General features: G+C 38.6%; 2 protein-coding genes and 1 pseudogene across 2 annotated transcripts; 1 reads left to right on the top strand and 2 right to left on the bottom strand.

Annotated features, from left to right (window-relative positions):
* The first annotated feature begins 1,984 nt into the window (after window positions 1-1,984).
* On the top strand, window positions 1,985-4,146 carry LOC147476751 (trimethyltridecatetraene synthase-like). Its single transcript, XM_086583960.1, has 2 exons — window positions 1,985-2,985; window positions 3,402-4,146. The coding sequence occupies exons 1-2, from the start codon at window positions 2,101-2,103 to the stop codon at window positions 4,056-4,058; spliced, it is 1,542 nt and encodes a 513-aa protein (XP_086440086.1). The 5' UTR covers window positions 1,985-2,100; the 3' UTR covers window positions 4,059-4,146.
* Window positions 4,147-35,819: 31,673 nt separating this feature from the next.
* On the bottom strand, window positions 35,820-36,671 carry LOC147476750 (uncharacterized). The gene is made up of 2 exons (XM_086585816.1): window positions 36,192-36,671; window positions 35,820-36,107 (listed from the first exon to the last, which is right to left on the bottom strand). Exons 1-2 carry the CDS (start codon window positions 36,669-36,671, stop codon window positions 35,820-35,822), a joined length of 768 nt encoding a protein of 255 aa, XP_086441942.1.
* A 1,717-nt stretch (window positions 36,672-38,388) lies between these two features.
* LOC147476749 (histone H3.2-like) lies at window positions 38,389-39,027 on the bottom strand (annotated as a pseudogene).
* Between the last annotated feature and the right edge of the window lie 33,062 nt (window positions 39,028-72,089).

Genomic DNA, 72,089 nt, shown 5'->3' with positions numbered 1-72,089 from the left:
GAACATAATGTTTCATTCCGTCCTGCGTGTTTTTTTTACTTTTTTTTTTAGGTTTTTGTTTTCTTTCGAACGAGATGTTTCATTCCGTCTGCCCGTTTTTTAAATCTTTTTTCGATTTTTACATTCAAACGGAATCAAACATTTCGTCCGAGGTTTAAAGTCACCTTTGCATTGGACAACGACCTTTTCTTGTTTTTCACCACAAAGGTAGCAAAGAGAGGAAATAGTCATGCGTGGAGGTGAAAAAAAGTGACTTGCATTGGGAATGCTCTTAAGGCCGGTATTTCTTTAACTATCATCATGCACACAAGAGCTTCTAACTCAATCGGTTGTGTGGGAAAGGTTGCAAGTTCGAATCCCCAAGTGTTGTGTTGCTTGTGATTTTTTTTTTCTTATGTAATTATGTGATGGGCTAGGTGAGTCTTCGGGTTAGAGACATGGTGTTGCTACGATAGGTGGACCAAAGAACGAAAGCAAGTCTTCATGGACTAAGGTGGAGTCGGTTGGGTCTACTTGAAATAGTGTATCGCGCGCACGGGGCGAGAGCCTTCGGGCAATGTAAGCCTTCGGGCTAAATATTTTAGTATATATACAGTGTGGGGTTTTTAGACTCCGAACATCAGCTTCCTAGGAGGTCACCCATCCTTGGAGTACTCCTGCCCGAGCACGCTTCACTACGGAGTTCCCATTGAATCCACAGCCAAACAGTCCAGAAAAGACATCGATGATTTGGAGGATCAATTACTCATAGCCAGGATCTTTGAACATCCGCCTAAGTGAAATGAGATTACACCATGGTGCAACCGACACCCATACTCGGGCTAAGCACCTTTCCATCATACCCCTCCTCGGGCCACACCAGGGGTATCACTAAGGGTGGAATTTGAGTCGAGCAGCTCGGGCTTAGCTCGTTTAAGCTCAGTTCAAGCTCGCTCATTTAACTATATGAGCCGAGCTCAAGCTCAAATTAAAGCTTGTGTAACAAATGAGTTTGATGAAGCTTGGCTCGTTTAGCTCAAATAACATTTTTGTAGTGTAAAATAACCAAGCTACTCGCGGGCTCGGCTCGTTTAAGCTTAGCTCAAGCTCACTCGTTTAACTATATAAACCAAGCTCAAGCTCAATTTAAAGCTCGTGTAATAAACGAGCTAAGCTTGAGTATAGTAAAGCTCGGCTCGTTTAGCTTAGGTAGAATTTGAGCTCGGGCTTGGCTCGTTTAAGCTCAGTTCAAGCTCGCTCAAAAAAATATATTAATTAAGCGGGGTTTTAATTAATATGTAAATTACTAATGATATTAATTAATCGGTAAATTAATAGTTATTAATTTATCCAAATATTTATGAATTTATTTCCAAGTTTATTCTAGAAATATTTTTTATGGTGTTAAAGATCATATTATATATATATATATATATATATATATATACACTATACTTTAAGAACTTGTTCTCTTATGTTTTAATGTTTTAGGAAATAGCTATGTATCAAAGTGATCTAATTATATGATCCTTGTCATTTAAGATCCAGCTTGACTTAAATTTCACTACAAGACGAACAATACTAGACTCATATTTTAAGAAGGCATAATATTTCGCCTCAATTGTATTTTTTTTATTAATGTATGTAATAAATGAGCTCCACTAAACTCCACATGGATTATTTGGAAATCTATTATCTTATAAATTTAGTGAAATTATTAATTTAGTCTACTGGGGCAAGTCGGACCAGCAAATTTTATTATTTTAGAGCGATAATTAATTTATACATGTTCACTGTTGAGTAAAGCAAATTTTATTATTTAAGAACAATAATAGTTAATTTATACATGTTGACTGTTGAGTAATGGAAAGGTGGGCTTGTTCTGTGGATCATGTGGGTATTCCGAGTGTGTGGGACTATGGGATATGTTCCCATGTAGCCACCATGTGTTTTGGCAGTAATTCTAGCCGCCAGACAAGATATGATAATCACTCATCAACAGCTGGTAATTGTATTCTAATAAAGAAACAAGGAAAAAATTCACTTAAATGCTATGGTTGTTGTTGTGTAGTCGTACAATATTTGTGCCTGTTATCAACATCACATTACATCTTCCTAATAATGGAAGCTGATTCATGGTTGTTGTTGGCTGCAACAATATTAGCAACTTCATTTCTGCTCTTATTGAAGGGATTCATTAGTCGTTCTCGTTTAAAACTACCTCCTGGTCCAAAACCATGGCCTATCATCGGAAACCTGAACCTTATTATTGGTTCCCTCCCCCATCAATCCATCCATGATCTATCCCAGACGTATGGACCGATGATGCAACTCCAGTTCGGTTCATTTCCAGTAGTAATTGGCTCATCGGTTGAGATGGCCAGAGAGTTCCTCAAGATCCATGATCTGAACTTTGCCTCTCGACCATATACCTCTGCTGCAAAGTACACCAACTACGACCAGAACGATATGTCATTTGCTCCTTATGGTCCACATTGGCGTCATGTACGTAAGATATGCGTTATGGAGTTGTTTACCATGAAAAGACTTGATTCTTTTCAGTACATAAGGACTGAAGAGTTACATTCATTCCTCTCTGATGTCTACGCTTCATGTGGTAACCCAACTGTGCTAAAAGACCACTTCTCAAACTTCACTCTCAACCATATAACCAGGATGGTTTTGGGTAAGAAGATCTTGGACGAATCCGAGGAATTGAATAAGATAATAGAGGAGTGGTTTGTGCTTAACGGGGTGTTCAACATTGGCGATTTTATACCAGGGATCAACTTCTTAGACTTGCAGGGGTACGTGAAACGGATGAAGGCATTGAAGAAAAAAATTGATCATTTTCTTGAGCTTGCAATAGATGAACACATTGCAAGAAAAGAAGATAAGTTGAGTAAGTTCATGACGAAGGATATGTTGGACGTGCTATTGCAGTTAGCTGATGATCCAAATCCTGATCTTAAACTCTCTCGGCTTAGAATCAAAGGCCTTACCATGGTATACTATACTAATTTGTCTTAAATATTTTTTATAAAAGTTGGCATAATTGCCTAGGTCTTTTAACTTTTAATTTTCAGAAGAAATGCTATGGATTCACGTACACCGTTTGAGAGTTGCACCATAATGAATTATTTACAACAATAGCTTGGGAATAAAAAACGTGTCACTGATAAACCCATTTAATCTTAGGAACGCGCAGAACCTTATTGTCTTTTAACAGAGGCGAGTTTACCAAAAGAACATGGGGGTGCAATTTTTCGAGGGTGAAAACTGCGCTCTCATGTTTTTCAGGGAAACTACTGCGGCTGAACCCCAACTCACAACTACCACGACTCATTTTAACCCCCTGGGATGCCTCTTTCTATTTTCAACTTTCATAGAAGAAGCTTTATACTATTCTTTGTTCGTTTTAGGACCTATTAGCAGGTGGGACTGACACCTCAACAACCGCAATAGAATGGGCAATGTCAGAACTATTGAAACATCCTGAGATATTTGAACAAGCAACTGAAGAGCTAGATAGGGTAATTGGGAGAAATAGATGGGTAGAGGAGACAGACATACCAAACTTACCATACATAAAAAGTATAATGCTTGAGACAATGAGAATGCACCCAGTGGCACCATTACTAGCACCGCACTTGGCTCGTGAAAATTGCAAAGTTCATGGCTACGACATTCTACAAGGAACGCGAGTCTATGTAAATACATGGAGCATAGGGCGAGACCCGACGTTGTGGGATGCACCAAAGGAATTCCGACCTGGGAGATTCATGGGAAGAGAAATTGATGTAAAGGGTCAACATTTCGAGCTACTGCCTTTTGGATCTGGGAGGAGGATGTGTCCAGGCTATAATCTTGGGTTAAAGTTGATTGAGTCTGGTTTGGCTAATCTTTTACATGGATTCACTTGGGAATTGCCTAATCAAATGAATCCTCGGGATTTGAATATGGAAGAAGTTTTTGGACTCTCTGTACCAAAAAAAGTTCCACTGGTCGTTGTAGCTGAACCTCGTCTACCACAGAACCTCTATTATTCAGCATTTCAGCCGTGTGATATTGTAGTTTAGTGTTTGTACCATTTAGAATTAATATAATTTCTATACATAAATTTTAGCTTTTAAATTAAGAAGACTATCCTTAAAATTATTGAAGAAAGAGGTGGTTCAATTTTAATAGAGATCAGGGAGCCAATTGTAATTAATAAATAGAAGAGATATAATTTAAATAAATGTAGGAAGGTGGTTCTAAAATCTTAAAATTGAGAGATTAGAAATACACTGTTCGGTTGAGAAGTGTAGTTCCTACAAACCCGGCATATAGTGTAGAGATGTGTCCCTGTTGTTGTTGTGTTACGTTGGTGTTTACAAAATAATCTGGACATCTGATCTGCTATTCTGCTAAAGCTGAATTTAGATATTTATCAACTTTGGGCAGTCATACACTCAGACTTAAAGCTACTTCTTGGATGTTATCCATTCGATCGTCACCGAGTATTAATGAATTCTCATTAAGAAGATAAACTGAATTGATCTATAAAGCAGCTTATAGTCCTTTGTTAAGCCAATCGGATAAATTTTAGTAAAGATGAGTTTACTCATCTAACGTTTTTCTTAAACTTCATATAATCATACTCATACAGGTACATGAAAATTTTCTAAGCGACAGGACCGTCCCTGGGCGAGTTTCCGGCCTAAGCTAGCTAGTGTGAATAATTTTACATAATTAATTCCTTTGTCATGGACCATAATAGTTCAACTAATAAGTGTGTCTCGTATTCAACCTGTAGAGAAAAATGTATTTTTTTTTCTTTCACGTGTAGGGCGCTCTCCGCGCTCACTTTTGCTTTGACAAGGGCGCGTCCCGCGCTCATGCCTTTGGTGACCTCCAGGCGCTTAAGTGCGACCCGTGCTCCACCGTTTTTAGCACGAAATTCACTGTTTTGAAAGTTTTTTAAAACAGTATAAATATAGGTGTTTTTTGTAGAAACCTAACCTAACCAAAACCAAGAAAGAGAGTGATTATAAGAGAGCAATTATTTGTGAGTTGAGTGTCCATTCTTTGTGAGTGAATTGAGAGACTTGTAATCTGTTACTCCGGACATCTAGTAAAGCTTGGAACTTGCAGTGTGGACATAGATAAATTACCGAACCACGATATATCTCGTCTTGGGTTTGTTGTTCTTTTACATTAATTGTTTTACTTTATATGCTTGTTTATTTGATATTGAGAAGTGTTGGGATATTGCTTGGAAGGTGTTGAAGTCTTGTCTAGTGAGAAGGATCAATCATTGTGTAGGATTGATCTATTTGTTGTGGGTAACGTTGTTTCCGTATTATACTATTCACAATAATTGGTATCAGAGCGTAGGTTTACGACCTAGGATTTTGAGTTTAGTGCTTGAAATTTGTAAAGACAAGGTGTTCGATTAAATTCAGAAGTGAAATTGTTTTTTGGGTTATTGTGTGTAATTTGAAAAATGGCTTCCAAGATGTCAAATGCAAGGTTTTAAGTAGAGAAGTTTAATGGGAAGAATAACTTTGGGATTTTGCAAGTCCAAGTAAAGGACATCCTCATCCAACAAGGTTTGCACAAGGCTTTAAAGGGGATTAAATCTAAGACAACGAGTATGAGTAATGATAATTGGGAAGAGTTCGATCTTCAGGCTTGTTCATCAATCCGGTTATGTCTTGCTAATGAGGTCATGTATAGTGTGATGGGAGAAAATACCACTGCCGATATTTGGCTCAAACTAGAGTCTATGTATATGACCAAGAGCATGACGAACAAGATGTACCTTAAGAAGCATCTTTACGGTATATTATGGTAGATGGTTCAATGATGCAAGAGCACGTTAGTGAGTTCCGTCGACACCTAGCGGATTATTTGAATGTGGACATGAAGATGGATGATGAAGATCAAGCGGCATGTTTAATATTCTCCTTGCCAGAAAGCTATGAGCATTTAATGACTACATTTATTAACAGAGAAGACGTTGATCTTGACGAAGTTCAGAGTGCTCTTCTTTCTTATGAGTTGATGAAGAAGACACGTGTAGAGAATAACATTGATCCGGTCAGGGGCTAGTGGCAAGAGGAAGGTCATATGAAAAGGCTTCTACAAGTAATGAGAAGTCTAGGTCAAAGTCAAAAAAGCCTCTGACGAATGTGAAGTGCTACAATTGCGATGAAAATAGACATTACGCAAGTAATTGTCCTCACCCGAAGAAAGAGAACAAGAGAGATGGTAAGAAGAAAGGTAAGGCAAAAATTGAGACAAGTTATGCTTCAGGATCTGAAGGGGACGAGTTAAGTCTCTGTGTGTCCACACAAGACTATATGGCCGAAAGGTGGATTCTTGATTCCAGATGTTCCTACCATATGTGCCCAAATAGAAAGTGGTTGACTTCTTATGAGAGCATTGATGATGGTTCCGTTTTGATGGGTAATGACGTTGCTTGTAAGACGGTAGAAATTGGAACTATACGGATCAAGATACATGATGGTGTAGTGAGGACTTTAACTAATGTGAGGCATGTTCCTGAGCTAAAGAAAAACCTTATTTCTCTTGGTATCTTGGATTCCAAAGGCCACAAGTTTGTGGGTGAAGGTGGAGTCCTAAAGATTGTCAGTGGCTCTTTAACTGTTATGAAGGGTCAAAGACATGGAATCTTGTATACTTTAATGGGTAGTACGGTGATAGGCGATGTAGCAGTGGTTGCATGTAGTGATAATTCTAAATGTACTAAGATGTGACATATGCGACTAGGGCATATGAGTGAAAAGGGTTTGTCTGCGTTGTGCAAGCGAGGGTTCTTGAGGGACTAGAAGAAGCCAAGTATGGGTTTCTGTGAGCATTGCATCTATGGGAAGCAGTGCAGAGTCAAGTTCAAGTCAAGCAAGCACACAATAACAGGCATCCTTGACTATGTGCATACGGATGTTTGGGGATCCTCTAGAGTGGCTTCAAAGGGAGGTAACCGCTATTATGTCTCATTCATTGATGATCATACCCGCTATGTGTGGGTGTATATGATGAAAACAAAAAATGATCGAAGTGTTTGAGACATTTAAGAAGTGGAAGGTAAGGGTTGAGAATCACACAGATAGGAAGGTAAAGACACTACGGTCTGACAATAGTACTCAGTATACCTATGGGCCTTTCCAAGAGTTTTGTGCACAATAAGGAATTGCCAGACACTAGACAGTCAGGGGCACGCCTCAATAGAATAGAATGGTAGAGAGGATGAATATAACCTTGCTTGAAAAAGCAAGATGTTTGTTGTCTAATGCCAGTTTAGGTAAAGAGTATTGGGAAGATGCAGTGTCTATGGCGTGTTACCTGTACAATAGGTCACCAGTTCCAACTATAGATTGCAAGACACCTTATGAGGTGTGGTTAGGTAACCCAGCTGATTATAGTATTTTGCGAGTGTTTGGATCGACTGCTTACTACCATGTGAGGGAGAGCAAACTAGATCCTAGAGCTAAGAAAGTCATATTCTTAGGCTTCGAAAATGGGGTAAAGGGATACAGATTGTGGTGTCTAGAAGACCACAAGTTCCTGGTCAGTAGAGATGTTACCTTTGATGAGACTTCCGTCTTATCTTTCAGTAAGTTGGAAAGAGTTGGACAGAATGGTGAGCCTATAGAAGTTCAAGCCACTGAGCTTGAGTTATGCGATGCGGAGATGACCGGTTGGTTTATGATGAGGTACCAAATCGGGGAACCCACACAAAGAAAGAAGAAGAGCAAGAGCATCCGCAACTTGTATTGGCTGACCCTAGGCCAAAGAGACAAGTTAAAGAAGTGCACAAGTATGGGCACGAGAAGCTAGTGAAACATTATGGTTAGGTGGATTTAGTGGTATATATACTGAATATCGAAGATGATGAGCCAGATAGTTTCAAGGAAGCTGTTAGAGATGCTCATTACAGAGATTGGTTGGTTGCTATGCAAGAAGAGATGGAGTCTCTTGATAAAAATCACACATGGAACCTAGTTTTATTGCCAAAGGGCAAAAGGACTATCGGCAGTAAATGGGTGTTCAGAAAGAAAGATGTCCTTTCTGAGTCCGACAGTACTAGGTACAAGGCAAGAGTAGTAGCAAAAGGTTTTTCACATAAGGAAGGAGTCGACTACAATGAGGTATTTTCTCCGGTGGTCAAACATACTTTTATTCACTTTGACTTAGAGTTAGAGCAACTTGATGTTAAAACTGCTTTCTTGCATGGGGACTTGGAGGAAGAGATCTATATGAGACAACCTGAAGGGTTTGTTGTTGTTGAGAAAGAAGGTCATGTATGCAAATTGAATTGGTCACTGTATGGGTTAAAACAATTGCCCAGGCAATGGTACAAGTGCTTTGACACATTCATGATGCAACATGAGTACACCCGAAGTAAGTATGACTATTGTGTTTACTTTCGTAGGCTTCATAGTAATGACTTCATCTATCTCCTATTTTATGTGGATGACATGCTTATTGCTTCCAAAAGCATGGTGGAGATAGACAAGTTGAAATCTTAACTTAGCTCTGAGTTTGAGATGAAAGGCTTAGGTGGAGCCAAGAAGATACTACGCATGGAGATTGATAGAGATAGGAAGAAGCGACGGATAGTTGTATCTTAGAAGAAATACTTTCAGAAAGTAATTTCTCGATTTGGTATGGAGAATGCAAAGTCGGTTTTTACACCTTTAGCTGGGCATTTTAGGCTTTCAGCTAAATTCTCTCCTAGTTCGGTGGAGGAACAAAAACATATGGCTAATGTTCCTTATGCAAGTGCCGCGGGCAGTTTGATGTATACTATGGTGTGCATACGCCCAGACATTTCACAGGCAGTTAGTGTTGTAAGCAGGTATATGGCAAATCCTGGGAAGCAGCATTGGGAGGCAGTGAAATGGGTACTAAGGTACTTGAAGGGTACCTTGGATGTGGGATTAGCTTATGGTGGAGGCACTTGTTATGTCAGTGGGTTTGTGGATTCTGATTATGCAGGTGATCTAGATAGACGACGATCGACTACTGGTTATGTGTTTATGATGCATGGTGCACCGGTTAGTTAGAGGTCTATGCTATAGGCTACAGTTGCTCTATCTACTACTGAGGTAGAGTATATGGCAGTGGCAGAGGCAATGAAAGACGCACTATGGCTTTGAGGTCTTCTAGATGATATGGGTATTGAGCAGAACAATGTTGCTTTGTATTGTGATAGTCATAGTGGTATTCATTTGGCAAAGAACTAGGTTAATCATGCTCGGACCAAGCATTGTCCGTTATCACTTTATACGGGATGTCGTTGAGGATGGTGATGTAGCACTTGAGAAAGTGGACACCCATGACAATCATGTTGATATGCTGACGAAAGTTGTCACCGGAGTTAAGTTCCAACACTGTTTGGACTTGCTCCAAATCCTACATGATTGAAAGAGCCTTTTGTGGGCATGGCCCTTTGGGGCAGTTGACTGTGAGTCTTTCTTGTTGGATGTGTTCGGCTCGGTTTTGTGTTAAAATCTCACCGAGGTGGAGAAAAATGTATTTTTTTTTCTTTCACGTGTAGGGCGCACCTCGCGCTCACTTTTGCCTTGACAAGGGCGCGCCCCGCGCTCATGCCTTTGGTGACCTCCAGGCGTTTAAGCGCGATCCGCGCTCATTTTTGCCTGGCCGAGGGTGCAACCCGCGCTCCACCGTTTTCAGCACGAAATTCACTGTTTCAGAAGTTTTTTGAAACAGTATAAATATAGGTTTTTTCTATAGAAACCTAACTTAACTAAAACCAAGAAAGAGAGAGATTATAAGAGAGCAATTCTTTGTGAGTTGAGTGTTCATTCTTTGTGAGTGAATTGAGAGACTTGTAATCTGTTACTCCGGACATCTAATAAAGCTTGGAACTCGCAGTATGGACGTAGGTAAATTGCCGAACCACGATATATCTCGTCTTGTGGTATGTTCTTCCTTTACATTAATTGTTTTACTTTATATGCTTGTTATTTGATATTGAGAAGTGTTGGAATATTGCTTGGAGGGTGTTAAAGTCTTGTCTAATGAGAAAGATCGATCCTTGTGTAGGATTGATCTATTTGTTGTGGATAACGTTGTTTCCGTATTGTACTATTTACAACAAAACCATACTTTAATGCAAGAATGAAAGTGTTATAATGGACTAAACGATTTTTATATGTGGGAGAATCGGTGAATCCTAAATAATGCATTGTGTAATGCACATGGATTTCAAAATCAACCCAAGTTCAATGAGTAGTTATTCTGTTATGCGCGCATTCATCTTTCTTTGTTGTTTCTTTTTTTCAGTTGATACCGGATTATCAGCTCATACACTACGTAGTACGTAGTAGTAGCTTTAGGAGTGTAACAAAATCTGTCTTATTTTGTTCAAGCCAAAGAGATCACACACCATGTTGCACTTACTGTAAAACATCTCCCTCCAAAACAAAATTTTGAATACACTCATCATGATTGGCCAAAATAGTACATAAATCTCTAATAGATTTATGTGATGAGGGTGAGTAAAAATAGAAAGTAAAATGAAATATGTTGACTTTAGCTCTACTTTATTGACTGTGTTCACTTTATTTTAATTCTTAAATTGAATGTCAATATGTCATGGATGGAATCTTCTTAATTTATTAACCAAGTGATCCAGTATCGTATCTGGTGCAGATCCGAATAATTTCATACCCAATGTACATGTGAATAGTAGGAATTCATGCCCCCTCTCATTGATCCTCAAACCAAAAATGGAATCTAGTTGTACTTATTTACTCACTTTATTACAGTTACACTTATTAAGAGCATCTTTAGCAGTGATATCAACCTAACATCAAACACCAAATTCTCAAGAATTTAGTGTTTTTTCAACTTCAGCAGTATTACATGTTGATGAAAACACCAAACCAAACACCAAATCGACCAATATTTGGTTCCAGGTTTGATGCTGTATCAAATCACTTACGCGGAACCACGCGGTTTTTTCAACACCGCGTGGGCTTGGGCTTCTAATTAGGCTTATATGGCGCGGTTTTGTCAGGTTTTGTGACAAAACCACGTCAGAGATTGGGAAAGAAAAAAAAAGAAAAAAATTTATGTACGATACATGACGCGGTTTTGGCAAAACCGCGTGGGCTTGGGCTTTGTCGGTTGGTTTTTGCCCGGTTTTGCCTGGGTGGGCTATATGACGCGGTTTTGGCAAAACCGCGTAGTTGCTTGGTGTTTTTTTGGTTTGGTGTTTTTTTTGTTCAAAATTTTGGTGTTTTTTTAGTTGCACTACTAAAAATGCTCTAATAAGTTAATTTTGTTGCAGCCAAGGTGACTTGAAGAAGTTGTGGTAATATTACTAGTTAGCAATTTTAGCATTACAACAACAATAAAGTGAAAGGTTAAGCTCTTTGGAAATAATGAAAATACTTTTGAACAAATATGCAGAGTGTTTTACACTGTATACATGCTAGACATGCATTCGTGTGAAGCTCTTTCGATAATTGGGTTTGTAATTGGTGATTCTTTATCGACAAAGAGCACATACCATCGTGGTGCTCTATTGAGCTGGGTTAAAGGTGCTCCTAGCTGGGAAGATATCAAGTTTTGAGGGAGTGAACTGTAACGAGGGTCTAAATAACGTACACTAAAGTCTTATATTGTTGGGGATTATACCAATACCAATCGATTTCCCCACTACACAGATAATTTGTATTTGAACACAATTCAACTCCGGACAAAATCTAAATATCAACTACAACCTATACTAACATGCCCAACTCGCTAAACAACTATTAACAACAGATAATAATATAAAGCAGTAAAAACAAACCACAACACAAAGATTTACCGTGGTTCGGCCAATGATGCATACTTGCACAAGAGCCAGTTCTTTATAAAGTGGGAAGGAAGATTACAATCTCTCCTTTCAGTCTCTCACCTTACTAGATCACTCTTATCTCTTTACAGGGTTCTATCTCTGTAAAGGTTATCTCTCAATCTTGATAGCTTTCAAGATTGGGTTTCTCTCTCTTTGTTTTGGTCTGGTTCTTAGTCTTTTTTTGGTTTTTCAAAACCTTGATTTTGGTTTTATATCCAAAAACCAAATTTCGCGGTTACTGTAGCGAAGCCCACAAAGATTAGACCTGGGCGCGGGCGAGCCCACAAAGATTAGACCCGCCTTGAGCCGGATCACGCCAAAACAACGGAGGTCGAGCGCTGGTCGCGCTAACATCTTGGAGCGCAGGTCGCGCTTCATATGAGAGCCGCGGGACGCTCGACATTTTCGATGTCGAATTCGCTCCGTTTCTCTCCAGCTCTGTTTCTCTCCTCATGTGAGGGATAACTCCAACATATATCAGGTTCTTCTACAGACGATCACGAGTACGGTTTCAACGTCCATATAGGAGCTTAGTAATTGCACAACCATGAGGTTAAGTAAGTATTGGTGCAGAAATTGCACTGTTTGTGTTCAATTCAACCGTCAACAGGATAATGTGCTCTGCCTATGAGATTCAGGTGTCATGCTCTGCACCCAACTAAATCAAGCTCTATTCTGGTTGAGCACTTGAGCATGGTTGTTAAAGAAAAATATTACGAGCAGAGGCTAGTCGAATCTATAGTATATCTTGAACAGTTGAAAGGACATTCAATAGCTGGGACGAAGTCAGGCCTAGTAGTTCTCCATAGGCAGTCTCGTGTGCTCATGAGTGCTCCCGTTTTTTGCTGCAGAGTCGGTTCCAAAGTTTGCTTTTTTGAGGGTAGTCATATATGAGTAATATACTATATTTCTTAAGTTGGTTGGAATGGCTGGCCTATCTGGCAAAGATGTTTTTAAATAACCAGGTGATCCAGTATCACATCTGGTGCTGATCCGAATATATACATGTGTTTCGCAGGATTCCTTGCCCCTTCTTATTGATTTCTCAATAAAAGATGCACACACGTTTTACTTATTTGTCCATTTTTAATTCAATTATATTCAACTAACAAGTTTGTGTCAATTTCAATTGGTACTCTTGGGAGTGCAACTGTACGTGCAAGTGTTCTGAAAGACTAAATCAATTACACAAGGTCTCATGTAAGAGAATCCAACACGCACATAAACATAGTCTAAATTTGTGTTCATATTCTATTATTTATTTTTCTTTTAATTTGGACGACAGTACGACACGCAACAACTAGTGAAAAATTTGTTGTTATTCCAAAAACTGCAACAAAATATCGGAATATACATCCTTTTTCGTAAGATTTTGGTCATGGAACTTGGAAGCACCTACCAAGTCATCCACCAACCCCCGTTCGTAGTTGACTAGTTCATATTCGCAAGAAAACACAAGCACAACCTATATATGTGCTAGCCCATATCTGTGCTAAGTTTTAAGTCTTACTTGCAGTTCTATCATTACTAGATTATGTGCTCTATCTAGAAACTACAGTATTCAAGTATTACGAGGATTTGATATGCTTTTCAAAAAATTACAACAAAAATCTGATGGTTGATTATGTTCTTTCGGATTGTTTTCTTCTGATTCTGATTTTGAATTGTTTTTCTAGAAAAGCAGCAGAAGCCTTTATCTGTCTTTGGTTTCTTTAATAACTCCTCATAGGACCATGAAACTTGACAAGAAGATACAAGGCTTAAGTGCTCGGCCATGTACTGAAGCTGTGCCAGCATAAAGCTAGATTTAGTTGGGATATAAACTTTTTGCCTGCAGATCACTTGACTCCTGAGTCAGTCTCCATAGGCAGAGCACTTATCCAGTAAAAAGTATGAACTCTGGTTTAGATAAGCATATGGGGCTGCTTACTATGAGTCATTTTATCCTAAAATTTATGGGAAAGAAAGAGTATATGCATTTCTCTAGATACGGTTAGGACCTTAGGGGCTTGAAAACCCCCATCATTTCGTTAAACAATGTTATGGCAGGATGCAGATTTTATTTTGAAGGAAATAAAAGGATACGACGAGGAATGGAACACGTTAATTTAATGGACTTCAACTAAAGGAAAACTTCAATAAAAGATTTTGAACCGAAAGTCCGAAACCCTGAGTTATCTTGTAACTTGAAAAACCAGCAGTTAGGAAGAGTTTCTCCCATTCTGTCTCAGTTCTCTCTTTCCCAGTAACCAAAAGCATCAGGAGAATGTCAGAGCAGAGTTGTTCTTCAGTTGCTCCACATTTTCCCCATTCTGTATATGATACCATTTTCCCACTTTTGTCAGCTGATGGAATTGCTTCTCTGCATGTCTTCAGTATCTTCACGCATTCCTCGTCAGTCCAATCATGCGTAATCCACTGTGCGATTAGTAAGTGCAATCAGAAATGTGGTAATCTTGGTAATTTATATCAGACACGGTTTATAACTGTTGGAGTTATCCCTCACATGAGAATGAAGAAGAAGAGAGAAAGAAATCAAGTTCAGTTTCCGTGAGGAAGTCTGAGTGCGCGTATAACACCCCGGCTTTTTCTTTTGTTTTCCTAGTATAAAATAATAATAATAATAATAATAAATAATAATAATAATGAAAATAGATAATGGATAAATGATAACTATCAGATACGGATAAAAGCCCGTAGGTAAATGAATAAGTGTTGTCCTTGTTTTTCGGGGAGTTTTCTCACGTAGAGTTTTTGGGAAAAAAACACAGCGAGGGTTTTAGAAAAAAAATGGGAGTTTTACTGAAGGAAGGAAAGGAAGGTTTTTTCCGGTAGTTTGGTTGATAATCGAGAGCTTCTGGTGAGTAGAGTTTATCTCTCACCACTACTAAAACTATGATTTTCGCCCCTTTTTAATATTTACGTATTTTTCACGAAAGTGTTTCGACCCAGGTTTATTTATAATTTTAGTTCCGTCGATATGTTTAGATTTGATTTGAACTGTTGAATCTGAAATCGGTATTGGAACCATTTGGAACTCGAAAATCGTCAATGGCGGCGACGCGAGTCCAGCAGCAAGAAATCGTCTAGTTTTGTTATTTGCATTTTTAGGATTATATTTACTGTGATCCTGGGGGGTGTCGATCCATTTGATAGAACTGTTGGGAGCTTAAATGAGCGGCCAATGGTGACGGCAAAACCCCAAAGATTCGTTTTTGTATATTTTTTGTTGTTTTGCTATGGTGAAGATGGGTTTATGCTTAGTTGTTAAGAAGTGTTGGATAGGTGGTTGAACTGTTGAACGAGGTACCGCCGGCTCGAGAGAACGTTAATGGCGCCACAAATCGCCCGGTTGTTGTTTGGGTTTTGGTTGGTATTTGAATGGGTTGTGGGGATGGGATTAGGAGGATTGATTGAGGAGGAGTGCCTTTGCGATTGAGGGTTGTCGAAAGTGAAGGTTGGGGAAGCCATTAATGGCGGTCAGAAACTTTTAGATCTAGTTTTGGGTGAGGTTTGGATTGAATGATTTGGGGGTTATTGTTTTTATTAAAGGTGTTTGGTTTTTGATAAGGAGTAAAACCGCGGCGTCAAAATGGGTGGTCGAGTGGAGATGGTGGCCGAAATGGTGGTCGCCGATTTGGGTGGCTGGGAGGGGGTTAAGATGGCTGTTTTGGGCTTGGACCTTGGGCCCGGGTTTGGTTTAGATTGGTTGGGCCAAAAACCTTATTTTGTTTGGGCCTTTTCTTGTTGGTTTTGTTTGGGCCTTAACTTGTTTGGTTTTTGGGGCTGGTCCATAGTATTTTAAGTGGATCTTCAAGTTGGGCCAACCCAGTTTATGGGCCGGGTTAAGGCTTAAGTTATTGAACCTGGTCAGCTTAGATAAATCGGTTTGGGACTGGGTGATTGCTGTTGAGCCTTGGCAGGTCGACTTTGACTGTGACCAGGGTTGACTTTGACTTTGACCAGAGTTGACTTTTGACTAGGGTTGACTTTGACTAGTTAACTCAATTTGATATTTTAACTTGGATTATGATTTGGGTTATTAAGATAGGTCTAGGGCTATTAGCTTGCTTGGCTTTAGGCTAAGACCTTTATATATACGTGTGTATGTGTATTAACTACTATGTGAGATTTTCGTCTTTTATGATATACAATGTTATGACACTTAGACATCGGTATATTAATAACGAGTAACCAAAAATACATGAAACAAGATACTCGTTCGTTCTCGGAGATAATTTATTCAATAAAATTTCAATAATGCGTAAACAAATTTACCACCTCTTTTAGAACTCTCTACGCCTCAAGTTTTGGAATTTAGTTTTATAACTGTTGATGTCATATGTTAGGTGGGCATTTATTGAATGTGCCATAAATGGCCCGTTAGCGTTATATAGGGGTATTCATTGAATGTGCCATGAATGACCGGGTATTCATTGAATGTGCCATGAATGAAGATTGTTTGCCAGAGAGGAATGGTGTGTTTGTTTAGTGGCAAACCTCTAGTGGGAAAATATGAGATTTGCCCTTTGAGATTTTTCCCACTAGATTTCAAATTTATAGTGGGAAAATTTCAATTTGCGTTGTTTGTTTGCAAAAATTTCCATGGGAAAATATGAGATTTGCCAATTTTGTTTGTTTGTTTACATGGTTTTTCTCTAGTGGCAAATGAATTTCAATTTTTGAAATATTTTTTTTTTTGGTTTTCAAACTCAATGAAGTTAACAAAAGCAAAAATAAAAAAAAAAATACAAGATAATATTCTTATGAATATAAGTTTTCCAATAGTCATTTTGGTAATTACGATGACGCTTTTACGGGTTGATAAAGTTTTTGAATAACAAACATGAATAACCAAAAATAATATCTACATATCTTATTATCAAAAGCATCCTCATCTCTTTGGACTCAACTTGAGATCTAACTTGCTTTCTCAAAAAAAGACAGGCTTGAGTATTTGAGTTGGGTAGAGGTACACTACCATAATCATGCAACACACTTTGTGACTATCGCTCCTAGCTGCAGGGGGAGCATCTCGCGACTTGTGCATTTGTAGTAACTCCTAAAGGATCGAGAACAAAAACAATAATAAAATAAACCATGATCCTCCATTCAATTACATTTGAAGGCCAAATAATATGGATTTAGACAACATGCACACACCACACAATCACACACACTCATGCAAGCACACACACTTATGCATCACACACAATCACACCACTCATGCACCACACATACACACTTATCCAAAAGTGGATATCAAAGTAGGTTTTAATCCACACGAGTTACCTAGTTATAATCTAAAACGAAAAAGTTATTAAAATGACCATTTCACTACACAAAAGTTAATAATATAGAAGTTTTGCTTGAGAAGAAACTATGCCGGTTGAAATGGTGGTACCACCACACCACGGAACTACACACACCACCTTCCAACAACACACACACACACTGAAAAATATTGGAAGATACTAATTATGGGAAATATAACGAGAGATTGTTTGGATAATTAAAAGTCGGGATGATGATAATGTTTTATGTGGTTAGTCTAAACTCATTTTACCAAGAGAAATGAATAAATCTAATTCCATTTTGTCGACCCATATTTTGCTTTTTGCAAATTTTCAAAGAGAGAGGACAAGATGGGTGTGTTCAAACTATTTAAAAGCAACGAGAGAGAGAGGAACAACAGAGAGAGAGGAGATGAGAAGTGGAACTCGAGGGATGAGGGAAGTGGGAGATGATTGGGATTGGAAAATCTATTTTCCCGAGCGATCCGTTAGTTTTGTTAGGTTTTGTTTCTTTTGGAAGTAATAATTAAATTTTCCCACTAATAAGAATTTCAAGAGCAAATGAAATGTAATAACATAGTTTTCTTTTCATATGATTTTGGGAAAAATACCTACGATGTTGAAGACCTTTTATTCTTAGAGCGGTTTGATGTTTTATTGGGATGGAAGATAGATTCAGTTTTTTATAAAGTAATAGAAAAGAGAATTTTTGGAGATTATTTTGTTGTGAAAAAGTTGATTCTTTGGATAATTAAAGTATGATTATGTGGGTTTTGGGTTTTGACATGTGTTGTATCCACCCATGGCCATAGCCCTGGTTTTTAGACAATTGAATCGTTAAGTGATGTTTGATATATTTATATTTCAAATATTCATTTTTTAATTGTTTAGAATTTAAGTTGATTCTTTATGATAATGGGTTGACATTTTGGTATCGGAGGTTTTTAGGTTATATATAGATAGTGAAGGTCTAGGTGATCCGGACATTTTGGGAAGCTTAGGTTAGCCTAGATGGTGATTGGGTGTGTTTGAGTTTAAGATGTTTGAAGTACTAATAGAAGTTAGTTTTGTTAGGTGATGGCTGGAGATGACAATGACGTTACTGGTACTGGAAGTAATACCATATCTGCTGATTTGGGATCAATATTAACTCAGTTGGTGCAAACTATTCAGAGGGGTCAACATGCTAATCTAAGGGATCCTTTTGCTAGGAGAAACAAAGATTTTGCTACTTTAGGAGGTCAGAAGTTCAAGGGAGAGAAAGGGGCCATTGATGCTGAGAAATGGGTTACTATGTGTGAGTCCGTGTTTGCTAAGATGCAACTCACTGAGGTGCAGAAGCAGGAGTTGGCTTCTCATCAGTTGGAGGGGTCAGCTTTATTTTGGTGGAGGTCTATCAAGGATAATGTGGATGTGGAAACTATGACTTGGGAGGATTTCCAGGTAAGATTTGAGGGAAGGTTTGTTCCTAATGCTGTTAAGGAGCAATTAACTGAGGAATTCTTTCATCTGACCCAAGGAGGGAAAACTGTTACGGAGTACGTGACTAAGCTCAATGAACTATCGAGCTAGGTATGCTCCTTATCTAGTGGATACCCAAGTAAAGAAGAACTAGAAGTTCATCCGTGGACTAGAGCCATATCTATCGAGTTATTTGATACCCTTTGATTCAGAAACTTTCGATTGTGTGTTAGATTTGGCATTAAGATATGAACAATTGGATCATAAACCCAAAGAGGAGAAGATTAAAGAGAATGCCCCAAAACAAGCCAGCTTACACCTTATTTCTAGTCAGCCACGTCAAGGGCAGAGAAAAAGTCAGCATTACCCATATAATAGGCAAACCAATAAGCATGTGAATAAGGACGCGAGTGCTTCGCTAAAGAGATTTGATGGTAATTGTTTGAATCAAGGGAAGTTGGGCATACTATTCAAGATGTTCTAAACCAAATGAACTAGTAGGCAAATGTTATAAATGTGGACAAATTTTGGGACACTATGCTAAGAAGAACTGACCGGTTAATGTTAGGTATGTTTGAATTTGTTGTTTTCTAGTTTCCTTTATTGGTACTTAGCATGTAAGAATTTATCGTATGATTATGAAAATAAAATGTTGGTTGTTTTAACGGTTAGCTCTTATGAAATTTATAATTGAAATTGTTCAGCATGTTATAGTGTTGTTTTCCTAACGGAGTTTTCTATTTTAAGTAAGTATTGGCTAAAGAAGAAATTGTTATTTTAAAATTTCATATTTGAGTAATTTGGAATGTACCCAAGGAATAAGGAAAACCCTTTTGATAAAGGTTGGAGTTGAAAGTTTTTATATATTGTCCAAGTTATGTATATCGTTGGTGTGTGATCCAATATACATAACATCTCTCTGTATGCATCGTTGGAGTTTGATCCAGTGTATACATGTACACCGTTGGAGTGTGATCCAGTGTGCATACCACACATTGTTGGTGTTTGATCCTATGTGATGGTAGAGAGTTAGTATGCATCGTTGGTGTGTGAACTAGTGTATACTTGCATATCGTTGGTGTGGGAGCCAGTGTGCATGCATCACATTGTAGGTGTTTGATCCTATGTGATAGTGGACATAGTATAAGTCATTGATGATATGAATTTGTTGAACTGTGAAAGAATGATTTTAATTAAGTGTTGGCAATTGAAGAAAACTAATTACGTTTATTCCTTTTAAGGTGTGTATACTTGCGTATACACGTATGTCTCATTTTTTTATATTGGTTGACGTACTGTTTGTTTGGTTAATTTACACTCTACCTTGAATCTCGGGACGAGATCCTTTTAAGGTGTGTATATTATAACACCCCGGTTTTTTTTTGTTTTCATAGTATATAAAAAAAATAATAATAATAATAAATAATAATAATAATGAAAATAAATAATGGATAGATGATAACTATCAGATACGGATAAAAGCCCGTAGGTAAATGGATAAGTGTTGTCCTTGTTTTTCGGGGAGTTTTCTCACGTAGAGTTTTTGGGAAAAAAACACAGCGAGGGTTTTAGAAAAAAAAAATGGGAGTTTTACTGAAGGAAGGAAAGGAAGGTTTTTCCTGGTAGCTGGTTGATAATCGGAGAGCGCTACGGGTGAGTAGAGTTTATCTCTCACCACTACTAAAACTATGATTTTCGTCTGTTTAATATTTACGTATTTTACTGTCGAGTGTTTCCGACCAGTTTTATTTATAATTTTTAGTTCTGTCGATATGTTTAGATTTGATTTGAACTGTTGAATCTCTGAAATCGGTATTGGAACTGTTGGAACTCGGAAGTCGTCAATGGCGGCGACGCGAGTCCAGCAGCAAGAAATCGTCTAGTTTTGTTATTTGCATTTTTAGGATTATATTTACTGTGATCCTTGGGGTGTCGATCCATCTGATAGAACTGTTGGGAGCTTCGATGAGGCGTCAATGGTGGCAAGCGAAAACCCCAAGATTCGCTTTTGTATATTTTTGTTGTTTTGCTATGGTGAAGATGGGTTTATGCTTGGTTGTTAAGAAGTGTTGGATAGGTGGTTGAACCGTTGAATCCAGGCGCCGGCTTCGGAGAGAAACGTTAATGGCGCTTTAAATCGCCTTTGCTTTGTTGTTTGGGTTTTGGTTGGTATTTGAATGGGTTGTGGGGATGAGATTAGGAGGATTGATTGAGGGAGGAGTGCTGCGATTGAGGGCTATCGAAAGTGAAGGTTGGGGAAGCCATTAATGGCGGTCGAAACTTTAGATCTAGTTTTGGGTGAGGTTTGGATTGAATGATTTGGGGGTTATTGTTTTTATTAAAGGTGTTTGGTTTTGATAAAGAGTAAAACCCAAGGCCAAAATGGGGGTGGTCGAGTGGAGATGGTGGCCGAACTGGTGGTGGCCAATTTGGGTGGTTGCTGGAGGAAGAAGATGGCTGTTTTGGGCTTGGACCTTGGGCCCGGGTTTGGTTTAGATTGGTTGGGCCAAAAACCTTATTTTGTTTGGGCCTTTTCTTGTTGGTTTTGTTTGGGCCTTAACTTGTTTGGTTTTTGGGGTTGGTCCATAGTATTTTAAGTGGATCTTCAAGTTGGGCCAACCCAGTTTATGGGTCGGGTTAAGGCTTAAGTTACTGAACCTGATCAGCTTAGATAAATCGGTTTGGGACTGGGTGACTGCTGTTGACCCTTGGCAGGTCAACTTTGACTTTGACCAGGATTGACTTTGACTTTGACCAGAGTTGACTTTTGACTAGGGTTGACTTTGACCAGTTAACTCAATTTGATCTTTTAACTTGGATTATGATTTGGGTTATTAAGATAGGTCTAGGGCTATTAGCTTGCTTGGCTTTAGGCTAAGACCTTTATATATACGTGTGTATGTGTATTAACTACTATGTGAGATTTTCGTCTCTTATGATATACAACGTTATGACACTTAGACATCGGTATATTAATAACGCGTAACCAAAAATACATGAAACAAGATACTCGTTCGTTCCCGGAGATAATTTATTCAATAAAATTTCAATAATGCGTAAACAAAATTTACCACCTATTTTAGAACTCTCTACGCCTGAAGTTTTCGAATTTAGTTTTATGACTGTTGATGTTATATGTTAGGTGGGCATTTATTGAATGTGCCATAAATGGCCCGTTAGCGTTATATAGGGTATTATTCATGAATGTGCCATGAATGACCCGGTATTCATTGAATGTGCCATGAATGACCGATTGTTTGGACCGCCCTGAGAGGAACTAAGGTAAGGTATTACCATGGGTTAGTTGTATTCTTTGATTATGCGAGTGTTTGGGTTTACTTTTGAATACCTAATATAATATCTGCATATGTTATATAGAAGTTCTAACTTTCTTTTGCAGGAGGGTAGGACTTAATAACATTTTGTGCAGGACGCGGTCCTACCCTTATCCAAAAGTGGATATCAGTAGGTTTTAATTCAGTTACCTAGTTATAATAACAAGTTATTAAAATGAGTTAATAATATAGAAGTTTTGCTTGAGAAGAAACTATGCCGGTTGAAATGACGGAACTACCTATCTTCCAAGCTGAAAAATATTAAGTTATGGGAAATATAACGTGATTGTTTGGATAATTAAAGTATGATAATGTTTTATGTGGTTAGTCTACTCATACCAGCAAATTCCATTTTGTTGACCCATGTTTGCTTTGTTTTGGCAACGTGGGTGTGTTCTTGGGAACACAGGTGGAAGGCAGTGGAACCGCGGCGTGTGATTGGGATTCGTGCTTGGAGCAGTCCCTTAGTTTTGTTAGGTCTGTTTCTTTTGGAAGTATGTAATAACATAGTTTTCTTCTCATATGACCTGAAAATACGATGTTGAAGACCTGTTATTCTTAGAGCGGTTTGATGTTTTATTGGGATGGAAGATAGACTTTTTATAAAGTAATAAAGAGAATTTTTGGAGATTATTTTGTTGTTAAGTTGATTCTTTATGATGTGGGTTTTCGGGTTTTGACATGTGTTGTATCCACCCCGTCATAGCCTGGGTTTTTAGACAATTGAATCGAGTGATGTTTGATATATTTATATTTCAAATATTCATTTTTTTTTAATTGTTTAGAAATTGGCCGTGATGATAGGCGATCTTTCAAATTGGTCTTAGCCTGGTAGCCTCGCGCCCATGTTACTAGAAAATGGAACAGGCACTTGAGGGCGCGCGTGCTCGACATTGGCCTTGTCGAGAGTGCACCCGCGCCCATGTCTATTTTCGTCAGAATTTCTATTTTTGTGAAACCACGAGTTTGCAATATAAGGTTTGGGTTTTTTTTGGCAAAACCTAAGATGAACCAAGACAACACGAGAGAACCAAGACAAGCAATCGAGATTGAGAGATAATCTTTGCTGAGAGAAAAGCCTGTAAAGAGAGAGGAGTGATCTAGTAAGGTGAGAGACTGAAAGGAATGATTGTAATCGTCCTTCCCACTTTATAAAATGATTAGCTCTTGTGGAAGTATGCATCAGTAGCCGAACCACGTTACATATGGTGTTATGGTATGCTTTATATTTTCTTTCCATTATTATTTGTTGTTAATAGTTGTTTAGAGAGTTGGGCATGTTAGGTTGGTTGTAGTGAAAGTTTATAACTTAGTCTCGAGATTGTTATTGGTCATATTACAAGTTATCTGTGTAGTGGGGATCGATTGGTATTGGTATTAACCCCAACAAGTGGTACTAGAGCCAAGGTTAGAGTAACCTAGGGTGTTATCCAAACCTAGCTCAGAATTTGTTTGATCAAATTCCTAAGAGGAGGTTTGAGTTATAATAACTTGGAGAATGGACCATTCCGTGAACACTCACATGACGAGTCTGAATAGGAAGAACTACACCATTTGGAAGGCCAAGATGGAAGACTTGCTTTACTTTAAGGACTTGGCACAACCCATTGAAAATGGAGGAGAAAAATCGCAATCGATGGTTGCGGCTGAGTGGAACAAGCTTGACAGAAAAATAATTGGGTACATTCGACAGTGGATTAACGACAATATCTTTCACCATGTATCCCAAGAGACTACAACTTTTGGTTTGTGGGAGAAACTCGAAGACCTCTATGAGAGGTCAGGCGGAAACAAAGTGCTGCTCATTAAGAAGCTTGCCAACACGAAGTACCAAGAAGGTTCTTCAATGTCTGAACATCTTAATGAAGTACAGAATACCATCAATCAGTTCCATTTGATGAAGATTAATATGGGAGACGAAGTTGAGGCTTTGCTTCTATTAAACTCTCTACCCGAAAATTGGGAGACGTTAATAGTTTCTCTACATGGATCAGCTAAGGATGGAATCATTTCCATGGAGATGGCTACCGCGTCTCCATTAAATGAGGAAACTATAAGGAGTTCAAGAAGTAGCTCCTCTCACTCAGAGATCCTTGTCACAGAGAAATGGGGGAGAGGAAGGAGCAGAAAACCATCTCATTCTAGAGGTGATGACAGAAGCAAATCTAGGGGTGAAGCTAGAACTCCTAAGGCAGAGAGGCAATGTTACTATTGTGCCACCAAGGGACACTTTAGGTATGAGTGCAGAATACTGAAGAGGGATGAGAAGAATAACAGTGTACATGAAGACATGGTAAAGAGGAACAAAAACTCAGGCAGAGATACTATCACACTAGTCGATGATGGTCTAGTGGGAATTGTGTTAGATTGTAGTGAGTGCTGTTTTAATACCTCATACTAGGATACAGAGTGGGTGATAGATATAGGAGCATCCTATCACGTCACACCGCACAAGGGATTCTTCACTACCTACAGCTGTGGTGAATATGGTGAAGTAAAAATGGGTAACAGTAGAGTCTCAAAAATTGCAAGCATTGGGGATGTTCATATAGAAACCAATGTTGGCTACACCTTGACACTCAAGGATGTAAGACATGTCCCTGACATTCGGCTAAGCCTAATTTCTGCTGGGAAGTTAGATGATGATGGCTTTCTAAACTCGTTTGGTAATGGAGTATGGAAATTGAGTAGAGGTTCCATTCTAGCAGCCAAAGGGATGAAAACTTGCTCTCTTTACAAAACACAGGCTAGTTTGTGTAAAGCAGAAGTAAATGCGGCAGAAGAAGAAACTTCCTCCGAACTGTGACATAAGAGACTATGTCATATGGGCGAAAAAGGCATGGAAGTTCTTGCCAAGCAAAAGGCCTTGTCAGACATCAAAGGTACACATTGAAATAGATATACTCACTGTTTGATAGGAAAGCAACACAGGGTGTCTTTCCAAAGATTCCCGTCTCACAGAAAGGACAATGTCCTTGAACTAAGGCACACAGATTTATTTGGTCCTATAAAAGTAAAGTCCCACAGGGGAGCTTTATATTTTGTGTCCTTCATTGATGATGCTGTAAGAAAGGTATGTGCATATAGTCTGAAGACCAAGGATGAAGTACTTGGCATGTTTGAGAAATTCCATAGCATGGTGGAAAGAGAGACAGGGAAGCTTTTGAAGTGTATTCACTCAGATAATGGGGGTAAGTACATAGGGCCATTTGAAGAGTATTGCTAGAGTCATGGGATTCGTCCTGAGCAGTCCGTTCTCAAAACTCCGCAGCAAAATGGTATAGCTGAGAGGATGAATCGTACCATTGTAGAGAGAATGAGATGCATGCTGTCTCACTCTAAGTTACCTAGAAGCTACTACGTAAAAGCAATGCGCACAGTCGTACATGTGATTAACCTATCACCGTCAAAGCCTCTGAATAGTGATTATCTAGAGAGAGTATGGTCAGGTAGAGATGTTGATTATGGATACTTGAGGGTATTTGGGTGCAGGGCATTTGTGCATATTTCGAAGGATGAGAGATCCAAGATTGATAACAAAGCCAAGTAGTGCATTTTTCTGGGTTATGGGGATGAGAAGTTCGGCTACAAACTCTATGATCCGATTAACAAGAAGGTAATCCAAAGTAGAGATGTTGTATTCTTGGAAGACCAAACCATAGCAGACTTTGAGGAGGGTGAAAAGTTACAAGCTTTCACTAACGATCTTGTTGATTTAGAATCAGAAGTTCCAACTGTGGAACGTGTAGAAAGCATTAAGAATGCAGAGAACCATGGGCTTGAAGCTCATGATGATGATCATATTGCTCATGATGGGATATAACCTATTGACATAGAAGATGCAAATAAAGTGCATGAACCACCACCTGAGCAAGCAGAAGTGCATCCTCCCGAGGCACAAGCAGATGGGGCAAGGAGGTCAGACAGAGAGAGACAAACTTCAACCAGGTATCCACCACACATATATATATATATATATATATATTCTACTATCGGATGGTGGAGAACCTATGTACTATCTCTTGAAGATACAGACAAAGAGAAGTGGTTGAAGGCCATGCATGATGAGATGGATTATTTGCATAAGAATCACACTTATGAGTTAGTTGAGAAACCAACATGAACGAAAATTCTCAAAAAATAAGTGGATCTACAAAGTCAAGCATGAGGAGAATAATCCACACCCAAGGCACAAAGCTCGCCTTGTTGTGAAGGGATTCGGTCAAAGGAAAGGTATTGACTTTAATGAGATTTTCTCTCCTGTAGTTAAGATGACTTCTATCAGGGTGGTATTAGGTATGACCGCAAGTATGAACCTAGAGGTTGAGCAACTAGATGTCAAGACATCTTTTCTTCATGGAGACCTTGAAGAAGATGTCTACATGGACCAGCCAGAGCGGTTTGAGGTCAAAGGCAAGGAACACCTAGTATGCAAGTTGATAAAGAGCTTGTATGGGTTGAAGCAAGCATCGAGGCAGTGGTATATAAAGTTTGTTTCTTTTATGGCGAAGCATGGATACAAGAAGTCTACTTCCGATCATTGTGTGTTTGTTCAAAAATTTCTAGATATGGATTTCATAGTACTCTTGTTGTATGTGGATGATATGTTGATAGTTGGCCCGAACATCAACAAGATATCCAAGTTGAAGAAAGACTTGAGTAAGTCCTTTGAGATGAAGGATTTGGGTCAAGCAAAGCAGATACTTAGGATGTGGATCACTCGTGACAGAAAGAGTGGGAAGTTGTGACTTTCTCAAGAAAGCTATATTGAGAAGGTGTTAAAGAGATTTAACATGGATCAAGCAAAGCCAGTCAGTTGTCCGCTTGGTGGCCAGTTCCGCATGACCAAAGAGATGTGTCCAAAGGGTGAGCATGAGCAGAGTCAGATGGAAAAGATTCCTTATGCATCCGCAGTGGGCAACTTAATGTATGCAATGGTGTGTACAAGACCGGATATTGCTTTCACCATGAGTGTTGTAAGCCGATTTCTATCAAATCCGGGTAAGGAGCATTGGGAAGGTGTTAAGTGGATATTGAGATATCTCAAGGGCACTTCCAAAGCGTGTTTGTGTTTTGGTGGAAGTAAGCCCTTACTTGAAGGCTATATTGATGCAGACATGGCAGGTGATGTAGACTCGATAATGTGTACCTCCCGTTATCTGGTTACTTTTGCAGGGGAGCAGTTTCTTGGCAATCTAAGTTGCAAAAGTATGTTGCCCTCTCTACTATAGAAGCCGAGTATATTGCAGCTACTGAGTGTTGCAAAGAGATGCTATGAATGAAGAGGTTCTTCGATGAACTAAGGCTAAAGCAGAAATAGTTTGTAGTTCTATGTGATAGTCAGAACGCCATCCACTTGAGCAATAATCCAAGTTTTCATTCTAGATCCAAGCACATACATGTGCGTTATCACTGGATTAGAGAAGTACTCGAAGACAAGCATTTGTGCATTGAGAAGATCCATACCGACAAGAACGGGTCGGATATGATGACCAAGGTCTTACCAAAAGATAAGTTTGATGTTTGTTGTGCTACTGCCGGCATAATAGCAAACTCCTCCTGTTGATTTGGAAATTACATGGAGGTATCCCCCCTCATTGCTCGGGAGGGGGAGATTGTTGGAGTTATCCCTCACATGAGAATGAGAAAGAAGAGAGAAAGTTTGTGTGAGGAAGTCTGAGCGCGAGCGAGCTCAGATTGGTCTTAGCCCAAGGTGCGCCTGCGCCCATGTTACTGGAAAATGGAATAGGCACTTGAGGGCACGCACGCTCAACATTGGCCTTGCCGAGAGCGCGCCCGCGCCCATGCCTATTTTCGTTAGAATTTCTATTTTTGCGAAACCACGAGTTTGCAATATAAGGTTTGGGTTTATTTTGGCAAAACCTAAGACGAACCGAGAGGAACCAAGACAACACAAGAGAGAGAAAACCTAATCTTGAGAGCAATCAAGATTTAGAGATAACCTTTACAGAGAGAAAAGCCTGTAAAGAGAGAAGAGTGATCTAGTAAGGTGAGAGACTGAACGAAGTGATTATAATCGTCCTTCCCACTTTATAAAAGGATTAGCTCTTGTGGAAGTAGGCACCATTGGCTGAACCATGTTACATCTGGTGTTGTGGTATGTTTTATATTTTCTTTGCATTATTATTTGTTGTTAATAGTTGTTTAGAGAGTTGGGCATGTTAGGTTGGTTATAGTGAAAGTTTAGAACTTAGTATGGAGATTGTTATTGGCCATATTACAAGTTATATGTGTAGTGGGGATCGATTAGTATCGGTATTAATCCCAACAATAACATGGTCAAAATATAATTGTTTTAACCTTTATACAAGCCATGTGAATAGTTTTACATAATTGATTAGTTTTTCATGGACCATATAGAGTAACTAACAAGTGTGTCTCATATTCAAGTATTCATTCATACTTTGGTAGTGCAAGAATGTAAGTGTTATAATGGAGTAATGGACTAAATGACTTTTATATGTCTAAGAATCTGTGAATCCTAAATGTATTACACGATGCACATGGATTTCAAAATTTTGTTAGAACACACAAGATTTTGTTAGAAAAATGAATTTGCTTTGCACAAATTCATTGAGATATGAATGAGTAATTTGTCTCCCAAGTTACCCCACTTGAGATGAAATGGGTTTCTCTTGAAACAGTACGTAAAGTGAGAAAAACATTTTCGAAAGGGTGCACTGGTTTAAAATAGTGCATTATGCCGAAAAGGTGCGACCTTTTGAAATGTGCACTGGTTTGAAATAGTGAATCATGCTGAAAAAGTGTGGCCTTTCGAAATAGGCACTGGTTCGAAACAGTGCTTTATGCCGAAATGGTGAGTCCTTTAGAAACATGTGACTTTTCAAAGAGTTTCTTACTTTTTCCTAAGAGTCACTGTGTTGTTTCAAAGAGGCACCACTCACCTATAAATAGTGGATGAATTTGGAAAGAAAGACACACCAGATCACACAGAGCTCTGATCTTTCTTTTTTCCCTCTGTTCTTAGTCAAATACTATGTTTTGTTCGCTGATTCTATAGAATTGAAGTGCTAGTTTTCTGTAGAAAGAAATCCATTTTTTCTTGGGAGACAATTTCCCATCAACCTTCAAGCATCGTGAGGGGGAAAATCTGTCTTAAGGACATAGTGTATCTACACTAGGCTCGGATTTAACTAAAAAGTACAAGACATCTACAAGACAAAAGGTTTGTATAGTTTGGTAATTCGTAAAGAGTAAATACAATTAAGTTGTATATTCCTAACAGATTTATAGTGGTTCGGAGCCATTACACCTTCCTACGTCCACAGGAGAATAAAGGTGTTTATTGTTTGATAGTTCATTAGGGTATATTACAAGGATTTTATAACAGCCGAAATCTAGAACGTATCAAAACCAACCAACCAACTTGGGAGTGCACGCCCCTTATTCATGTACAACTGAAGGGCGCTTGCCCCATATTCTTTCTTCTCCTACTATTAAATTGTCAACATCTTCACCTGGTAGGAATTGAATCCGAGACCTCTCAGAAACCAGTGGCTCTGATACCATGTTAAATTGACAAATTCTTTATAAGCTCGAACTTCTGTGAAGGGTCAATTCTATTAATATATTAGAGGCTCATATATGTGAACACCCACACTCCCCCTCAAGTTTAACCCATCTAATGGCTGTGATGTAATTTTCATATAAGGACTGGACATTTTCACCCGTTCCAATCGAAGTAAAAGTCAAGATAGTAGACACATCACTAGCCATCTCGATTAAAATAAAATACCTCAAAAAATAATAAATAGATCTGAGATTCAGATCAACATCTATCGTATCTCGCGACTGGCTAAAAAAAACAAAAAACAAAACAAAATGCGGAAGTTTAGGTTGCGATCAGAACAACATTATAGGAGAAACAGAGATGTACGTCATTCGTCAAACAAAAGAGAAAACAAAAAGAGCGGCGGCGTAAATCAATCCAAAAAACAAAATCGCAACTTCTGAAAATTGAGGATAGTGGCAGTACATAACTTGATTCCCACCACTGCCCACTAGAAATTGTTAAGATGAGTAAAGACGCTGGAGCTAAAGAAGTCCACATGAGAATTTTCCGCACACCAATCGTCAGTTCCTTTGGGATTCTTTAGCTTTCTTGTCCGTTGAAAGCTTTAAGAAGTATTCTCGTACTGGGAACTGATTCTTGTGAAATAAAGAAAAAACTAAGAAGAACACTAACAGTTGGGAATGGCTACATTGTTATTGAACTTCAATTGGCTTTTATAAAGCCTTACAGATAACTATCAAAGCAAAACAAAACAACCCACGTTTATAGCCTAGAGACGTGGTAACAACTATGACTTACTCAAATGCAACTACTCAAACTGCCCTGAATAATTGGGCTACAAGGTCCGACCTCTTCATTCCCTCCCCTAAACTAGATCGTCAAAAACAAACTAGTTTATCAAAGATCCGTCACAAACTCCAAGCTGCTCTCTCATTCTTTGAAAAGACTCCAACTTCGGTGGCTTTGTGAACACATCACCCACCCGATCATGTGTACCACGTTGTAGCAAATTCACGACTCCATCATTTGCAAGGTTACTAAGGAAATGAAATCTCACTTGTATATGTTTGCTTCTTCCATGTAAGACAGATTCTTAGCTAGCTTAATGGTTGAGCTATTGTCACAGAAAATGACTGTGCTTTCATTGCCTTCATACCCCAACGTCTCCAACACCCTCTTCATCCATACTGCTTGAGTTGAACATACAAAGAACAGCCACGTGATTCTCGCTTCGGTTGTACTTAAGGCAACGATCGGCTGCTAGCGTGAGGACCAAGCTACTGCGGTGAGCTTAAGACAAAAGCATAGCCCGAGGTGCTCTTCCTATCTTCCACATCACCAAAGATAATCACTATCGGTGAATCCAATCAGCTCCTTATTTCCATCCTTCTTATACAACAGTCCAAAACCGAAGTTCCTTGTAAATAACGTAAAATTTAGTTTTGGCAGCCAAGAGATGAAGCTCTGTTGGTTTCGACATATATCGACCGATCAAACCGACCGCATACATAATATCCGGTCTTGTGGCTGTCATATACATCATGCTACCGACCAATTATGCGTAATAAGAACTATCTACCTCTATTCCATTATCATCTCTCGAAAAATCTTAAAACCGGGCAGATTGGATTTTGAACAGAGTTCTGATGTTCCATACCAAATTTCTTTAGAACTTCCAAAGACATATTTCTTTTGGTGAATAAAAATTCCTTCACTAAAAGGCGTAAAATTTCTAACCCAAGAAAGAACCTCATTTTACCAAGATTTGTCATGTCAAATTCATTCATCATCGATCTCTTAAACTCAGCGACCATATTCTCATCGTCTCCAGCATAAATCAAGTCATCAACATAAAGGCTAATAACCAAGAGTTTACCTTGTTTACTGACCTTGGTGAAGAGTGTTTGTTCACTTTTACACTTCTCAAAGCCTTCGTTCAAAAAATAAGCTTCAACACGGCTGAACCATGCCCTCGGTGCCTGCTTGAGCCCATATAATGCTTTATTGAGCTTATAGACTTTGTGCATTGCAGTTTTCACCTCATATCCTTTTGGTTGATCGACATAAACATCTTCGGTCAAATTTCCCTGAAGAAAGGCTGATTTAACATCAAGTTGATAAACAGACCATCCTCTTTGTGCAGCTAAGGCAAGAAACATTCGAACAGTATCCATACGGGACACAGGTGCATATACTTCCTCATAGTCAATGCCGTACTTCTGTGCGTAGCCTTTGGCAACCAAGCGGGCTTTGTATCTTTCTACGTCACCGTGCTCATTGATTTTTGTCTTGTAAACCCATTTAACCCCAATCTTTCTAGCACTACCGGCAGCATTCATCCAAGTACCATGTATTATTTTTTCTGAATGGCGTTTATCTCTAAATCCATAGTTTCTCTCCATTTTACATCAGCTATCGCTTCCTCATAGGTCATTGGATCCAGAAGTGGCAAGAAATGCCCAATTAGCCACAACATCTTCATCGAAAAGCTCTTCTCCGGAGACATAGTCCCCCCCCATGAGGGGATCTTTCGTTCTCACACTTAAAAATCCGTAAGACGAGATTACGGGTTCACAAGATTTGGTACGACTTCATCTTCGTTGCTTCTTGCATTCTCGTCTTCGACTCATCCGGTATGCATTTCGTCATCGTCACCCCACTTCAAATCAAGAGCAATCTTCTCTTCAAAACTGTCATCCCAGTTCCATTTCTTGTCTTCTTCAAAGACAACATCTCGACTAATTACTACCTTCTTCAGAACAGGATCATAAAGTCTATAGGCCTTCGATTCTTCACTCACTCCCAACATAACACAGCTCCGGCTTTTGTATTCCAGCTTCGTTCTTCGTGCATCCGGAACATGATAATGTGCAACACTGCCAAAAACCCTGAAATGAGTTACTGAAGGTTTAACCCCACTCCACGCCTCTTCCGGTGTCATGTCTGTGACGGATAAAGTGGGGCTCCTGTTGAGAACATAGAGAGTCCAGTTGACTGCCTCCGGCCAAAATATTTTGGGGACACTTTTCTCTGACAACAAACTCCTCACCATGTTCATCACTGTCCGGTTTTTCCTTTCTGCGACGCCATTCTGTTGCGGTGTGTATGCTGCAGTCAATTGCCTTTTAATGCCATTCTCTTTACAGAAATCATTAAACTCATTCGAAGTAAATTCCCCACCACGGTCTGTTCTTAAACATTTAATATCAAGACCTGTTTCTTTCTCTACACCATTCTTAAATAACTTGAAAGAGGCAAATGCATCTGACTTATCAATCAGAAAATGTACCCAAGCTTTTCTACTATAATCATCAATAAAACAGATAAGGTACCTCTTGTGGCTGTTTGAAATAGGAGTAACAGGCCCACATATATCGGCATGAATGAGTTCGAGTTTCTGAGAAGCTCTCCATGTACTCTTCTTTGGAAAAGAGTCTCGATGTTGCTTTCCCTTTAAGCAATCGGCATTACACGACCTCGGTATCTCGATCGTGAGAGGCAAACCCCTTCACCATACCTTTCTGCTGCAATGTTTTGAGGCTTTGGTAACCAAGGTGACCATACCTCCGATGCCAAAGATCAGTCATGTCTTGAGTTTCTGCTTGCAAACATACCTCCTTCTTCAATTGCTTCTCTGCTGGCTGTGACTCGGATAGCAAGGCAAACATTCTATTTGCAGTCATGTTAGTGTGGATAAACAAGCCTCTTGAGGGATGATAAATTCGACATTCATTGGATTGAATCAGCACAGCTAGGCCTTTCTCTTGCAACTGACCAATGCTAAGAAGATGATTTTGTAACTCAGGCACATAGAAGACCTCCGTGACTACGTGACTAGCACCCTCCAGAAACAGTCTCACATTCCCTTTCCCAACCACATTCATCCTCATATTATTTCCGAGCCTCACTATGTGTGTGAAACTCTCATCCAAATCACAAAATAAAGAGCGATCACCACACATATGGTTACTACAACCAGAATCAAGGAACCATAAATTATTTCGATTACCTCCGCGCATCTCCACATATGCCATAAGCAGCAGTTCCTCTGACTCATCAAACTCCACATAGTTCGCCTTCTTTTCCCACATTGGACAATCATATTGATAATGTCCAAGCTGGTGACATTTGTAACACTCGATCGTAGCTTTGTCATAGGTCTGTCGGCCTCTTCCTCTGCCCCTTCCTCCTCGAAAGGTTGTTCTTCCACGCCCCCTCGCATTACTCCCTTCGGCATGAGTGACTTTGAGTGCTTGTTCTTCCCCACTTGAATGCCTCCAAAATTTCTGCTCATGAACTAATAAAGAGCTTTGCAATTCATCAACTGACAAGCACTTGATATTTTTCGATTCTTCAATCGAACATACAATATAATTGTATTTCTCAGACAAGGAGCTCAATACCTTTTCAACAATATTTGCATCCTGCAGATCTTCTCCTAAATTACGCATACTGTTTGCAACAATCATCACTCTTGAGAAGTAATCATTGATTGATTCTCCCAATTTCATCTTGAGCACCTCGAAATCTCTTCTGAATGTCTGCAGCTGCGCATTTCTGACTCTCTCATTCCCTTGATATCTTGTTTTCATCGAATCCCAAATCTGCTTGGCTGTGTCCTTCTGAAGAATGGTTTTCAAAGTAGTCTTGTCTATGGCCTGGAAAAGGTAATTCTTTACCTTTAGATCCTTCAGCTTCATCGCTGCAAGATCTGCTCTCTGTGCACCATTAAGAACCTCTCCTCTTGTTGGTTCTATGACTCCTGTCTCCACCAACGACCACCATTCCTTCGAGCGAAGCAAATTCTCCATGAGCATAGCCCAATGCTCATAGTCACCATCAAGTTTAGGAATACTCAACAATGAATCCTTCTCTGCTGCCATCTATACCCTGTTATGATGTTTTCTCACTTTCTCATGTGTTTACACTCAAATCTTATGATCAATCAGGCCCCTATGATTTCGGCTCCGATACCAAATGTGAAATAAAGAAAAAACTAAGAAGAACACTAACAGTTGGGAATGGCTACATTGTTATTGAACTTCAACTGGCTTTTATAAAGCCTTACAGATAACTATCAAAGCAAAACAAAACAACCCACGTTTATAGCCTAGAGACGTGGTAACAACTATGACTTACTCAAATGCAACTACTCAAACTGCCCTGAATAATTGGGCTACAAGGTCTGACCTCTTCAATTCTTCTATTTATGTAACTCTACTTATCCACTTCTTTGTTGTGTCTCACTTATTACTAATCTTTCTAGTTCACAGATTTTTTCTTTCTTTATTCATGCTACATCAAAATTCAATGTCAATTCAAATCTGCACTATACTTTCACTTATCGATTTTGTTTCACTGAAACAGAGAAATTTTCAAGACCCAAAATTATACTAATTCCACTAGAAACATATCAGATAACTACATCCATTTCAGTAAGGCACTGTTTGGCCGCATAAGATTTTGTATTGCTTAACACTAATTAGGTGTTCCAATTCTGCAGATGTATTACATAAAGATGATTAATCTGGAAGCTGTTTGGTCCTCAATTATTCTGTCATGATTTTAACTTGTCCTGTGTTTGGTAGACACTATAATTTGTTTATCATGAACAACATATTAGCAGTAAGTTATTCTTTCTTCATTTTACGTATATACTTCAAATAAATATGAAATGAAATGCATATGATAAGAAAAGTCAAAATAAATATAAATCTAAACAAACAAAAGCACTTGGCGATATAAGTCATTCAAAATAAGTATCGCTATTACATTCTTCATATATATTAAACAAATAAAGTAAAAGAAAACTCCATAAGTACTACATCATTTTGAACTTTCATAGTCACTCCACATTGCATCAGCAATTGATTTTCTAAACTCTGCTGCCATTTCTCATATTCTTTCTCTACTAATATTTTCCACACCCCCATTGTTATGCACTACTTCAGATTCTTGTTGGCCTTCAAAATCTTCCAAGTTAAAAATTAAATCATACGTTTTCTCTCTTCGTATGTGATTGTGTAGAATGCAACATGCTATGACTATCTTCACTTGTGTTTCAAATGGATATGGAGGAGCAAGGGTCAAAATAGGAAAACGCTTCTTTAATATACCAATGATTTCGACAAAGATTCCTCAACGATGAATGTCGCAGATTGAACAATTCTTTGCTATTTGTAGGTTCCAAGACACATATTCTTTCAAGTGATAGCGAGTGCCAATTTAAATGGAGCAATAAAACTTGGTGTATTGGCATACCCGCATCCACAACATAATATTTACCTACATTAATTAGGAAAGCAAAAAAAAAACTATTTGTTAGCTTTGAAAGAAAATCCAGATTCAATGATAAACAAATATAAGTGTAATATACCTTCTGGTACATATAATTTGTCTGCTCTTGTTAATGCCGAAGTCAAAATACGTGAATCTGTGGCGGAACCTTCCCAACCAGCAAGTACATACTGAAACTGCAAGTCAAATGAACATGCCACCAAAACATTTTGCGTAACAATGCCTTTCCTATTTATAAAAGGACCTCTCTCCTTTGAACCAACCAATGCGGGGATATGTGTTCCATCAATTGCTCCAACACAATCCTAGTGAAATTTTTTTGAGCTATTGTTAGACCGTATTCAAACTCGACCAATTTAAATAATAAAACAATTATACATAAATAATACCTTAAAATATGGATAAAATCTATCATCTTCAAGAATTTTAGGAGGCGTACTGGACCCAGCAGGTTGGAAAAAATCTCCAGATAATGCCACAATTGCATCCAAAACATTGTTGAAGTGGCGACTAACTGTTTCTCCAGAATGTTGAAAACGTTCTTGAATGATTCGATTCCTTTCGTTATGACCAACTGTAAGCATAAACATTGCTAGTTGTTCCTCAAGCCTTACCCCATCAGTGTCGGTAAGTAGACCTTTCGTATATAGAATATCACATAACCGCAAGAAGACATGTTTTTCCATGCGAAAGTTCTCTTGGCAATGCTTATCGTGACCATTAAACACTTCCTCCACATATGCTGCACCACTAAGTGCTGAATCATGACAAGAAGTTTTACTTATATGGTATAGATAATACTGAGATGCGAATGTGGCAGTAGCCCCTGCAGTTGCTATTATGATATCCTCTTCGTCCGAATCTGACATGACTTTCCTCAGATCCACACATTTGTAAGTTATGATACTCTGACACTTAATAAATCTCAATTGGAATACATTGGAAATAAATAAAAAATTGCATCTAGTTACATAAAACAATAATCATCACATCCAAAATTGAAGGGACTTGAACATTCTTCATCTCATTTTCCATTTGTTCTAAATGAAAGAAATATTTATCATATTCATAACTCTATAAACTAAAATCAATTTGAGTACAAAATGTGCAATGCGCCGATAAATGAGCGAACCACCAATAAGTTATAGTATAATCAATAACTAACTAAAGTAGTAAGCAAGTTAGTAAAAAAAAATCCTAGTCAAGGAACTAATTCATAAATAGATCAAGAAGGAAAATAGTGTATTGTTGACCATTGGATCTTGTAAAATAGTATACTTATCAAGAGGGCATGATCCTCCATACATGCCACGTTTACAGCTCATTCTCTCTGTTAATTTCCTTGGCTGGTTCACCAACCACAAAAAACACACATAACCTAAAGTATAATAGATTTATAGATGTGGCATTATGCTTGCCCCACTTGTCTTGTGGACAACAAAGACTCATAATGACAAGAAGAAAAGGATAAAGCACACTTGTATAGTTGTATGTTTCTTTTTAATCGCTAGAAGTTTTAGAAGACTCTAAAATCTACCGAATCCCAACCTATCTCTCTTTAAATTCACATTTTTCACTCATAACTTTATGAACCTTTTAAGTAAATTCTGAACTACTCTGCTGAGAATGGATAGAGAGAACTGAAAAACATGGCTTTAGCTCGTTTTGCCCTTAAAAATGTACACGAAAGAGTGGCCACTCTCTCTTTAGCTATGTCTTCTCATAATACTACAAGGATAGATATGCCTAGTTATCATGTAAATTTGTTTTCGACAACTACAACTTCTGATGATTATAACAAGGAAACGAAATATGACCAATCGATCGTGGTCATTGAGGCTGGCTTTGGATCGACAATGAGATAACTACAACTCAATTTCTATCACAATTTGAGTTACCTGAGAAACTCAACCTAAGCATGAACCCTTTTATCTTTCATTGAATAACAAGCAAAATTGAAGTAAAGCATGTCTGTGCTGATATGTTCACGGGATCCAGACATAAACTCTGAGTAACGAATTTGATTTTGATAATGCACACAATTTTGAAATATTCACAGTCGTCGCTCAGGCCAGAGCAAACAAGCACACAGTTTCAGAACTTGATATACTGAACTTGTAGAAATGGATAACGGATAAAACAGACTTCTAATTAAATATGTATGATTTAGTGTAAGCAAAAAACCATTTTTTCTTTGAAACCCAAAATGTAGAGAAAGAGAGGAAAAGATGGAGAAATAGAAAGAGTATAGGTACAGAAATAAAAGAGTTTACCTGAGAGGATAGAGTTGTAAAAGATGAGCAGTTGGTAGTGCGGAGAAGATGACTAGAGCAAGGTTTCAGCAAAATCTTTTCGGTTTCTTTTTATTTTAGTTTCTCTCTCCTAGTTAGGGAAACAAGATTAGTCGTATCTCTCCTATCCCCTTTGATTCTCGTATACCCGCTTTTGTGTTCGCGCAATCCACCAGATTATATATGGTATTCAAGTTTGTTTCCAACCAAACACTAGATAACTAAAACATGTATACCACGTCACCTATTCATGGATAGTGACTCCTTGTCCACACTGCCAAACAGTGCCTAAACAAAGATTACAACCAACTACGTTAAAACATAACACAGAAACATAAAACCCAAATCACTAAAACTTCTTCACAATTCCAGGACTACCCCTACGCACGTTCACCACAAATCCTTCTAGCAAGTTGAATGTCTTTGGGCATAATGGCCACTCTCTTGGCATGTCTGGCGCAAAGGTTTGTATCCTCGAACAGTCCCACCAAATAAGCTCCAGCAGCTTCTTGCAAGGCAGCAACAGCCGAACTCTGAAAGCTTAAATCAGTCTTGAAATCTTGTGTTATTTCACGAACGAGATGTTGAAATGGAAGTTTTCGGATGAGAAGCTCAGTGCTCTTTTGATATTTCCGAATTTCTTGCAGTGCAACATTTCCTGGCCTGACATGATGGGGCTTCTTCACTCCTCCAGGCCAGTTGCTGGTGCTGACTTTCTTACTGCCTTTGTTGCTAGTTGTTTTCTTGATGCTTTTCCTCCTGTTGATTTTCTTGATGTTTGTTTTGTTCTTGCCATTGCTGAAAAATAAAATGGGTGTTTGCTATACTATTCAACTACGCGCTTATTTGCATTGCCAATAAATGGATGTGTGTTACTTGAATGTTGTTGTTTGATTGTTTGAGAATAAATGGAAATTGAACTTTGGGGGTTTCAAAACAGACAACCTATTGTTTTTATGGAAGATAGGTTTTGGTCCTATTTATAGTAGCAATATTAGGTTTTGATATATTTATAGTTGGAAATTAGACTTTAGTCCAACTTTTGGTAGTCAAAGGCGTTGACTGGCTTGTATTTTGATTAATACCTAAAATACCCCTTGCACGTGCATCTCACATGTTTGCTTCATGTAAATTTTTAGGACCAAAGTCAAATTTTTTATTTTGTTCTAGTACTATAACTTTAATTACTAATACAATGATATACAACGATTTCAGTACTATAACAAAATGGATCATTATAACAAAAATTTCAGTATATAACCCGTTCATCATCCCCATCGGTTAGATTTTCAATTGTCGACCGGTCTATATCTCCAAGCTGTTCGATTTCAGCCTCACCTCGAGATTAATCAAATTGTCAAGAAACAAAACAACCTGTTATCATCAACCCCGCAGAAGAGAACATGTATGTGTTCGCCAACAAATCATCTAGGTTCGTTTTGATGCAGTTTACATAAAAATATGAGTTTTAGCAACAGTCACTATTCTTCAAACAGATTGAATGCTAGGAGATCTGCTATGACGAATTCACTCATTCGAATCAGTACCGTTGAAGGGGATTTGGTTAAAAGAGCTTTAGGGGTAGGGGCCGTTTGTTTTTTTGAGCCTCTGAATGCTGAATGCTGAATGGTCCACCTTTTGAATGCTAAATTTTGAATGCTGAACTCAGAAAAACATATTTGTTTTCTGTCAGAATGACCTGACTCTGAATGCTGAATATAAACCATTTAGACATTTTTATCCTTGCAATCTATTTTGAACACTAACTTGATTACTTGTAAAACAAAAGAGTTAAAAATGGATTTGACAGAGTTTCCTTTGTTTATTCAACATTTTGACGCCTAAAAGACTCATATAGTAATATGAGAAAAAAAAAAAATACTAAAAATATAAACATAAATAATAGTTCAATAACCATATAAGGTCATCCATAAAATATGAATACCAAGTTAAATGACATTACAAGTAACTCCAAAGTTCGGCTCTTGTAAACTTGATCATATATGTCTATTAAACAATTGTTCCGCAATTTGATCACGCAAGTTGATCATGTACTCATGTGCCTCAGGTCCAAATGTGTGATTTATATTTGGTGGTGCTTCTGGTCTATCAGAGTTAATTGAAGACCTCACTGGAATAGTCACATTTTCTTTTTCATATCGCTTGAACAATCGATCATCATCATCAATGGCCATGCAGAGGAGAAAATTGTGTATCGCCATGCATGCTACAACAATTTGAACTTGTGTGTGAAAACTATATGGAGCCATCTTCTTCAATATCTTGAATCTTGCTTTCAAGACACCAAATGTTCTCTCAATTACATTTCTTAGCGAAGAATGTGCCTGATTAAACTTCTCTTCTTTGTTTTTAGGACGACTACCACTATTAAAATATGCCAACCAATACCTAGCATTCTTATAAGGGCACATAAAGCCCCTAGTATGTGTGTATGCATCATCACACAAGTAATACATACCTACAATAATGAGACACATATATGTAAACCAAAAATATATATTTGATTGGTGAGGTTGTTTTGATACGCACCTTCAGGAGGCAATGGAAATCCGTTTTTTTTCAGACCACCTTAATGTCTCATTTAATACACGAGCATCATGTGCAATCCCTTCCCATCCAGCCATTACATAAGTAAATTTCATATCAAAATCACACACACCAAGAACATTTTGGAAACAATCCTTACCTCCTCTTCCTCGAAAGGGAATTTGCTTATCAAGTAGAATGTGTCCAAAGCTCCAATTGCTCATTTAAATGGTCATCTCTTAAGATGGCGTTGGTAATGAGATCCACCTTTATGAATAACCCCGTCAAACGGCGGATCAATTATCATCTCCTTTGAGAAATGGAGCATTGCCACTAGCACCTCATGAAAACACTTACTAATGGTTTGTGTTGAATGTTGAAATCGATCCACTAATGATCGATTTCGCTTATTGTGACCAATAGTCATTAAAAACATAGCCATTTTTTTCTCTACATCAATATGTTTACTATCATGAAGCCACTCCCTTTGCCGAAAGTGATCACGTAGCATAATGAAGGTAGACTTCTTAAACCTTAGCATGTTAAACATATGTGTGGAAGTTCCATGTAGAAGCTCTTGTACGTACATTTTCCTAGTAAGCGCGGATATGCATATCTTCTGCCTTATACACTTACGCTTTGTCGAAAGCCATGTTAATATTATGATTAAATACACTAATAACCATTATCGTGGTGTCATTTTTCCTGAATTATAATAATAATAATAATAATAATAATAATAATAATAATAAAATAAATAAATAAATAAATAAATAAATAAATCAAATCAAATCAAATCAAATGTTAACCTAAAAGTAACAAGTTTAAAGCAACCATAAGCAATCAAGTCAACAAAAATGCTCATAAATGTTGAGTCATAGTAACCATAATATGACAGTAATCCAAGTCAACAAAATGTAAATACGATAGTCATCCAAGTAATTAACGCACATTATTTGCAAAGATTATGTCATCCTAGAAGTAATATTTTTTAGGAATTGGATCTTTAGCCTATTTTCTTGAAGATTCAGAAGTTTCTTGTTATGAAAAGCATGGAGGGAAAGAGCTTCCAAGGAGTTAAGATAAAGAGAATCATCCAGCAAACCTAAAACATATAACTCTTGCACCTGCGCATCACCTTCATCCACAAGCTTCTTGTCTCCCATGGTTTCAGTCTTCACCATTTCCACAAGCTCCCCAATACTCTTAACAAGAGGATCTGCTGTCTCAATCAAATCTCTCTTACATTTTTGTTGTGAGCTACTTGCATCACTCTTTGCTTGTGGCGTAGTCGGAACCTGTCTTTGGTTAGGTGGTCCATCTGCTGGAGTATTCTGTACATATATGTAGGAGATTCTTCATTATCAGATGGGATATCATGAGAAGGATTATATTGTGTGTCATCCATGGGTACATCTTGTGATGTGTAAGGATTATAGTCCCCACAAATTGTGATATTAGGGAAGTAATCAGCTCCATGAATTTGGTTATCCTCATCTCCATCACTTTCAATATTTTGAACCTTTGCAACATCATCATTGGGGGGATTCGTCATTGGAATTGGATTCTTGTGATTAAACATTTCATCGCCAGAAGCTAGGGTGGGCTCAAACAAGGATTCTAACAACTCCCTATTTATCAATGGAGCATGCTTGAATTGACCCGTCAACAGATATTTCTGTTTATAGCAAAAAAAAATCAAATTAAACAAATAAAATAATATGCATACGCTTATATAACTTGTATGAACAAAAAAATGTGGGTTTCTACCACAATTAAGTCGTCCCAAACTTCATCCGCGAATTCAAAGACACCTCCAACAAAATCGACTCCATGTCTCATCCGTTTTGATAGTAACCTCCATGCCGCATATTGCTTTCGAAGGTAATCCCATTGGTTCTTGAGTTGCCTTTGTGTGTATTGGACATTATAATTCTTGCTCATTTTTTCATTAATCTTAGTCCATGACTCTGATTTTAATGAAGTTCCACTAAATCCTTTATTATTAACCTCGTCCAAAAACATTTCGATGAAACATTTTTTCCACGTATCATCAGTCTTTAACCTAGGATTTGGAATAGATTTATCAACCACTTCCTAAGTTGATTTTTTCTCTTTCTTAACTCTTGGAGTTAATTTTTCCTTCTGAGGACCCATGCCTAATGTCACTCATTAGCCATTTAAATGAATTTAAAGTAATGCACCAATAAAATAAAAAAAGATATAGAAAAGACTAATTCATGAAATGGTCAGAAATGGATGATGCATAACTTGGCTGGACTCAATCTCTGATCATGAATGATCCGTGTTTCAAACACACTGCGCACTCGAGTGTTTGCATATAAAGGTGACGGTTTAAGATATAGTAGTTTCATCCATGGGAACAATCTCACTGATGTTATACTAACAGGTACCATTTCAAAATACACCATAGGTTATGGATCTAGGTAATACTTGCCTATAACTCCTATAGGAAAATACTTTGCTTCAAAATGCAACAAAACTAAATGAGACTGCCACTGTTTCTCAGGTGCTAATGGAACAATTGATGGCCAAGGTCAAACATGGTGGGATAAGTACCACCAGGAAAAGTTGAAATACCCCCGCCCGACATTGATTGAAATTTTGTACTCTAAACAAATACATATTTCTAATCTCACATTGTTGAACTCTCCACAATGGATTGTTCATCCAGTTTACTTGAAGGAGAACTCTACAAGTGAAGACTTCATCCAGGGTTCTAGCAGAATGGGGGATCTTGCCGAAGATATGTTGGATCTACTTCTGGGACCCCTGCTAAAAAAACCTCAGATTGAACCGACAATGCAAGCTGTTTTAGATGAGATTCCCTTGGACAACAGGTTCCAAGAACGGCATCAAAAGGAAGAGTTTGGTATCCAGGTGTTTCCATTAATGAAGAAGAAGAGCAGTCTTAAAGACAAAGTGGCCATGTTTCTAGATTGAATATTTCCATGAAGGCAGTCAAAGGGTCAAAGGCTCTTTACAGTGAAGCTACTACTAGTATTCACTATTTTGAACAAGAAAAAGAGTGAAATTCTAATTATTTACCTTGAGACTGTAAGGAGGAGGTCCATTATGTTCACTGTAAGAACGACTTACTACAACACCTGTTTTTTATCTCCCAGATTGGTCTAAGGTTTTTGAGGTTACTTGTGATGCTAGTAAGACCGATATTGGTGCTATTTTCAACCAAGGTGGTCATCCTATTGAGTACCTCAGTGGGAAACTAAAACAGCCGCAACTTAATTATTCCACTTATGATGCTGAGTTGTATGCTCTTGTTCGTGCTCTTATTCATTAGCAACACTATCTCATCCATCGTGAATTTATTATTAATTCTGACCATGATGCTCTGAGGTTTTTGGGTACCCAACAGAAGGTTTCAGATAGACATGCTCGGTTTTCTAACATTCTGCAGGCTTATGTTTATCATCTTAAGCACAAGCCTGGTAAAGACAATCAGGTTGCAGATGCCCTTAGTCATTATGTTCATGCCTTGGTCATGCTGCGTTCTCATGTGCCTGATTTTGATTCCTTTCATGCCTTATATGCCGCTGACCCAGACTTTGCTTCTATTTATGCCGACGCAAGATCTCACTGTGGGGCAATGGGTATGTTCATTCTCCAGGATGGTTTCTTATTCCATGGGGCCCGAGTTGTGTGTTCCATGTTCTCCTTTGAGACAGACCATTATTTTAGAAGTACATTCAGAAGCATTGAGTGGACAGTTTGGCATAGCTAAAACCATGTCCTCACACGATCAGAGAACGTTTCTATTGGCCTACTATGCGTAAAGAGACTAATGCTTTTATTCGCGGCTGCTATGTTTGTCAGACAGCTAAGGGTACTCACTCTAACGCTGGTCTCTACACACCTCTCACTTTAACGTTTGTCAGACACCCGCGGAATCAATTGCTCCACCGGAGGGGTCGCCACTATGAAGGAAGTGATCTGACAGTTCTTGTTCCTGGTTACTTTCTAAAGGTTCTTAGCCTATAACAAAAGGATATTCTCCACATCCTATATTCGGCTAGAACATCGTGTGCCTACCATTACCTTGTAGACACAATGTCTCTGAACTTTTAAGACCACCATCCTAGTATTTCCAAGCAATAACAGGATGTGATCATCTTCTAAACCATAAACAAAAACCAGAAGGTCGTCTTATATAAGAATCTGCCCATTTAGTATGTAAAACTTTTTGCTTTATGATCTATGCTTAACTAGCTAGGTAGTCTTATATAAATAACACATATTAATCAATACTAGCTATATGCATTATTCAAAACATGTTGGTTAATCAAAACATATTACAATGAAGGAATTGTTTCCAACGCATTCAAACATCTTTGCCAATCAAAAAAACAACAAAAACACAAAAACAAACAGATATATAAATGGTACACACAACACATATTAAGAATGGATCAAAGATAAATATAGTAGAGAAATTGATATTTGCTGGAAAAAAATAATAAAACACGACTTCTACGTACCTAGTTATTATAGCGCCAATAACCAAAAGTGGGAGAAGATGAGTTGGAGTTATCAAGTTATGGAAGGGTAGAGGCGGAAACCTAACTTGAGTGACTATTTATTTAGCGTTCAGTAAGAAAAGAAACGCGGAATGCTGAAGTCGGTTTGGTACCTTTGAATGTTGAAGACTCCAATAAAAACAAACAACTTACCAAAAGTTGGACCAATATCGCTACTATAAATAGGACCAAAACTTAAATCTCATTTTTTTTTTTTATTTATTCAAGTAAACATTGTACTTTACTGCTTTCTTAAAAAAGGTTCAATTTAGACAAACCCTCCAATTAAATCCAATTAATTAAATGTCCAGCTGGCATAGACTGTTAAAATCTAATTTGTTTAAACCATAAGGTGGCATCTATCCAACATTTCAACACACCAACTCATGAAATCTCAATTGAAAATACCACATTGTTAAAGGATCGAAATTTAACTAGTGGAATTGAAACTTAAACTTTCGATTGAAGTTTAGATACCCAAACCCAAATTTAGACACCCCACCATTCTCATGGAATAACTTTGGTTATGTACAGATTATGATCTTGTCTCTATAGATGATCTTGTCAAACAACGCCTCACTGTTGAGCCAACCAATGAGTACATACAGAGTTGTGAGATTGTTGCTTTTAACAAGATCTGTGAGACCGTTAACGAGTGTGTACTCTATGAACTGGGTTTTCTTAGACATTGTTGTTATGGAAGTTTCTCGTTATTGTCCTTCACTTTGTGTTTGCGACATCTTATTTTTCTGACTTTGAAGAAACTTAAGTGGTGTCATGTTCAGGGAAAAATCAGATCTTATTAACGGATAGGTTCATTTGAAGTTGAGGACAATTGTGAAGTTATATTTATTTACAATAGGGGTTTGAATATATGAAATAATATTTTGTAGACAATTTCAATTTTTTTATTTATAGCCAAAGCTTAATTCTCAGTTGCTGGCTAGTTTCTCCACCAATAATGGAGATGGAGAAGTGAATGACAAATACAGAGAAGAATTTTTGGGGGGGGTGCGCTAGAAATTTGGTTTAATCAATTTCATTCAATTTGGGGAATTTTTTTAACAGCCCATGTAATGTAAGTTGGGCATCCAATTAATTGGACGGTTAATCCGAATTGAAACATTTTGAAAATACAATATTTATTTGAGTAAAACAAAAATGTGTTGCCTATTTTGAAACCAAGTGCAAAGTTTAATGTATTTTTTGGTCATTTTCTCGTACTGTTTATGTTGTTGATTGATTTCTCTTTACATCGTCCCCTTCTCTATATTAAAGTAGAGATCTTATGATTCCCATAATTTATTATTATGCAAGTTTCTGGCTAGACCAATGCATTACTGGTTCACATGGCCAGATTGTTTAACGGGCCATGGTATTGACACCCCCATAAATGGGACTAGCACCCCTTTGACCAATTCAAAGTACTAGCACCCTTCCATTAAACACACAAAAAACACTAACGGCATCTGCCTGCCGTCGGATATGGGATCTTGCGGCAACCCGATGCCGTGGATTGTGCGATCTCAAATCAATTGCTTGCAGTGGAATATGAGATCTCACGGAAACTGTCTGCCGTGGAATATGAGATCTCGCAGCAACTGTCTGCCGTAGAACTATGGGCATGTGGGGTGTCAAATGACATATAAGGAATAACCATTATTGTTTTACTTTTTGTCAAAGAGGTGCTAGTCCCATTTATGGGGGTGCCAATACTGCGCCCCTTGTTTAACATCTAGGTAGCTTTCTAGCATTTTCCTGGGGTAGGTGTCTGCTAACAAGTTAATTTTGTCAGAAAATTACCATTGGGTGGAACTTTCGAATTTCATTGACCAAAAACTAGGTGGTACAATTGTTAGGACTAGTCAAATGGTAATCTAAAATTTTTGTTACCAAAAATTAGCCTAACTAGGGGGAGCCGGATAAGACTAACTCAAGGAGCATAAATTATTATTTCTTTCTTCTAGAAATACCCTCCACGTCTATTCTCTTCTTTCTCTCTTAGTCAATCATCTTCTTCACTTCACTATTCACCTTTTCTCTTCTTCATCTTATCAAACCAATAAACACTATAATTAAAGGTATTTTCTCCAATTAAAATGTTACTTTAAAATTTCTACACAAACTCCCAATTTTCTTTTTTTATTTTGAAGTTGTTGAGAAGGAAGAGATTCATGAACCGTTTTAAATTTTGAAAAAAATGGTATTTTTGAGAAAAAAGTGTAATAAAACACTACATTGCGTTAATATAATGAGACCCCTTAATTGGTTAGTCTGGTTTTTGGTAACAAAAATTATTGATTAGTATTTGATTGGTCCTAAAAATTAGACCACCTTGTTTTTGGTCATAGAAATTCGAAAGTTCAGCTCATAGGTAATTTTCCGTAATTTTGTTACGGGCAAGGTAAGTTGATGAAGTTGTGGTAATATTACTAGTTAGGCAGTGTAAAGGTTGTATTTGGGATAACCTTACAATCGTAGGCTGATCAAGGGGGGATGGAGTGTATTGATTGGGTTTGACCGAGTTCGTATGAGCGAACTGCCTACGTATCAAGTTCTCTCTGCTGGGGGGGAGACTTGAATAAGGTCAGACGTAGTTCCTCTTTTTCTTTATATAGGCAAGGGTGCTCGCGCCTCCTCTTCTCCCACATCTGGTCAAGTTCCGGACTTGATGGCACTTAAAGAGCCATGCAGGCGTCCTGTGGTGAAGTAATGGCGTGCGCAGCTGTAGCTCCGGTCTTTAAGGTGATAGCTAGGCCATACGTTAGTAGCCGTTGGAGTGTTGGAAAATGTGAGCGTTATGGATGCTTGACGTTGTTGTCGTGGACGTTCTGGGAGAAGAGCGTTCAGGGTGCTGGTGAGGTCGTTTGACTTGTATGAATTGGCTGTTAGCGACCTGGACGTGTGGAAGAGTGTGAACGAACTCATGTGTTGGATACGTGCTTAATATTCATGGAAGTGTATATTAATTACTCCCTCACACTGCCCCCTCTCAGTAGGTCATTGAATATGGGATGACGATCTGATGAGAGATTTAAGTTTGCACGTGAACGACACGTGGTACGGTTGATTTGAAAGGTCACAACTGAACCACCTTATTTTGTGGGAAGACGTGGCACATTAAGGTTAAATAAAATGATTGCGCTTTTTTGAAAAACGAACCTGTGGGTGGCTTGTGATATATTGCCTGGAGAACTTAAGAGTTCCTCATTTGCATCCCTCGAGTTCGAGAGCTAAGGTTAGTTTATGCCATTTCTTTTTGTTGGTGGTTTTCTTTCCTTTGCTACTAGCTTTATTTTTGTTGGGTTCACTAGGCTTAGTTGTCGTTTAGTTGTTGTTGTGGGTTTGTAAAAGAAGAAGAAGTATGTTTGATTCGGATGATACTCGATCTGAGGAGGTTCGAGAGGTTTCACTGGATGAGGAAGTAGAAAAGGTTGGTTCTGATTCTGAGGTTCCGGTGTTGAGCAGTTCTGCTGATTGGGCTTCATCATCCTCTAGTGGTTTACCTCCTAGGGTAGTAGATAAGCGAGCTCTGAGAAGCTTTGGAGATTTGAGGTGTGCCTATGATATTTGTGTGAGCGATCTGGAAATACACGAACTAGGAGAGGACGCTGACATTTTTAGTAACGAGTTCGTCCCCCGGGATTATGGGGTGGTTATCTGTGAGGGGCAATTGAGAGCGGGAATGAGGTTACCGTTATATAAGCTGACATGTGACTTATTGAATTTCTGTGAGAAAGTGCCCTGCTAGCTCATTGGAAACACATGGTGGTTGCTTAGAGTTTTCAACCTCTTGAATGAAAGTGGCGAGTACCACATCGAGGTCGCTGATATAACTGAGCATTTTGCTGTGAAACGATCTAGAGCGAACAACTTCAGCCTATAGACGTTGACTGGGAAGTCTAGCATTCTGGATGAGGTTAGTAATGAACCCTGGGAGAAGAGGTCATACGTTGTTGGTAGTTGGGAACTACTGTGCTTATGGGTTTAGCGTTCGCACTAGGGTTTGTAATTTTTCTGGTACGTACTAGGTAGTTATGTTGTGTCATGTCTCTGTGTTGTATGTTGATAAGTGTGTGTAATGGCGAACTGACATTTGAACTATTTATGTTGCAGAGGTCGTTATTTCAAGAAGAACTGCGCTTTCTGTAATTGAGATGTATGACTTGTGCTGAGAAGAGAAAGAAGTTGCCTGAAGTAGCAAGCTACTTCGTTGAAAGGGGAGGACGAGGGATTAGAGCCAAGAGGAAGCAACAGAAGAAGAGGTCAAGGGGTGAGGACGTAGTGAGATCGTGTAGTGAGTTGAGCATGGATCGTGAGGATAGTGGGATTGTGAGTAGGGAGGCAAGGAATAGAAGCTAATTTGGGCCGGTTGACCTAGTGGAATGATATTAGCTTTTTACTACGTTAGAGATTTGACTCTCTAATTTGATGCAAAAGCGAATTCAAAGTTCCTTACTCACGATCTTCGCATTCGTAAAGTTGAAGTAAGGATCGAACCAACCTAAAGGTTAGGACAACTACAAGTTGGTTGTTACTCTTAGGGAACTAGTGAGTAAGTTTATATTAAAACTAGAATTCGTACCTACACAAACATTAAATAAAAACATTAAGATTCGAAATATGCAACTAAGACAAAATACAATTTACTAAATAAAAGGTGGAGAGCTAATCCTCCTCATGTGAAAATAACATTTAGTTGTTGATTTGAAAAGGTTCATTTGATTCTTCCTAGACTCATAGACAAGCCCTAATGGAAGAAAACTTGATCCCTAACATGTATGACTCATTTCTAAACTCATACATGTTAGCAATTGGAATCAAGCAATGACTTATCTCTAAGCTCATTCCTTGATTCCTAACTAGACACTACACCAACTATCATTTTGGGATAGGATGTAGGTCTAGTTGTTCTTCCTAACAACCTACCAAACCAACAACAATTATTTCCCCTCACATGAGTTAGATTAACTCCCCAAAAGAGAAGTTAGCTCATGATCCTTGGGATAAAGGATTACAAACTAGAAAAAACAAAAGAGAGAGAGAAAGAGGAAGAAGAAAAACTAACTAAACTCACTTGCTTTTTATTTATTTTCTAGAAGAAAACCAATGTTTCCTCCATTAAAACTATTACAAGCTTTCTTACAAAACTAAAAACTAAATAATAAAAATGACTAAGAAACTAAAATAATACAAGGTAAGGAAAATAAGTCAAGGGAGTAAATGGAGTGTCCCCCCCTTGTTTTGTTTTCTTCTTCATTTGAGAGACATCTCATTTCCTCCCATGTAAAACATCAAACCACATTTACTTCATTTTTATCCACCACATTAAAACAAAGTGACACCTTGCCTTTTTTTCACTATTAACACCTAATCTAATTAATTACATGCAAGGTGTCAACTTTGCACCAATAATTTGTCATTTTTGTCTTGACATGCTCCATGATTGATGACTCATCCAATCTTGGGCCCGTGATAGTAGGTCCTATATGTAACCCAGCATTGGCGGTCCGGTCTTTGGGCAATTTTACAACTTCCCGCTTATGCGTAGAGTTCATCATACGATTGTCCGAAAGCAGCTCACTTGTCACATTCGAGTCCTGGTTCAAAAGGTAGGAGCTTCGGAAGTTTGATGCTTCTGTGCGAATTTGGAAGATTTCATATATATGTCGTTCCTCGTGCTTTATCGCAGGTTTAAACCATATTTCCATGTCTACTGCAAATACCTGCAAAAGTATGAAAACATATTTATTTCATGATTATTAAACACATAGTTAACCAAATTTATATGTCTCAACGGGGTTTCATAATACACTTTTGGGTGCTTATCATGGAGCTGCTGGTGGGAGTGGGTTGGGGAAGCGACCTGAGATGGATAAGTCTGCGGCTGTTACAAGGGGGGAGAGGATAGGAGAGATCCCTCATCGATCTGGAGGACATCTATTTTGTTCCTTGTGAGCGGAAGAGTTCCCTGAAAAGGAAGGCTGACGAGCCTGACTCTAGAGCTGTGAAGGTCGCAAGAGCGGCTGAGCATGTTCTTGGTAGCAGTTCTGGTGCTGCTAGTGGGGAACGAACTGGGGGGAAAATAGTTCGGGTCTACAGATCAAGGGCCTAGGTAGATTTCAGCATTCTAGGTCTTGGAGACGCTGAAATTGGGTTGGCTACTACATTTGGGGGTGGTTCTTTGGTGGGAAGGGGAAGGAGAGGGTTGTGGCTGCGAAGGTTGGGAAGGATCATCCTAGTTCTGGTAGGGATGATCTGTTGTGCAACTTTGTATACGTGAATAAGCGGACTGGAAGGGAGACGACGGTGAAGAGGTCGGGCTGTAGCTACAAGTCCGCACCTATAACGTCCTGCTTGCTGGAAGGGATGACGCTAAACGGGGATTAGGAAGGACCTAGATTCGAAGGACCTATCCGAGAACATGAGAGCGATGAACTTGGCCCACTGCTTGGTAAGTGCCAATCTGAGGTTTGATTGCCTCCTTTTAGTTATACATGTTTTTTTTGTGTCTCTAATTGTGTGTACTTGGGTGCATCTTATAGCTGGGTACCAGAAGCTGAAGATTGCCGCCCAGATCACTAAAATAGAGAAAGGTGAGCTGGAGAGGCTAAGGGACGAGCTGGCTAATGTGCGGGAGGTGTACCAGGCTAACCAAAAGGAGTTGAATGAACTGAAGTGTCAACTAGCTTCTGTGACTTTGGAGAGAATTGTCGCGGTTAACGAGTTGAGCGACCTGAAGGGGAAGATGGCCACAGTGAATGACTTCGCTCAGAAGTGTAAAACGGTGGCACTACAAGCTAAGGAAGCGTATGATTCTATGTGTGCCGAATTAGAAGAGCTAGAGCAGAGGCATGAGTAGCTCAAGGAGGAGCATGCTCGTACGGTTGTAGGTGAGAGGGAGGTCTCTAATAAGAGCCCAAAACTGTAGTTTTAACCCCTTAATAATAATATTTTTAGACTAATTATGCAAGTAATAAATAATAATTAATGCTAATTACGTACTTTTATATATTTCATGCATGGAACTCAATTATGTGTAGAAATGTGTCACTTTGGTGATATAAAGGAGCAAGGGTTGGTTGCTAAGAAGTTCTGTGATTAAAGGCTAAGACGGGCAGAAACAGCACATAAAAGCCAGTAGAACTTCCAAAGACCGTATCTTTGGAATCAGGCCTCGGAATTGGGATTACCTTATGTCAAAACGACCGGCTCGGAAAGAGCTTTCAAATGGTCTAAACCTTGACCTAGTCAGAGGAGCAAAAATAGATGAAATATCTGTTGAAGTCAAAGCCAGCTGAAAAGGGCCCTGTGGACTGAAGAAATTGGGCTTTGGGCTCGATTTTCCGGCCCAAAACATGGACCCTCAGCCCATGCACGAAAATGTGGATCTGGTCTCCTCCATTTCCACACACAAGAGTTAGCTCTTAAGGATCAATTAGCTTAGGTTAGAAAGTAGCCATTAGAGTAGCCATTAAACCTTAGTTCTAGATCTAGTTTTGAGAATTTTAATTAGTTTATTAATTAGTTTCATTCCTTATTTTAGATTAAGTATTTGAATCATTGTTTATCATTGATTAGATAAATAAAATAGTTAGTTCTTGTTAAATTTGATTTTGTTATTTAAAATTGTTTAGATCTAATTTCAATTCTTGTTATTCAATGAATTCTTAGTTGTTAATTTAGATTTCAATTATTATTTAGTTGAATTTAGTAAAGTTAGAATCTTTATATGATGTCTAGTTTTAATTCAATTGGAAATGATAGTTTGATGAATCAAGGCTAAACCTTATTAGAGGGGTTTGGTGAAGCCTTGATGAAAACTTGATTGTGTAGCGTAGAAACGTTGTAAGAGTCTATTCCACTCTAGAAGGGAGTTGATTCGCCATGAGAATGGGTGGACTTCCTCACATGCTAGTTATGAATTGGTAGAGATGCCATGTATAATTAGGGATTAGAACGACCAATTCTTACCGTAAGAACGTAAGAATTGGATTACAACAATCTATGCTAGTTCTTAAGTTGGATTCAAGGTGGATTCAATTCTCCCATAATTCTTATTTTAGAATTAAACCTTAGTATTACGTAGCATTTCGTAGTATAATTTGTAATTCTCTCATTGACTTTGGTAGGATTGGTAGTCGTAGGAAACTTGAATGCTAAAGAACTAGGAGTGGAACGAATCTTCTATTCCAACTCTACTTCAATAGATTTGAGAGTAGAAAACAAAATCTTTGATAATCACGAGTATAGTCGAGTTTTAGTTTTACTTGCGTTTAGAGTTTCATTTCTTTATTCATTAGTAAAACTATTAATTTTATCGTTTATCAAATGGCGCCGCTGCCATCTTAGTTGTCTTTAGCATTATTTTCTTTAGAATTGTTAATTTTCCAAAGTCCCATAACCCACCCACCCTTGTTTGATTCTCACTGTGGTTGTCCATTTCAGCAGTGAAAATTTTTCTCGAAAAATTACACGGAGTGCGACCCGCGCCCTGGGTAGGCATAATTGATGCGACCCCGCGCCAAGCACTGGAACTCCACTTTTTAGCTGAGAGCGACCGCGCCTTGACAAGGCAAAACACGAGCGCCCCCCGCGCTGAAGCGCCTGGACCTCGAGGTTTTCCCTGAGCGCTACCCACGCCCTACCAAGGCTAAATTGGAGCGTGCGCTGCGCCCAAGAGCCTGGAACTCCAGCTCAAACCAGAGCGCTACCTGCGCCCTCTGCTGAAACTGCCCGATTTCCACAGGTTTGTTTCAAATTTCCATTTCTTCATAGTTTTCAGTGTTTTTAACTTGTTATACACACTGAGCACGCGTAAACAAGACGCTATTTATAAGCGAAGCAAGGAGGCATTCAGGTACTCTTTTCTTCCACACCTTGCATCTCCTGTTAGAGGTTCATACTAGCATATCAGGATTGTTTGGAGTGTTGTTGTGTTTCGTTAAGATTGGTTTAGCCTTGCATGAGATTAAGGTCAGGCCGAAGAAAAACTCCTAACGTAATCAACAGGCAACGTCAACAAACACGCATTTCTAGTATACCACTCACTACATCTCTAACTAATATACCCCACACACCACCTGAAGTAATGGCTGAAGAAAGAGAGTCTCCTCTCTCTGACTTTTACAAAGCCTTGAACGATAGCCCTACATCTTGCATCATTCTATCAGACCCAGTGGGGGATTTCCGAATCCCCCCAAATATATTTAATTTGTTACCCGTTTTTTATGGGTTAGACCATAAAAAGCCTTATCAGCACATGCGTAGGATTGACCAAGTCCTTACTATATTCCACCATCCTACGGTTGGTGCTGAACAAATTAAACTAAGGGTATTTTCATTCACTTTAGCCGATAAGGCAGCGTCTTGGTTAATTGCCCAAGGGCCAAATTCTATGGACTCATGGGCTAAACTTGTTCAACTATTTATGGAACATTTTTACCCACCACTGAAGACCGATGAAATGCTTTCCAAGATTCATTTCTTTCGACATAATCCTCATGAATCATTTTCATAAGCTTGGAATCGTTTCACCGATCTACTTATATAGTGTCCACACCATAACCTCGCGAAAGACACACTAGTTCGTGCCTTTTTCAAGAGACTGTTACACCACCACAAGGAGGTGCTTGACATAATGAATGGAGGTAGTTTCCTAAGTAAGGGAGCTTCAGAGGCTTATAAATTTTTAGAGAAGATCAAACTAAGCGTAATAATAACTGGGGGGGGGGGGGGGGTAGTGACGATATCTCCCGCAACGCTAGTTTTTCTACAATAGTAAAGGCCGCCGGTATGTTTGAGATGAAACCCGATCCAGAGCTTAAAAATTTAATCGAATCTCTAACTAAAAGGTAGAGGCTATTTCTGTTCAACAAACGCCTATCCCCGTCATGAATGTCAACTCCAACCCATGTAATTTTTGTTTGAGTCCAGAGCATCCTGACTCCTATTGTCCTTTCGCCTATGAACGACAACAATCACAACAAGATAATGTTTGTTCAATTAATAGCGAACCTAACGCAGCTTGGAGACAAAACCCCAACTTCGGTTGGCAAAATAATCAACAACCTCCAAGGTTGTTTAACCCAAATGTTAGGCCAACAAACAATTACAACCAAGGTCCACCAAGGCAAGGACAAGGTCAGGGTAATTATAATTATAACAACCAAGCTCAACCATGACAAGGACAAGGTCAGGGTAATTATAATAATTATAATAATAATAATTATAATGCTAATAGAGGTATCATTCCGGTAAATAATAACTACCAAAATCCACCCATTAATAATCAACGTGACATAGTTCCTGTCACACAACCAGTAACAAATACTACTCCACAACCGGATCGTTTTGATACCTTTATGCAATCTCAACAACAGATTTTACAAGCCATCAAACTTTCCTTACAACATCTAGCTCAAGAGAAGGTACAACCCAAAGGTATGTTTTCAGGACAAGCGATACCTAATCCTAAAACACCAAACACAGCCTTTGAGGTAAACGGTAATACTAGTAATGAAAATGCAAACATAGGTGAGATAAATTCCATCACCACTCTCCGTTCAGGCAGAGTGGTGGATAACAAAGTAACTATGTCTATAGTTACCCCACCAGTAGTCCCTACACTAGATATTACACTAGATAATCTAAAACGTAAACCAAGATCCTACCCCTGTAGAGATACCAGTTAAACCACAGCCTAAGAAACAGAAAAGCAAGGTAAACCATCCTGTTGATCCATATGCTAAATATAGAGAGAAACCATCGTTTCCTTAGAAATTAGCTATGTTAAACAAGGATACAAATTTTGACGAGATTAGGAAAGTTTTTAAAAATCTAACGATAAACTTACCTTTTCTTGAAGCGATTAAAAAGTTACCTCACCATGCTAAGTTTCTTAAAGAATTGTGCACTACTAGGCGTAAGACAAAGATTCCTAAAGACGCCTTTTTAACTGAACAATTTCTAACTTTAACGGAACACAATGGAATCATTAAGTACAAGGACCCTGGTCGTCCTACTGTATAATGCACCTTAGGGGATACTCACACGACCACTGCTTTATTAGATCTCGGGGCGAGTGTTAACTTATTCTATTAATATTTATATAAACAAATAGGTCTATATGAAATGCAACCTACAACAATGATGTTGCAATTAGCTGATAGGTCTATCAAGTATCCTAAGGGTGTAGTGGAAAACGTGCTGATTAAGGTTCAGGATTTCTACTATCTTGCGGATTTTGTTATCCTCGATACAGAAGTCGTTAACGATTCTGTTCCAATCATTTTAGGGCGCCCTTTCTTGGCAACTGCCAACGCACTTATAAACTGCCACGATGGTTCGATGTCCTTGTCTTTTGGCCATCTTTCTGTTGTGGTTAACATTTTTAAAATGATCAAACAGTTGCCTTATACGAATATCGATGGAGAGGTTAGCATGATCGAGAGCTTAGCTCATGATTATTTCAAAACCACATTTCCGAATGACCAGATGCACAAATTCCTTTCCTTTGGAAGTTCCAACTTAAACAAATACTCCTTGGACGTAGAGGAAATTGGGGAAGATTTCCTTCAACTCTTTTGCAACTCTTCCCTGCCACCTCGCAAGTCCCACCCTGCCAACATCCATTTATCCCTTGACGCTATGACGGAAGATGAATTTTTCACTCTTTATCCCAGTGATTGTTTTGACCCACCTATTGAGGAATGTCTGGCATATCTCAAGGCTTCTAATGATGTAGACCTGAGAGCTCTAGCTGACACTCATTCATCTTCCCTCACCAATATTTCCCACCTTCCACCCTTTCAAAGGAACCTAGAGTTTGCGCTCGACCCTTTCATTTCTTCTGTACTTAATGATTTTCTAAATCCTCTTAATACAGAAATAATTCCCAAGGGAAAGGCACTTGACACCTTCATTTTCAGAATTGAGACAGTTCCCACCTACACCATGAATGAGTTTTGTGCCAAACCTACATTCTTATTTCTTCCATTCCTTACGTCTAAAATTCATCCATATCCACCATATCTTTCACAAACATCTCTTTTCTTACGATCATTCACTTGAAAACCCTCTCATTCAAAGACGAAAAAGAAGGTGTATGTGCGGTGACATTCTAGATCCATCAGACTTCGTTTTCATTTCAATAAGTTGCGTCGTAGAGAATCTTGGTGCTTGATTCTGTTTGGGGGTGCATTCCATGTTATTTATTTATGGAAAGACCCCCAACTCTTTAGGTTGTTGATATATGGAAAACTGAAGGATATATATATATTTGTTAAAGTCTCGAGTATCTTACTATAAACAGCTCATTTTGTTGTTTGGTGTACTTCCTTATAATTTCATATATTGATAAGTACACCACTCAGGTAACCAGGCCCACCCTATGGAGTGTGTGGCTGTAAGTACCGGATCCTAAGTCCACGTTTAACATAATTCATTTTTTTCCACTCTTACATGTTTTCTCGGATTTTGAGTCATGTTCTTCTATGGTGTGAATTATACATTTATTGCTCTATCGTTTTTCTTATATTAAATCTTATTCATAAAAAAACAAAAAATTGTAAAAATTATAAAAATAGTAATTTAGGAAGTCTCGGGAATCTGACTTTAAAAGACCCACTTTTAAAACAAATTTTCAAACTCTGTTGTCTAAAATTTGTTTGGGGGTGGGATGTTCGTTTTTCCATAATGGATTGTTCAACTTTCCATTTGTGTTGCTTAGACCGTTTAATTGTATTTCGATTCGGGGTGACATTATATATGAATGTTGAGCTCATTCATTCGCATAACTTACATTATGCACGCACTTCGAGGCATTTTCCATCTTCTTATATGTCATCTACGGTCGGAATAGAGTGTTTTATGGATCATTGGATTGGAAATTTTCTCCTGATCATTTCCATATCTCATTCGCAAAAATCGGATCGGTAACGAAGCAGCAATTTTAGTTTAAAGTTGTGCGAAAAAATGACAAAATCAAATAAGGCTTGGGCCCAATCTCGCACGTGCGTCCCTTTCCTTCAACCTAACGGTCGCGAGTTATCTCCCACCACCGCCATTAACAAGCTTTAAACCCTAACCAAATAAAAAAAAAAAAAAAACAAAACCTAACTTAGCCACGCCCAAAGTCATTCCCGATACATATTTTCTTCTCCAAGCCATTCCACCACCAAAAACATTAGAAAAAAATTGAAGAATCAACAAAATTTGAACTGCCGCGCCACCCACGAGCCACCACCATCGTTTTTTTTTTTTGTAAAGTTGTTTCACCTTGTTTCCTACACCTTCTACAAACCCTCAACTCCTTTCAAAACTTTCAATGGCTCTAAGACGAAGAATTCTGCCGGAACAAGCTTTTACGGGCGACCACTTTGCACCGTTTTTTCGTGACGAGATGATTAGGAGGAATTGGAATAGGTTGTGGTACTCGACAAATAATTTCTACCACTCCGATTTGGTCGAACAATTCTATAAGAAGAGAGAGTTGGATGGTTGGAAAGTTTTCATGAAGATGGCTGGGGTTAGGAGAGAATTATCGAGAGAGAAGTTGGCTGAGATTTTAGGCATTACGCCTGAACGCCACCTCGACGCCACCGTGCAGGAATCCCAGTATACTAGAGTTCCTGCATTGATGAACGACACTCTCATAGAAGGTCAATACAATATGACTTCTCATTGTGCTCGACAGTCATCTCTGCGAACCAACCAACTGGCTGTAGCTCAGTGGATTGGTAAGAAAATCATTGGGAAGGAGAAAGTGAGCAACATCGGTTTGACATGTCTGCATGTTATCTGGATATTGCAAGAGAAGAGGTATGAATTATGTATCCTCGAGTTTTTGCTAACTATGATTAGAGGAGTTGGGAAGAGTATTGCACCATTCCCTGCTTTAATTACAAAGATAATGTTGTCTTAGGGGGGGGGGGGGGAACCAAGAACTGAGAGGACTATGTTGAAATTGCATTTAAACGAAATTATTTATACGGAGTGTATCCAAAAGACTTGGATGTTCCTGGAGGACAGGATGGTTGATTCAGATGAGGAAAAGGAGGACATGACATGTTTGGATGAAGATGCCTTGGAGAGGCGATATATGTCGATTTGAGCGCGCATGTCGGTGAAGCCAGATATCTTGGCATCGCGTTGCATTTATGCTATTTGTGAAGATATACGAGATAGGCAGATTAAAATTCGAACGAAACAAATTACCCTTCAGACAAATTTTGAAATGCTCGACAAGAGCCAGTCGGATCTCCATTATAACATGGAGACAGTCCTACAGCGCCAGGTTGCACATTATACAGAGATGAAGGTAGAAATGGAAGCACAACGCCTGTTTCGAGTAGAGATTCTATGACGCATGCCACCTGATAAGCACCCAAAAGTGTATTATGAAACCCCATTGAGACATATAAATTTGGTTAATTATGTGTTTAATAATCAGGAAATAAATGTGTTTTCATACTTTTTGCAGGTATTTGCAGTAAACATGGAAATATTGGTTAAACTGCGATAAAAGCACGAGGAACGGGCGATATATGAATTATTCCAAATCCACACGTAAGCATCAACCTTCCAAAAAGCGCCTCGAACCGGGGACTCGAACGCGACAAGAGAGTCTGCTTTCGGACAATCATGGCGATGAACTCTACGCATAGGGGAAGTTGTAAAGCTGCCCAAATACCGGACCGCCACTGGACTGCACATAGACCCACTATGCGGGGTCACAAGATTGGATGAGTCATCAATCATGGAGCATGTCAAGACAAAAATAGCAAATTATTGGTGCAAAGTTGACACCTTGCATGTAATAAAGTATATTAGGTGTTAATAGTGAAAAAAAGGCAAGGTGTCACTTTGTTTTAATGTGGTTGATAAAAATGAATTAATGTGGTTTGATGATTCACGTGGGAGGAAATGAGATTTCTCTCAAATGGAGAAGAAATTAGACAAGGGTGGGGGACACTCCATTTACTCCCTTGACTTATTTTCCTTACATGGTATTATTTTAGTTCCTTAGTGAAAAAAAATGAGTTAGTTTGTTTTTAGTTTTTATAAGAAGCTTGTAATAGTTTTAATGGAGGAAACATTTGTTTTCTTCTAGAAAATAAAAAGCAAGTGAGTTTGATTGTTTATCTTCTTCCTCTTTCTCTCTCTTTTTGTTTTTCTAGTTGTAATTTCCTTGTCCCAAGGATCATGAGCTAACTTCCCTTTTGGGGAGTTAATCCAACTCATGTGAGGGAAAAACAATTGTTGTTGGTTTGGTAGGTTGTTAGGAAGAACAACTAGCTCTACATCCTATCCCAAAATGATAGTTGGTGTAGTGTCTAGTTAGGAATCAAAGCAATGAGCTTATAGATAAGTCATTGCTTGGTTCCACTTGCTAGCATGTATGAGCTCTTAAGTGAGCCATGCATGCTAGGGATCAAGTTTTCTTCCAATTAGGGGCTTGTCTATGAGTGTAGGAAGAATCAATAAACCTTTTCAAATCAACAACTAAATGTTAGTTTCACATGAGGAGGATTAGCTTTCCACTTTTCTTTCTTTAGTAATTTGTCTTTTGTATTAAGTGCATGATTTCAAACTTTAATGTTTTTTTCTTAATGTTGTGTAGGAAAAAAACCTAGCATTAGTAATATAACCTTACTCATTAGTTCCCTAAGAGTAACAAACAATTTGTAGTTGTCCTAGACTTTAGGTTGGTTCGAATCCTTACTTTAGCTCTACGAAAACGAAAATCGTGAGTAAGGAACTTTGAGTTGCTTTTGTACCAAATTAGAGATTCTAATATCTAACGTAAGGAAAAGCTAATATCAAAATAGCGCCGCTGCTGTTCTAAAGCCATAGGACTTGTGCTACAGATCGGAAGTTGCATCAAGGGGGAACCCCCATTCTCTTCCTTCCTTTCCTTTTCGTTCGTTCTTACGTTTTTTGTCAAATTTCGTATTTTTGTCTCGCAATAGACCTGTAAGCTCACAGATTTTTCATTGCACTTCCAGGTACCAAAAGTTAGGACTGTGAACGTACACTACAGGAGATTATAAGACTTCCGTAAAAAATTGAACTCACTGTGGATTACTTGACACGCGTGCGCGTGTGTAGAGTCGCATGTGCAGGTGTGACCCGCGTTCGCGAGTCAAATTGCTTGTTTGCTACCCCTGTTCAACCACCAGCTTTTCCTGATCTACCTTGATCTATTTCCAGGCCTAAATATCTGGCCCTGTACCTAAAAAATTCGATAATCCTTTGGGATTAATCGCGTCGACGGATTGAAACATTTGTTTCAGTTCAAGGGCGGAAAAGCGGGAAGCTACAGGTTCCAAATTTTCAGTATTATTGTAATTTTTTTTTATGTTTTTTCTGCATGTATGCCATGTATATAGTATTAGGAAAAATTTATGGATTATTATTTACGTTTTAGCCTAGAATTATGCATGAATCAGGTTCGTACACCTGTAAATATTTATATACGATTACACGGACATGAATTGCATATTAATGTATATTTACATATTAATGGTACTGTTTTGTATGGGTATATGTCTTTCTATGTATAAATGTTTCTTGTTACATGTTTAATATTTCTCTACGTACACGTACACGGTATTGTCTAATAAGTCGATTTTGTCAAGAAAGAGGAGATCATTCCAACGAGGGTTAAAGTCTGAGTTGGGTAAGTTGTTTCTAAACCCTACGGGGTAAAGCTGCTCTCTATAGGACATTCGCAATCTCAATGAGTATTGTCAAAATCGAATTATTATGTAATACAAGAGTCGTATTTTAGTTTAGGTATAATACTTTGCATGTTTAGTTTTGTCGTATTATTCTGCGTATGTATACTGTATTCGCATGCTAATGTATTTAGATACGTATGAGTGATTCAAATTTGCCTGTTACTGTTGATATACATTTACGTAATATCGATTTACAAATTAGCGTACATATACGTATTACTGATGTATATTTGCCTGTACGTATGAAAATATTTATCGATGACACAAGCTTGTCTATTCGTATAGTTATACGTATGAGTAGAGTATCTTCACATGCTACTGCACCTAGTATTGTATGAGTAGATCGTATTTGCATGTTTGTATTTTAACCCTTGCATAAATCTTTAAAAAAAAAAAAAAAATTAATTAAAATTAATACCGCCTTTGCATAAATTTTAATTCCATAAATCTTAATCATATTCCAATGGTGTCTAGGAAACTTGAAAGATTGAGGTTACTTAATTAGAACCGTGCTTGAACGGAAAACCTCCCTCATATCTCTCTTGTGACCTGGCTGTTGGTTTATGCACACGTATTCCTAGCTTCACTGCTACGTTAGCAGCAACTTATGCATATGTTGTTAAACTCTAATGCTTAAGATAATAATAAAATTCGAGTCCTACTAAATTCCTTCTATAAGTTAGATCTAATTTTATGCTTGCATGAGATTAAGGTCTGGTTCCACTAAAGAAATTGAACATACCTATCGTCGAAAAAAATACGATAAGCAATTGCGTAAGTTCTCACCTAAAAATTGTTCTTCTTCTGCTAATTACCTTCATCACAATCCTTCATTGCCATCAACTTCTGTCATTATGGCTGACGATCCTCCTCCACTGAGAGAGAAGCCCCTCTCGGACTTCTATATTGCATTACAGGGAATGACCTTCTTCCCGCGATCAAACTTGAGGACATTGTCGGTGATTTTCGTATCCCACCAAACGTTTTCAGTTTGTTACCTATATATCATGGTTTGGAGCACGAAAAACCTTACAATCATCTTCGTGAAGCTTCAATAAGTGGCAACAACATTTCACCATCCAGCCAGCCTCTAAGGAACAACTCTTGCTTCGATTTGTTTCCATTCACTTTTTAAAAAGCGTCAATCTGGCTAGCAAGACAACTGCCACAGTCCATAGACACATGGAATAGACTAGTTCAAGCTTTCATGCTTCAGTTTTATACTCAGAAAAAAACAATTGAAATGCTTCAGAAAATTCAATTCTTTCGTCAAAATCCTCATGAATCCTTTACAGAAGCATGGAGTCGTTTTACTGATCTTCTGTTAGAATGTCCTCATCACCAACTGGAAAAAGCTGTCCTTGTTCGTTCCTTCTTTAATGGTCTTTCTGATCATCAAAAAGAAACTCTTGATATAATGAACGGCGGTTGCTTCATGGACAAAGGAGCTACCGAAGCTTATACTTTTCTTGAAAAACAAGTGAAAAAAGGTACACACCGGGTAACACCGAAGTCGCTCTCGGTCATCAAAGGACAATGTTACAAAGGCCACATCTATTTTTTAGGTAAAACCCGATCCGAAATAAAAATTTGATAGAATCCCTAACTAAAAAGTAGATGCCCTTGCGGTTCAAGTAAACGATCAACTACCAAAACCAGTCATGAACGTTGACACCGCCCCTTGTGTCCTTTGTTTTAGTCCTGACCATCCTGATGCATATTGTCCCTTGTTATATGCTTCCCCTACTCAACAATCGGAGGAGGCATGTGCATTCAACATTCCCAATGCACCGTGGAGACAACATCCGAATTTCGCTTGGCGCCAAAATAACCAACAAATGGGGGCTCCTCCAGGTTTTGCTAATCCACCTGTTCGACCTACCAATAATTTTATTCCATACCGCCAAGGAAATAATCAACAATACCAACAAGGTCAATTTCAAAATAATTCCAATGCTAATTATCAAACCAACCGAAGCCTTGTTCTAACTAATCCAGATCCCAACTATAATCAACAACTTCTCAGCAATAATCGTGAACTACTACCTGTTGCACAGCCTGCGCAACCCGTTTCAGATAGGACAAACGAGACTTTCTTAGCTTACTATGAACCAACAGTCTCAAATTTTAACGTCTATCCAACAATCACTTCAACAATTGGCGCAAGAAAAGAGTCAGAAAGGCGTGTTTCCTACACAAGCAGTTCCAAACCCTAAACCAGCAAACACAGCCTTTGAACTCACCAATGCCCCTGGTACAAGCACCCCCAACCAAGGTGAGGTGCATGCAATAACTACTCTACGATCTGGAAAAAAAGCGTAGACAATCGATCATTATGCGGATGATCAACCAAAGGAAAAAGATGGTTCCAAGGAATCTATTTCTAATAATGAACCTACGGAAGATTCCCCAGATCCAACAAAGTCAACACCTCCGAATGTAGGAAACAAGCAAGTAGACCCCTTTGCCAAATTCCGCCCTAAGGCACCGTTTCCTGCACGCTTGGCGAAGAATAAACCTGATGAGAATTTTGCTGAAATTCGAGAGACTTTTCAAAATTTAACAATCAACTTACCTTTTCTCGATGCCTTAAAACTATTACCAAAACATGCAAAATTTCTTAAAGATATGTGCACCACAAAAAGGAGAAATTATGTTCCTCAACAAGCGTTCCTCACTGAACAGTTTCCCTCCATCACCGAACACAATGGTATAGTAAAATACAAGGACCCTGGTAGACCAACGGTTCCATGCACTTTAGGTGACAAATACACGGCTACTGCACTACTAGACTTAGGAGCTAGTGTGAACTTACTTCCATATTATTTATTTAAACAACTAGGTCTTCATGAGCTCAAACCTACCACCATGACTCTACAGTTAGCCGATCGTTCCATAAAGTATCCAAAAGAAATTGTGGAAAACGTCCTTGTAAAAGTCCAAGATTTCTTCTATCCTGTAGACTTTGTTATTTTGGATACAGAAGTTGCATGTGATTCCATTCCTATCATCTTAGGACGTTCGTTCCTCGCCCATGCTAATGCTCTTATTAAATGTAGAGATGGTTCCATGACCATGTCCTTCGGAAATCTTTCGGTCGAGGTGAATGTGTTCAAGTTGATGAAACAACTTTCGAGCGACATTGATGGTGAGGTCAACGGGGTTGACAAAGATTCAAGAGTATTTCACAAACTCTTTTCCTAAAGATGAAGTGTACCAATTTCTTTCCTTTAGCTTAATCTCGAGTTTGAGGGCGATGATTATACACAAGAAGTAAATGAGTTATTAGAGTCGCATTACCATTATTTGACCCTACAACGGTGATGTCAAGTAACTTGGATGATCATCAATCTGTTTCGCATGGATGATGACCTTCCTCAAGAATCTTTAATACCCACTCCGTCCACCCCTGATTTGAAACCTCTTCATTCGGAATTAAAATACGTACAGCTTAATGCAGATGGTCGTCACCCAGTTATTATTTCTTCACAATTGACTGACGATCAGGAAGCTCGTTTAATTAATGTCATTCAACAACATCGTTCTGCTATTGGATGGTCCCTCGATGACATTAAAGGCATTGAACCTAATGTGTGCACCCATCGCATACACCTGGAAGAAAATGCTAAGACGTCGCGTGAACCACAGCGTCGCCTAAACCCTACCATGAAAGATGTGGTCCGAGAGGAAGTGTTAAAATTACTAGATGCGGGTATTATTTACCCTATCTCTGATAGTGTTTGGGTGAGTCCTGTACACGTGGTTCCAAAGAAATCTGGCATTACAGTTGTGCGAAATGATAAAGATGAATGAATTTCCGCTCGTATCCCAGTAAAATGGTGAATATGCATTGACTATCGCAAACTTAATGTCGTCACTCGTAAGGATCACTTTCCACTTCCATTCATCGATCAGATGCTCGAACGTTTAGCCGGTCATGCCTATTACTGTTTTCTTGATGGTTATTCAGGTTATTTTCAGATAGTCATAGACCCTGCTGATCAAGAAAAGACAACGTTCACCTGTTCATTTGGTACATTTGCATATAGACGAATGCCATTCGGCCTTTGCAATGCACCTGGTACTTTCCAACGCTGCATGCTTCATATTTTCAGTGATATGGTTGAACGGTTTATGGAAGTCTTCATGGACGACTTCTCAATATATGGAGATTCTTTCGATAGCTGTCTATCAAATCTTGAAAAGGTCTTTACACGTTGTGAAGAGAAAAACCTTGTTCTTAATTGGGAAAAATGCCATTTCATGGTTACTAAAGGAATAGTTTTAGGACACATCGTTTTAAAGGATGGAATCGAAGTCGACAAAGCTAAGATAGAAAAAATTGCTTCACTTCCTATACCAAAAACAGTTCGAGACATTCGCGCATTCTTAGGACACGCAGGTTTCTATAGGAGATTTATTCAAGATTTCTCAAAGGTTGCTAGACCTTTAACCAATCTCCTGCTTAAAGATGCCTCTTTTGATTTCCGTTTCAGTTGCAAACAAGCCTTTAAGATATTAAAAACCGCATTAACTACCGCTCCCATAATTCAACCACCTGATTGGTCTAAACCTTTTGAATTAATGTGTGACGCGAGCGACTATGCTATTGGAGCTGTACTAGGGCAACGCCGAGAAGATAAGCCAGTTGTCATTTACTATGCGAGTAAAACCCTTAATGAAGCTCAACGTAACTATACCACCACTGAGAAAGAGTTTCTCACCGTTGTATATGCGTTGGATAAGTTTCGTCCTTACCTAGTGGGTTCTCCAACTATTGTCTACACTAACCATCAAAGACGCCGTTATCTATTAGAGAAAAAAGATGCAAAACAAAGGTTGATCCGATGGATTCTCCTTTTGCAAGAGTTTACTCTCGAAATTAGAGATAAAAAAGGTTGCAAAAATGTGGTTGCAGACCATTTATCAAGACTTGTCAGTGATGTTGATACTAATACCGAACCTATCTGTGATTCCTTTCCGGATGAACACTTGTACTCTATTTTTTCGTCCCCTTGGTACGCCGACATAGTAAATTACTTAGTTACCGAGGAAGTCCCTTTATCTTGGTCTTGTAATGATCGGAAAAAGTTTTTATCCACTGTGAAATTCTATTTCTGGGATGATCCCTACCTCTTCAAGTATTGTTCAGACCAACTAATCCGCCGTTGCATTCCCGACTGGGAACACAACGATGTGTTATCTTTCTGCCATGAACAATCTTGTGGTGGTCATTTTAGTGGTAAGAAAACTGCGGCCAAGGTTCTACAATGTAGTTTTTATTGGCCAACACTGTTTAGAGATGCACATGAGCATTGCAAAGCATGCAATCGCTGCCAGCAGTTAGGTCGCATTACTCAACGTAATATGATGCCCTTAAATCCCATTCTAATTGTGGAAATCTTTGATGTATGGGGCATCAACTTCATGGGTCCATTTCTAAATTCTCATGGCTTCCTATATATACTTGTAGCAGTTGACTATGTGTCAAAATGGATTGAGGCATTGGCATGTCGTGCTAACGATCATAAAACGGTCGTTTTGTTCGTAAAAGAAAATATTTTCTCTCGATTTGGTGTTCCAAAAACTATAATTAGTGACGGGGGAAAACATTTCTGCAATAAAATTTTTGAATCATTAGTACGGAAATATGGAGTCACGCACAAAGTGGCAACTCCGTATCACCCTCAAACCAGTGGTCAAGTAGAAGTCTTTAATCGGAAATCAAATCCATTTTGGAAAAACTGTCAATCCATCTAGGAAAGATCGGTTCTACGATTATCGATGCCTTGTGGGCATCTGAGAACAACTTTTAAGACACCTATAGGGATGTCTCCGTATCACCTTGTTTTTGAAAAACCTTGTCATCTGCCGGTTGAACTTGAGCACCGTGCTCTATGGGCCATCAAAAGCCTCAATTATAACACTAACGTGGCGGCTAAAAAAGAGAAAATTGCGGTTAAATGAGCTTGAGGAAATTCGATTGATGCCTATGATCTCTCGAAATCCTATAAAACCAACATGAAAAGAGTGCATGACAAGCACATATTGAGAAAAGAATTCAAAGTCGGTCAAAAAGTTTTGATGTACAACTCAAGATTACACATTTTTCCAAGAAAATTAAAAACTCGATGGTGCGGTCCTTTCATCGTCTCGCTGTCACCCCTTATGGGGCTATCTCCGGTGAAAAACGTAAATGATGGTAGCGAATTTCAAGTAAATGGCGGCGCTTTAAACATTATCATGAGTCAAGCTCTCCGGATGTCAAAGAGACTCTTCTCAATGATCCGGTCTACACGGACTAATAGATTTCTTTGGTGTGCTTTTTTCCATGTATTTAAACAGGAAAAGTATGCCATTAAGGTAGCCGGGCCCTCTTCTATTTTCTTTTCTAAAATCTCTAGAGTGTGTGGTTGCAAAGCGGAACCTTAGTCCACAAAAACTCTACTTTAACCGAAAGTATAAATGTCTTTCGATAATCGAAAGCAAAGCGTGCCTCCCCGGAAAACAATGGGTACCAAAAATTTCAAATCCTTCTTTCTCTTCCCTTTTCTATTTTTCTTCCTCCTTAACTCCAACTCATCATTTGGTGTAAATCTCACCCATCTCGAATTGGTAATGGTCGTAGTACTTTTTTCTCAAAGCGGCGTCGCGAAAAGGATGGGGTGGTATATGAACCGTCAAACTCCTTTTTCTGTCCAGGTCTTGATCTTCTATCCGAGATGAGCGGTATAAGGTATATTATTGCGACACCAGCTCACCAGCAGGATAAACTTTCGTCGTCGTCCGTTATTCCCACGGGTTGGGAATCGTCTTGAGGATCGGCGTTAAAAGACTCAGGATCGGCGCTCTTGAGGATCGACGTTAAAAGACTCACATTGCGTCTTGAGGATCGGCGTAAAAAGACTCAACATGTATATATACTCTTTTTTTTTTATTATTATTAGCACCCAGCATGGTGCCCAAAGAGAGTCGTGATATGCACCATCGGACATTTCCTACTTCGTACGGGCAATGGATTCCACCAGGCCAACCCCGATCAGTTTTCTATGTTTTGTTTGGCGGTTTGAGGCTATACCATATGTACTAAGGGTAATATTATTATTAGACCATTGCACATTGGTCAGGGATGGTACCGTCCTGAACCCTAAGCCCCCAAAACATAAAGGTTAAGCCACAGTCTGGCTGGATTGGGTTCGCCCAGAGCCAACATGAAAGTTGCCTGAGTTAAGCTGTTGTGATGTGTTGTTTTATTTGGACTTCCGGTGTTGTTGACACGTTCTTCTCGACTTGTACATTTGTATATAAAAGTGTAAATAAATAAAACCAAAGTTAGTAAAAAAAAAAATGTTTGAATGTGATTTTTTTCATATTCTAGTGGATGGCATTTTTAATGCTGATCATTTTGATATTTCATCCGTTCAATTTGGAGTTGAAACGAATCGAATTTCTACGTTTGAAATTTCGGAACATTTCGGGACATAAAAGGAATTTCAGATATTCATTTGGGCTTGGGCCAAAATTTTGACCCGACCCAAAAATAAAAAATCCGGGTACAAAGCCCACGCGCGAGGCACCCACGCGTCCACCCCTCTCATTTCTTCTTCCACAAAAATTGGATCTTGGTCCCCCCCACACATCACTCGCGCGCGCGACAAGGCAGGTGTGAATTCGACCCGGGCACGCGAGCCAAAGTACACCAAACTCAACCCCCTTCCTCCAGCACCATCTCCTCCACCTCCTCTTGCTATTTCCACCCTCAAAAGATCATCTACACCGCGCTATGGCAGCACGAAGGAGAATCACAGTTGAGCAAAATTTTGGAAATCTCTACAATTCCGGGATGTTTCACCCATTTTTTTTGATGAAGAAATTGCTAGTAGAGAGTGGGAATATCTATTGCACCAAATTCCAGCTTAGTACTCCGAAGATTTAGTGTTGAAATTTTACAACAATGGAGGTTTCCGGGGTGACGAATTTTGGATTATGGCGGATGGGTTGGAACGTGAACTCACGCTGGAGTTGATTTCGAATACCGCACAGATTCCGATAAATTCTGATAGTCCGACCCTATTATTGTCAGAGTATCCGACCATGAGGGATTTGATGTTTGACACGCTTCTCAAGGGAGAGTACAACACTGGCTCGAACTGCGTGTACCAGCATTCGCTCAGACGTAACCAATTAGCCGTCACTCAATGGCTGGCGTACAACGTCATTGGAACTTCAAAGATGTCTGACGTGAACAAGACTTTCTTGCACCTGCTGTGGATCCTACAGGAGAGGAAGAACACTTTCTGTATGGTCCATTTCCTGGGCCATATTCTTACGACCGCGTCAAACAGGTCAGCTCCTCTTGCTGTACTTGTTACTCAGCTTATGCTTAACTTAGGGTTCCAGTCCGCTACTCCTTTCATTGAAACAAGGTCTTTCGAGAATTTTGGAATTTTTGAGACTTGTGTTTTAGACCACTGGGACCCAGTAGCTAGAGATGACATTGAGCATGATAACGTACCTCCTCCTCCTCCTTCACCACCCGACTGTTTTAATGAAGATACCATGCGCCGAATCAATACTCCTATGGACGCCTTGAGGCACATGAATACTAGTATGCGCAGGATGTTTCTTCGCCAGGAAGAGATGCTTACTTCCCGAATGACTTCCAAAGAAGAAATGAGAAATCGCCAAGGCCGTTTTCCAGAGAATGATGATGGCAACTCAGCAGCAATTCCAAGATCAGTTGCTACAGTCTATAGGCCACATTCGGACCGGTCATTTCGACGTTCGTTCGTCGTAATGGTAAGAGTAGAAAACCCGGTTCATCTTCTCGCTAACCGGGAGGATTCGATATTTGTTTTATTCCCCTTGGTTTAGAAATGACTATGTCATTTATTTCCCTTATGCATTGCATTTTTATTTTTTTAGTGCTAAAATTATTATATATCGGTTGATTTCTCATAATTTTGTATCTCCAGACGGTTTGAATGAGAAATTATTTATGTTATGCGAATATAGTACTTTCAAAAATATGAGTTTGCTCCTTGATTCATTGGGCCTACTCTCAAAGCCCAACGGTCAGAACCCAACGGACTGATCCAAACGGTCAGATGCCCAACGGTCAGAAATCAAGTTATAAATACAACTCTCATTTCCCACTTTCACTCATTCCCTTCTCTCACTCTTCACAATTTCTTCTTCACAAATTTTCAATTTCTTGAACATAATGAATCAAATAGAGTGATGGAAAAAGGAGCAACGCGAATGGGCTATCACACTATTCGTGATAACAGTGTTTATCATTGTTCTGCTGTCACTCATGCATAACATGATCCAGAACATCTAGATCTATGTAACTATCTCTTTTTCCGTCTGTCGTTTTGTATATTAGTATGGTGTGTTAAATAATTCTCACACAATTGTACGGGTTACGTATTAAATGGAGAAGTTTCGTATTAAATATTTGTGCATATTAGTTGTCTTTTCCTCTCTAAAAAATAATAATAATAATAATAATAATAATAATAATAAATAATAAATAAAGAAACACTAACCCAAACTCACCAAAATAATTAATTAATACACATGGTGTTCAGAGAAGATTATGCAAGCTACAAGGTACGCATACCACTTGTCACACATGCAGCTCGATTATTCTATCCATATTCTATTACTGAGTTATGATCATCATTTCTGAAATTACGTGTAAGTCTAACTACCCTGTGAAACTTTCCTCCGTATTTTCTGACATTGAACCATCTCATTATTTGTCTTTGGAAATCTGACATGACAAGCCTTACTATGGATCCCCATTGATGCTGTTCATTATCACATGGGTCATTAACTACACTTGGAATCCAGTTTGGTACAGACTCATTGATTGGTTATAAATCTCTTCTTTTTCAGCCATTCTTATTCAAATATTTTCACTCTCCTTCCCTCCGTAATACTACCAATGGATCAACCAAGAAAAATAACGGCTGAACAAGACTACCTGAAAACTTTCGAAGATGGCCGGTTTTCTCCTTATTTTGATACCGAAATCATACGTCACGGATGGGCGCCTCTTCTATATCATTCAAAGAAATTTGGTTATTCGAGATTTGGTTTTGATGTTCTACCAATTTAGCGGATCTGAAAATGGAAAATTCTAC

Source organism: Coptis chinensis, chromosome 9 (genome assembly GCF_015680905.1).
Source record: "Coptis chinensis isolate HL-2020 chromosome 9, ASM1568090v1, whole genome shotgun sequence".
Taxonomy (NCBI): domain Eukaryota; kingdom Viridiplantae; phylum Streptophyta; class Magnoliopsida; order Ranunculales; family Ranunculaceae; genus Coptis; species Coptis chinensis.
Note: the sequence above shows the minus strand (reverse complement) of the source record. Positions and strands in the feature narration are given on the sequence as shown.

Bases quoted from the DNA above. Each gene is read 5' to 3' on its own strand.
- LOC147476751 (XM_086583960.1), top strand. From the start codon at position 2,101: ATGGAAGCTGATTCATGGTTGTTGTTGGCTGCAACAATATTAGCAACT. The intron at 2,986-3,401 runs GTATACTATACT...TGTTCGTTTTAG, and splicing joins GAATCAAAGGCCTTACCATG to GACCTATTAGCAGGTGGGAC.
- LOC147476750 (XM_086585816.1), bottom strand. From the start codon at position 36,671: ATGTCAGATTCGGACGAAGAGGATATCATAATAGCAACTGCAGGGGCT. The intron at 36,108-36,191 runs GTATTATTTATG...AAATTTCACTAG, and splicing joins GATTTTATCCATATTTTAAG to GATTGTGTTGGAGCAATTGA.